Below are 72,089 nucleotides of genomic sequence, written 5' to 3'. Positions count from 1 at the left end.
TAGTGGAATTAAGTCCTTAGACACTTGAACCAGTTGCTGAAACTTAGAAAAGATGACTCGAAGTTCAAATTAATTTTGTAAGTATTACTAAAAAAAAGCTCAGAGAAACTATTTACAGAACTCTTCGGAGACTTATGACTCTCATTTGAGATAATTTGAGTGTCTCATAAATTGAGATAAATGAATAATCTATTAATTCTGTTCACTGAATATTTTTCTATTTTACACACTGAATACAGTTTGCTGTACAAGTGCATAAATATTTTTTATATTTGAAGGGAAAAAACAGAATATGGTTTTTTAGTTTTAAAACCTACATGCATTGAACTTTCAATATCTTACGCAAAAAAAAAAAAATATTCCACTTAGGAACAATGGAAATGGGAAGCTGAGTGGGTTTTGTGCAAATTATATTCTTAAACGCTAAGAACTTGTGGACTTTGGGATTCAGGAAGCAGTTTCCAGCCTGGATGGCCACAGTTGCAGCCTGGTAGATGTGGCTGTGTACGTATGAAAGGACAGGAAGCTGGTTGCTGCCTAACAAGGATATATTGGAGGGTGAAGGCCTGAGCATGATGAAAATCATATGGCATAAGGGGTAAAGATTGTGAAAGAGCTGTCTGGGATGAAGTTGATTTTCCTCACAGTAGCCTGTATGTTGCTGTGTTTTTGACTTGTGACTAAAAGACTGTTGATAACACACCAGCATGTTTGGCGTGATACTTGTTTCTCACTCTGCCTCTTCAGTGGGTAGGCTGGAGATCGGGAAGGAGCTGGGAGGGGACACAGCTGGGTCAGCTGACCCCAACTGACCAAAGGGACACTCTGTATGCTATGGTGTTGTGCTCAATAATAAAACCTGTCATGGTTTGAGAGCCACAAAATCCAATTCCCTAGTCCAAACCCCCTCCCACATCTCAACCCAGTGTGAGATGGGTTTTTCCAGACACTACACAAGACTCAAAATGGGGGAAAGGGAATATATTACAAGGACTGTACAAATAAATACTACAATACATTATATACAATCTTAACTATTTCTACCATGACATAAAAATATTTACAATGGATCAAATCTCTTCTCACCTACAAATAAAAGTCCAGGAGGGAAGAAGGAAAAGATCTTTTCTACTTTCAGAGCAGCAATCTCTAAGGCAGCAGGTTCTCTGTCTCTCTCTTCCATGCAGCAGCTGTAGCTGGATCTCTGCCAGTACACAAGGGGGTATCCAAGCCCCTCGACCCATCGCCTCCAAGAGAGGGTCTTCTCTTCTGTGGACTGCATAGCAGGGACAAAACTCGCTTCACCACGTCATATCATGAGGTATAAGACCCCCATGAAGGTCCCTTCCTCAGGGGATTCACCTCTGAATCAGAACATCTCGGGCAGCTTTCAGCTGAAGGCCTTTGCCTCAAGAGTTCTATCAGAGCTTCTGTGCTCTGATCTCAGGCTGCTAGCTTAACTTGGCAGCAGTGGCGAGGGGGGGCCAAGGTCACTCCCTCCACATTCCTTTAATCATCCTGGTCCAGCTTTCCAGGACGCCTGAGCTTTTCAGCTCCTCTCTGCAGTGCTGTAGCACTCCACAACTCTTTCAAGTAAGAGTCCATAGTCCTCCTCTTTTCTAGGAGGGGTCTCCAAGGAGTTTGGGGTTTTTTGATTCAGTTCTTACCCCAACTTTCTCTCTGTATAGCCTAATTCTCTCTCTGCTGTTGGCTCTCTCTCTCGGCTCTCTCAGACAACTCTGTGTCTTCCTTGGCTGCATGCTGTTTGCTGCTCCTTGTCTCTTCTGGCTCTCTGCCACCGCTCTCTGGATGCTGCTCCTGCTGCTTCTCTGTCTCTGCTCACTCACGGTGGAGAAAACTTCTTTAGCTTTCTAGCTACAGGCACTTAGCCCAGTTTAACACTGTTCCAAGCCCCTGCAGCCCCCAGCTGGGGCTGGGGGGGGGGGACCAGAGGCCCCAAGGGGCTCCGAGCCCCTTCCTCGCGGCTCTACAACATGGCCGCCTCCCCAACAACAACTACAACAACTACCTTCTCTTCCGTTCTGCTTGTGATATGTTTATATTTTGCAGAAGCTCTCATTGGGCAAAACCTGAAAACTTCAAGGGTCGCCACCCCCTGGGGTTTTACCATTTTATAACTGCAGGGGGAAAACTGTTTCCCCCTACTACAAACCTCAGAGAAAGGGGGGCAAAGGAGGGACATTCTTGTTTACAGTGTTTGCTTTCCCGAGTAACCATTCAACACTCAGAGAGTGGCTAAACACCAGCCTGCTGACAGGAGGTAGTGAATAAAGGACTTATTTTGTTCTGCTTGCACACAGAGTTTTGTTTCACTTATTACATTGTCTTTATTTTGATCCATGACTTTTTGTCACTTTTACTTTCCATGGTCCCATTGGCAGGGGAATGAATGAGTAGCTTTGTGGGGCTTAGTTACTCACCATTTTTCTCTGGCACCTTTCTGCCTTGACTATGGTGGTGTTGTAGGTTCATGATTAAGGCTATAGGCCAAGATTGGCCTCAGCTAGTTTTTGTAAGGAGAAGATTTTATGTTTCTTTTAAGGTAATCACCTGGGTTATTCTTTGTATCAATGAAGAGAGATAAGCACTTTGAAAAACTGATTTATTCTCTCATTGGATAGGTACATAACACATAGGCAGAAAGAAATGTACTCTGGAGGTACCTGTTTTCATCGACAATGGAGAGAATGTAATTGAGACCTAAATTAGAGTACGCTTCTAATGTGTAAGCTGGAAGATATGAACACAAGAGCGAACACACACTAAGGCTCAGTTGCTTCAAAAGATTTAGACCCTAGTTATCTTGCTATCAATGAAGTGAGGGAAGTACCTGAATACTTCTGAGGATTCAGGTTGAAGATATTTTTTTTCCATTTCTAAGGTTGATAAATGGTTCTTTTATCCAATCATGTTTGCTGACAGCATACAAACCTACAGTACAAATACATTCATATGGCTTCATAAAAGTGAATACTTACAAAGTTTTAAACATTTTCTTCACATCTGTGTAGTACCTGGGATTCTAACCTTATAAAACTGTAGATGTGACTTACATGAAGTGAATCTTTTTGCCTTTCTACAAAGTTTGTGTTTCAAACAAACTTTGCCCCCTACTTTCAAAAAAGACCAAATAAGGATTTGCGTAATTTTACTTTAATATGCTTTTTCTTTCATATACAACATCTAAAGCTGCTTAGTCAATTGTACTGTGACATGCACTGTGAAGCAACATACCTAATGCAAAAAAAATGTATTTAATGGATTAAACTGAAAGAGATTAAGGTATACAGATTAACAACTCAGACTGGAAAAAAGCGTTGTTGAAAATTCAGTGAGAATGAATGAGTGCCCAAATTGGTTGGCTAAGAGAGCATTAGGAAATATTTCATCCTAAAAAATTAAGGATGAGGACAGAATTCCAAATCTTGGTCTCTCTGAAGTCACCAGGAAAGTTTATTCTTCCTTACACTGATGAAACAGAATTTCATTATACCAGCAAAAAAAAAAAATGTGACTTATTTAATGCTGTAAATTTTACGTTGGTAAATTGATTTCTCTGCATGCAATTTTGTGATGATTGGAAACTAATGGGTGAAAGAGATAGGACTTAGCAGGTAAAAGAAAATCAGCAAAAGATGTGTAAAAGGATACAGTAAGATTTCTAGATGTTTTTGAGATGTTTTAAATAAATTTCTAATAGTATACACAAAGAACTGCCCAAGAGCTTCTATGGAGGATGCATGAAATTTCAAAACACTGGGTAAGGACAAATGTTTTACTATTTTTGAACTAAAAGAATAAGTGGAAAATTATTGACCAGTCAGTTCTATTTCAATTTGCCACATTAATCAAACTAATTCTAAGGTTATGACCTTAAGAAAACATGTAGTAAAACAATTGTCAGTATCAATTTTCTGTGAATATCTGTGTCATACCCATGTAATTTGTCTTTAAGGTAGGCAATGATGAGGAAGAACAAAGAAGATGCAGAAAAAATCATATGTGTAACTTGACCTAGAAAGAACTCTTTTGCTCTGATGATGACTTTTTCATTATATTCTCTTAATGTAAATATAGATATCTTCAAATATGTATTGTGGCCAAAAGAAAGAATATACTGCATTCTTGATGCCCAACCACTAAGCTTAAAATGAAGCAGGGAGATCAAACAAATACTAAGGAAAGATTTCTGATGGCAAAAGGAGTTGAACATTGAAACAGGTTTGAGGTAGCTGCAGAACATCCACTGTTGATTTTAGCATTTTTGTTTGGAAGGAGATATATTGATAAACTAAACAAGGTCACAGATGGATAAGATCATAAACTAATGGTCTTGTGAGCTGCAGTTTTCTGTCAGATGCAGAGAAATAGAACATCCTAATTTTATTATCTGTATGAATATATCTATTGTGTAGGATATTATAGCCCTGTGAAAATAATATAAGATTGTTGCAAAAGCACCTGTATTAAATATATCAGGAATGTCTGTCCATCCATCTAACACTGTGAATCATGAATTTATAAATCATGTAAAGGAAAGTTAAGATGATGGAAATACTCTGCAGAAATTTTAAGGAGAGAAAGCTCACAAACAACTCTTCCACTGGAGATATCAGTAGAATTAGTATACACTTTAGGCCAATGTATCTTAAGTAGTGCCATTTCAGTTTTTACATACCCTCATGGTTTTCCTTTATGAGTGTTTCCTACATTAAAATGGTGTTCCATCTTCCTGGTTAAATATGATGTAAAAGTGACCAAATTTTTCAAAGTGAAAAGGTAGCAAATAATAATTTCAGTAATGGCATAAAGTGGTTTTTTGGAGACTCACCAGTCAAACCTCAGATCAATAAACAGTAACTCCATAAGCCTGATGCAGATCTGGTCATTTTTATTATAAATAATAATAAATTAATAAATATTTCAGGAAATTTAAGGTTGAGGAAAGCAGTATAATCTTAAAATATCTATAAATGATCCATCACTATTTGTTTTTTCTTCTTCCATTACCAAATGTAGACTTGTGGAATTTAGAAAAGCAGACAAAAAAACCCTCAGAGAAGAAAGGCAACAAGTAATAGTAAAGTAATTCAGAGGCATTGAAAATGAAAAATAGAAAGGAATGATTTTTCTCTATGGACACTTAAGTATTTCCATAGTGGACCAAAATATGTGTTAATGTAGTGATGTATTTTTTACCCAATGCACAAACGTATTTGATATTTTAGCATATTTTTAAATTTGTGCTTCAGACTCTGCTCTTTAATGCAGTTTAGCACTACACTAGAACTTTATCTAACTTTCCCCTATGTCAATGAAAAAGCTGCCTTTGGGATGAGCGTACAGAGTAGCATTACTGAAAGTTGTTTAGATTTATGACTGACTTCCATAATTTTTTAGTTTCAAGAAGTTGTACAACTGTTAGATGTTACAGTCATTCCTTACGTCATATTACACTGGAATCATATGAAGGGAATTTACACTTACCTTCAAATTTAAAGGTTTTCATTCTATAACACTCATCTATAGCGTCCATCATCATCAGAATGTTCAAGTTCTTCCTTGCCATAACTACAGTACAATAAAGTAAATCTAGAGACAAATTTAGTCAATATAGTAAAAATTTTGCATCTACTTGATTCTTAGTGTGCATAAGACATTTTTCCTGCAAGTTTTCTTATTTTTATGTGAAAACAAAGTGATTTATGTAAATTGCATGTACATTAAGCCCTGAAAAATGAAATTTTACTGTGAGTAGTTTCTGATTTGATGGATGAGATTTCTCATTTCAATCTGGATTTGTTTTGTACCTCTATTGTATAAGTAATATCTCTATTGTATAGAAAAAAGTTATATTTGCACATCGTCTGTATATCAGCTAAGCAATTCAGTTACTATTATGAAACATGGTGTATGTTTTCTGGAGTCTTAAACATGAATTACCTGTCTTGCAAATTTCCTAATTAATTCAACCAATTTTCTTTCTGTCTCCAGGTAATATGAGCCAGTGATCTGAATCTGATGTTGTTAACAAAATAGAGTGCTGAACAAATGTTTTAGGTCACAGTCTGTTTACAGCACTACAAAGAGTGCCTTATTTGTTCCTTAATTTATATATTTGGATTTATTTATTAATTTATCGGGGGGGGGGGGAAGAAAAGAAAAAGAAAGGATTCTTAGACCTTCATAATGACACACATCTGCTTCAAAGCACCCATTGATCCAGTTGTCAGCTTTCAAGGGAATGCTAATTTTAAATGCAACTTTTCAGTGTCAAAAGAAAAAGGAGTTTCTACAGTATGGTTCAAAATTCTGTCTGACTATCTACATTTCTGCATTATACCATAATTTTTAAACCCACAATTTCATTTCACCCCTGGTGATTTCTATTTATTTTAGTCTGAAAAAAATTAATTTTTAAAAAATATCAAAGGAATAGAACTGGAATTTGTTAATCCATGCAGTAATATTTTGGAATACAGTGAATGGTTTTTCATCATTAGTGCAGCTCATATTCTGTAGTGGAAAATTCCCACGATAGAATTATGACTGTAAAGCAGAAACTGAGTAGAAATTCATATTGTGAGTATTTTTGTGAATGAAAGTAGTGCAAAATACTTGTCAGGATGACATTCATTCCTGTCCTTAACTTTAGCAGTGAAAAAACTAATCACTGAGGTACCTTCTATAATCAATATATTCAAACAGACTGTTCAAAATGTACTCCCAATTTGAAATCTACACTGTGTCATCAGTGATGTTTCAAGTAGGGAAATTTTAGAGAAATTCCTCCAGTTGACTACCTTGCTTGGAGTCATCCTTCCAGGGAAGGACAAAATCTCAGAAGTAGACACAGCCAGGGGAACTGGCACAAATTAACAGAAGAGATTTTTTGTACCATAAAAGCCATGCTCAGCAGTACAACTGGAGAGACATGCTACAACAGGAGGGATGTTCCAAAGTAGCTGTTTCTCAGAGGCTGTCTGGGCTTTGGTCTGCTTGTGGGAGCGGTGAATGGGTTTAAGTTTTTTCCCAAGTATTAAACTGTCTTTTTCTTGACCCATGAGTTTTTCCTCTTTTTTCCTTTCTGATTCTCTCTGTCAGCTCTCCAGGGAAGTGAGTGAGCAATTAGGCTGAGGTCAACCCACCACACAGGAAAAAAGTAATTTTAAAATTATATCAAAATGTAAACTTCATTTAAATCATGATTGTGATATTCAATTCCACTTCTTAATTTTATATTTAAATAATAAAGAAGTTTTGTAGTTGTTATTCTCAATACAACTATTATGTTGGTTATCTTTTTATATGCTTAAATAACATGATGTTATATGCATAAAATCCATTCAGTCATTAATCTCATAGATGATTATGTATCTACAAAGAAAAACTATGTTCAGCTGTTACATTACTGTAGAACTCTATGTTGTCACAGTATATGTAAAATCTTCTAAGACTGGCCATGTAAATATATTGTTAAGGATTTGGAACTGATTTGCACATTTTTAGAGTCTGACACAATTATTTTTTACTTGCTGCAGGGTCTGTCTTTGAGTCAACCACCATTTTCTTTTTGAGAGTGCCTGTCACAACAAAAGAAGATAAATATAATGTTATTTGGATTTATTTATGAATGGAAAGATTAAGATTTAAAATGAAGCTTTCTACATGGGCATATGTTTCTGTAATTTCATGGAAGATAATTATAAGCAACTTAAAGAAAAGACCTTGATGCTGCCACAAGCATGTTCAGGGGATAGTCTTAACCAACAAAAGTAATTTTAAGAGTAGGCAAGAGGTGACCATGAATAGTGTACACTAAAGCTTTTTCACCTCCCTAGGAAGAGGGGGTAGTCTCATTGAAGTGAAGCAGGTGGTTGCTGCTAATAGAGACAGTATTTGGAATTACAGAAAAAAATCCAGAAATAATATCTTTTTCAAACATTGCCTGCAAGGAAATTCTAAAATTATTCATAGTACACTATGTATTCTGAGTATGTAACATACAAATTGTTTGCACCTTGGTTTCTCATGAAAAATAGGTCTGCACCTCTACTGACCAATTTCAGTGAAATAGTATAGAAGGGTCTCAATTCCAGTGCAATGCAGGAAGAGAGAAGACAAGACCTGTAACTATCCTAACTTTGGTTAAAAAAATACAGAATAAATTAATGGCATAAAATTCTAGAGAAACTTCTTGGATAGAAAATGATGTTTCTTTCTTTCTTGGGGAAGCATTGTAAGACATAGGGTGGTAGAAAAGAAAGATAACATTAAACAGGAAGTTATTACCCCCATCATCTATCTCCACATTCAGAAAGCATCACTGAAAGGGGCTGTTTCCCAAAGGTCTTCAACGTAAAAGTTTTCAGCTCAACAGTGTCAGCTTCCAGGAGTTCATCTAGGTTTGGAAATATGTTTAGGGTTAAGGTGGGTTAGCTAACTAGCCACCTTGTGATCTGTAATGATTTTCCTCCTCTTGACTGACTCAGAACATTTTAGAAAATGTTTTTTGAAACTTCACCATCTCCCTTCAGCCTTATTCTGAGAGCTGTACTGAATAAAACAGTTTTGAGTTGTTTTTTTAATCAACGTAATTTTCTATATATTTAGGAGTTTATCATCATAGTCCATTTTCTTCTTCTTTGAAAGCCTCTGAACTCTGGGAATAAGGAGTCACATCTGTGACACTCTCGTTAGTCTGCCTACAGTGAAGCCAAATTGCAAGTAGATGTGGCTGGTGTTGTACCAAAGGTAAGTTTTCTCCTAGAAAATCAACCACAATGTCACCTACTGCAGTTCGTTCAGTGGCATTAAACATTATATTTAAACAGTAAGCAAGGAAATCTTGTGGCAATTTGATCCCTAATATTTTAAGTAGGTTTCTTTCCCTGATTTGTATGATCCCTTCTGGCTCTTATAAATGTTACTTAGATGAAAATAGAGTTCTATGAGATCTTCCATTAAGACCTGGGCAGCTAGAAGTGTCTTAAGAGTCTGTTATATACGTGCCATTACAGTTGAACATCTCTCAGTTAAGCAGCTAGATAACTGGACCTTCAAACTGAAAACTCCTTGCAAAGGGAGCATAGTGGGACATGTCTGATTTGGGCTTTATAACAAGTAGAAGAGAAAACAAGCCAGGATTGTAAGACTGTGATTACCTGGAAGACCCAGACCTGCATCCCTTCCCTCATGCTATAATTCCTTCCTTTTCTAGTTCATGTGCAGAGAAAAAAATTAGGTATATTTGCATGACTATATCTCCCTCTTGGCTTTCTCCATGAGAAAAAAAGTACCAGCAGGATTAGAAGGGTATTTATAAAGATAAAGAAACAAACAAAAATTAGTTTTTTCTTATTAAAATTATGTTTAATTACCCCAAACTTCTGTAACTTTTAATCCAATAATACAAAAAAGCTTAATTAATCAGCATAATTGAATGCAAAATTGAAAGCAATATCCATTCACTAGGAAAGAAAAATGACAACATAGTAAAGTGCTATATGCATTATTAATTGTTTTAGCAGATTCTATTAGAACAACTGGATTAAAAGGTCCTTTGAAGATGTCTTTATAAGCCCCTCTTTTCAGTAATCATAAATCAATTATAAAATACTGTTACGTAAAACAGCTGGCATACTTAATCTCAGCTGTAAAAATTATTTTACTTTGTTCAGATCCATCCTTCCAAAATTCCGCTTAACTGTTTCTAGAATTTCCTTTTTCTTAAAAAAAAAAGAAAATAAATTTACCATCTTCAGATAATTGTTTTCCACTTATACTTTCAAAGAGATAACAGATTGTGCAGAACATTTTTTTCTTGCTATGACTGTCACAAAAAAAAAGTCTTCAGGGTGTTTATTTGATATTTAAAAAAATTATAGCTATCAAGAACTAACCTTTTGAAATTGAATATGGAACATGTATTATGATATTTGAACATATGTATATGACTGAAAAGTTATATAACACCTACTAGACAATAGTACTATTTGTGTATCAAAGTAGTCGGGAATTCTCCTCCTATCAGGGACATTTATTCTAACATCGATGAGTAAAATGGTAAAAAATGGAAATTATTTGATCAAAGATAACCAAGAGGTACCAGAGCACCAGGAGCAGAATCTGTCTGTGAGCTTTTCAGATTCCCAGCTCTCTGTTCCTTGGAGCATATTTTTAACTCTGCCCTTTTGTTGTGTCATTGCAATATTTCATCCCATGGTCTTTCTTATTGTGTGAACCTTCCATGGAGGGTACTAAGAGCTGCAATTTAGCTTTAAAGAAAAGAAAATCAACAAAATTTAAAACAGGATTTAAAAAAACCCCATCCATTATGAAGCATGCCACCAGCTGGTATTTTCCTCCAAGCTGAAATGAGAATGATATAAGATTGTTGGTAAATCTTTTTCTCTCTACAAACCACAGTAACTTTTTCTTTTAATTGTGATCACTTAATTATTTCATCACTTCTTTTTCTCATAAAGATATTAGGAAATTCAAAATAAAATGCCTTATCCTATGACAGCAATTCTAGATGTGTCTGTTTATGTTAGATATTTGCCTGCTTGTAGCCTGGAAGTTCTAGGTCAGGAGATTCAGATTCCCCAATGGTTAAGTAACATACTCATCTGTGATTACGTGACACCCATTTAATGCTCCCTAAGTACCTAGACGGAATAGATTTGACTTTATAGAATACATGCAAAACTTCATCAGCAACTGCTAATTTATCCTGTTTGCATTAGCTTGCTGATAGTGCAAAAGCCTATCATGTAGCAGAGTAAAACAGAATGCAAATAGTCATTTACTAACAGTGAATTTACACAAGAGAGGATGTGTTGCTTATTCTGCGTGTGGCAATGACTCACATTTTTGTAGACTGATATATTCAGTGTCACTCCAGAAAGGCTGCTTATCTGATTAGTTTGTGCTAACAAAATATTAGTTGTTATTGGGAAAAACAGCTTGAAGGCTGTTGAAGAAAATCAAGAGCTTGAAACAGACCCTCAGAGTATGAGTAAAGATCATGATGTGAGTCTTGAAAACATGATACCGGTCAGCCCAGGGTCATAAAAATATGCCACACAAAAAATGTTTAATTAATACTCACTAAAGGCATGCAGCCTTGTGAACTGGGGAAAAAAATTCTTTTCGGGAAAAAAATTCTTTTCAGGAAAAAAAGAAGCAAAGAATAAATATGCAGTGTATGTAAAACATTCCATACATAGTAAAACATCCCATACATAGTAAAACAACAGCACATGGAAATGAGAATTGGTGAATAAAGACGAAGTAAGTAGACTGTCAGCAAACATAAAGACAGTTTTAAGCACATTGAAGAACAAGAAGGAAGCCATCCTCCATCAATAACAGATGTTTGCTGCCTAATGAGTCAGAATGTTGACAATGAACCATACTTGCATATCTTCTTCCTGAGGAAGACTAGTACCTTTGACCTTAGTGTCCTGGGCAGATTGTAGGAGTGAGCCTAACACCAAGGAAAAGGGTTGATACTAGAATGTTTGTCTTTGTCAGTCTCAATTCTGCCATTATAAGATGTTATAGTAATTGACTGTGACTGAGTTAATAGTATTGCTTTCATTAGATTGATAATACTTTAATTAATTTAACAATAAATCCTTAGTTCTGTATGTAAGGTGTATTTCTTAACCCACATAAATTACATACAGTCTTTGGTCTGGTACCCTGCCCTTGAGCTCATTTGTAATTTAGATGCAGCACTGTAATGCCAAAATAGCCGAGTGTCTGAAAGAACCCACAATTTTATTCACGTTTTAGCATTTATTCTGTGTATTCTTGCTTTAACTCATTTAAATCAATCCATTGAAAAATCATATTCAATTATCAAACTGAATTATTCTACAGTAGTCTCATTAATTATAAATGCAATTACCGTGCCTATCACATATTTATTTCCCAATATTTAAGGCATTTTTAAAAGCTTCATGTGGCATTCTTTGGTTCAGATTTTCATGCAGACATTTTTAACATCCTTCATATACGCTGTCAGGTTGGGAAGCTTAGCTGAGGCTTGTGATCATTTCATCCATACAAATAAAGCATTGATTTTACAGCATGTACTTTAACATAATGAATTTCAGAAACACAGTCAGGGACTAACTCAGGAGACTAACTAGACTCATTTAACGCTAGCAAACATTTATATGAAGAAATAAAGATTCAGTTTAAAAATGTTTTATTACAAAATACCTAATATAGTATTTTGATAGTAAAGTTTAAAATAAAAGTGTGAAATTTAGCCCAAAACAAGACATTCTGAAATTTATAATATTATTATTTCATTCCCAAACTATCCTATAGGTGAATGTTTATTGATGCTTGACATAGTAATTGTAAATTAAGAATCACTGACAGCTGTACACCAATATCATGAAAATCTGATAAATCAGCATAGCTCTATGGAGACCGTTTTGCACTGTTGATTTATATGTGTGATGTCAGTGACTACCTCCTGTTCCAAAAGTACTGGGTACATTTCGGGTGTAGGAAAAGCAGTCCATTTCTAAAAAGAATAGATGAAGGTGTTGTTCTTATGGCTTAATAAAAAGCAAAATACAAGCAAATAGATAAAGAAATAAAATCACACCATGAAACTGAAAGAAACTGAAACCTGGGAGAAGAAATCACCTACGTTGCTACAATCTCCTTTCAGGTAGTTGTAAAGAGCAATAAGGTCTCTCCTCAGCCCCCTTTTGTTCAGGCTAAACAGTTGCAGCTCCTTTAGCCACTTCTCATAAGACTAGTGCTTCAGATCCTTCACCAGATTCATTATGTATTATCTGAGGATTTCTACAAGAAAATAGGTAGATTCACAGAACCATTTCCCATCTACCTTGAGTTTTGTAATCCTAGTTTCTCCAAGGTGAAAATCCTAGTCTTGGACTCTCTCCTACTCAGCTGAGTTTGAATTAATATCTCCCACTTCCAACTAAAATGCTTATGGCACTGTGTTTTTTGAGAATAATCTTTGATCGTCACTCACTTTGAATAGGTGCTTTAAAAAAGAACTGCAGCCAGGACTAGACTTCTAGCTAAGATATCTCTCAGCTGGGTGCCTGAATATCAACAATAGCTTCACTAATGATTAGTAGTTTTCTTATTAATTACTTGTACAAACTTCTCCAGAAGAAAGTATTTTGTCAACCCCTGTTGACAGGTTTGAGTCACAACAGATGACAAAAGAAGGAACAGAATAGTGATCCTTTGTTTCACCATCTCATCCTGGACAGCAGATCTGCCAGGTGTAACCTTAGATTTTGCATAAACCTGTTAGCTGCAGCCTTTTCTCTATATCCCTATCTTCATAACTACTAAGCAGGACAAGATGTTAGTGCTCAGCACTCAGTGTTGAAGAGGGGCTGAGGCAGCTGTTTATTGCGGGAAAATGTGCACATACTAGCTGCACAAACAGATATTCATTTGAGATGAATGTAAAGGAAGAAATGAGCAGCACACTGTTTTCTATAGTTTTCTTTTAAAGACTGAATTTCTAGCGTGTGTATGGAAGAAAGGGCAACAAGAATGAATTCACAGATTACAGGACACAGACTTTGCACAGTTCTGTAGAAAATCAGAGCTATCATTTACAGTTTAAGCACTTCTTAAACTCTTTAAGAAACTCTTTCTTTTGCCTATGTCAGCTGAATGACACACACACACACACAAAAAGTGTTCTGCTTCATATTTTTAACTTTTTTTTTTTTTTAATCTATGCAGTGCTCCACGTCAGTGCTGAGTAGCTCAGGCCTTTCCCAGTTTCATTGTATAAGAATGGCAGATTGAATCCCTACTATGCAAATTACTGATTGAAACATTAAACTAATAGACTGATTTAATTATTCAGACTTGACACAAATGAGATGAATGTCATGGATTAAATTAACAAATAAATAACTTAAAAGGGATAATAGGTGTTTTCACACACCCCCAAAGGATTTGAGATTAAAACAAAAGCCAGATTTTACATCTGCTTTTCTACCTGTTCTCAGATAGTCAAATGCAAAGAAACTAACATATAGAGCTCTGTTTTTCAAGGGTAGATGCAGACAGAGGTTCATCAAGCTTCCAGTTTTACAAAGATAAAATACAGCTGCAGTCCTTGTTTTAGAATTATGTACTGGGACCTATTGTGTCTTACTGAACAACATTAAGTAGGGAATAATTTTCCATTCCCCTGGGAGCAGCCATCAGATTTATGTTAGTTCACAGATGGCTCCATGAAATAAACAGAAATGCAGCCATACAGCACTTATGTGCCACAACCTGTTGGGACTGTGATGGAGGGATGGGAAGTGGGACCACAAACTTGCTATCCCTAAAGAATATAACACAGAAAAGAGTGGACATTAGGAAAAGCTTCATAAAATTTCACAAATCCTCAGTGTAAGAACCCACACACATTTTATATTTACTACTGGATAAGCAGCCAGGCTCTGTTCGCACCTCTGACAAACACATCACTAGCCTTTGAGTGAAATGTGGAGAACAAAGTTAGTTTTCTCACACAGCCTTTAATAGTTTTAATATTTTTTTTAAAAAAGTTGAAGATCTGATTTTCTTTAATTAACGTCTTCAAATAGGTAAAGTTCTTCCTGCATTAATTTGACTTTAATTCCACAATCATAATTTAAATTCAAGTGTCCAAGACATTAAGGCTAGTATTAAACCGTGAGTATCTATCTAAAGATGAAACTGCAAATGAAGATAGTATTCCAGAAAGAAGTGCAAGATAGCTTTGGAAGATGTAATTTGTAATTCCTTTCTGCAGTATCATTCTTTCTATCACATCAGATATTTCAACTTTTAAATGGCTTGTCATACCTTAACAGCAGGTATTTCCCTCTGAAAAATACAAGGATACTGTTAGATGAAACATAAGATTGTGATTTAAAAGTTCACGTCCTTTAAATTAAAACAGTTTAATTTCATGTGTTACAGAAGTTATGTACAAACCACTCTCCCCTCCTCAGCCGGACTGTGAAGCCCTGCTCACACGTCCTCTGCCACAGCCAAAGTGCTCTGCTGCCATCTTAAGGCAGCACGAGCAGCGCCCGAGCAGGAGGTGCTGATGCTCTAGCTGCCCACTACTTAAAGAGACCAACTAACCTCCCCGTGCAACCCACCAAATGCCACTTTGGTCCTTATGTCACTGTGGAATCTATGCACAAATTACTATGGCGAACAGCACATTTAGTACGTTCAGTGTTACTGGGCTGCCTGGATAGTCCTCAAAATGACAAATCACTGTCTGCGCTATTAATTTTCTTTCTGTCAAGTTTAGAAAGATGAGAGATTTTGGGGACATCGTACAACATGTCAAGGAAATGCCAGCCGTCTCCATAACATCTCAGTGCTAACAATGGAGGGAGATTGATGATTTGTACACAGTGCTGTTTTTCATAACTTTAACAAATCTGAATTCCTCAGCAGATAAAGTAATGGAATCTGTCAGTCAACAGGAAAATACTCAGAGCATCAACAGATATTTAAATAATCGATATTGTAACACTTGAAGGTAGCTGCAAGAAACCAAAGGAATTTAAACTTTCACACAATAAAAGATATATTCCTATATTCCTCATTCCTAATGATGACTGTGCTAAAGACAAAATCGCAGAGACAAACTCTTAAAGGAATGATGATATGTTTCTCTTTCACAAAGGAAAGTACTTCTTCTTGTCAGGTATTAAGATTTGATATATATGTCCCAAATATTCAAAGAAAGGAAAAAGTCTCAGAGTATTGAGCAACATCCTTCAGTTAGATATACTGAAATTAATGACAGATACTTATACGAATTACAGTGATACTCCTACAACATTTCTGAAGGCTTATATACATCACTGTGCAGACTGAGCTCTGATTGTTTAGGATTACTTTCTAAATCTGGGAAAAGTCTTCCAGGTCATGAAATAATGACAACAGTATCTCTTCTGTTTCACCTTATAAACTTACCAAGGTGCTATTTGATAGAAATCTCAACAGAAATCAATGAGCTCTATCAACAAATATATCTAAAAAGAACAGTACTGTTTCAAAAAAAAGAAACCGTGGTGTGCCTCAGGAAGAACAGACTATGGCATACTCTCCCCTTTTCTCTGGGAAGCTATTCTTGAAGATTACTGTGGATTCTGGCTTATAACATACATGGCACTAGAACAGCTCTCACAGCACTGCTTCTTGAACCTCCTGGACAAAAGGATCTAGATTTTTTTTTCCATACATTATGTTTATTTTTCTGGGATTTGCAGACTCCAATGAATAGCTAAGATTTCCCTGAAATTTAATTTTTTTTTTATCAAAATCTACTTATTTGTAGAAAACACATGCTTTTTTTCATAAGGGGTATATTTTCTTTACTTTATTGAGTCCCCCATATTGCGAACAAGCTTATACAGAGAGCACTTGCTCTCTTTCACTCTCTTTCTTTTTGCCTTTATTCTTATTCTTTGCTGTAATGGATCTGAATAAGAATTTTTTTGGGAATCAGTTAGTAAATGAAACATAAACTGAACATGTTCTTTTGACTCATATGAATTCTGAAAAAGAGTGTGTTGTGTCTCATCCTCACACAGATGAATTCTAAACATCTTCCATAGAGTAAAGGCCAGATAAAATTACAGACTTCACTACTGAAGAGAACAAGGACTACCATAAAAATTGCTTCTGCCCCCACACCCTTTTCACAGGAAGCACATTGTCTCAGAATGATGGAAATTAATAAAGAGAGATGCTGAGGAAACACACTTTTCCTCTGAGCTACCCAGTGAAGTATTCAGATGCCCCAGAAAATAAAGTGCTCCAGCTCTCCTTCACAGAGGATGAGAACAAGAACAAAATTCAGGTATTCTTCTATTCTGTATAATGGTGAACATATTATTTTGGAATTCAATAAATATTTCCAAATCAAGAGATTTTATGCTGGTCTTTAATTATCAGCTCCTGGCTGTTACCAAAGGCAAGAGATACACTACATGTACCTTCAGTCTGATTATTAAGTGGCTTTTTTATTTTTATGGAAGAAATAGCAGTCATGAAGAAGACCAAAAGTAAGGAAATCTTTGGAAGTAGATAAACTCTAAAGGCACCAACTACAGAAAACATATTCATATTATTGATGTTTTAAGCAATTCAGCTGAGATTCACTTTGAGGTTAAGATATTTGAGCTTAGATGAGAGTTTGTAGGTGGTTACATGTGAGTTAAGTGTCCTAGCTAACATTATGGTTACACCTAATACAAGGTTTGGTTGTCTTGTTTTACTCTTTTTCAAATATTTTCTTCTTTGTCTTGTCTTTTAATTCACTTTGTTTTATCTTTTTTTTCTTTTATCACTTTTATTTTCTTATTTTTCTTTCTATCAATTTTGTGGTTTTTTCCTTTTCTTCCCTCCTACATTATTAACCATGTGTAAAGTTCCTTCATTCTTTCCCTTTCAATTCCCCACATGCCCTATTATATTAGGTCCTTCATTGCACAACAAACCATATGTGTAATAAAGCCATGAATTCACAAAGAAAAGTTAACCCCTGTCTCCATGAATTTATCAACAAGATCTCAGGATATTTCTTCATATATTTTCCTTTTTTACTTGGTTCATGTTCCTTCTCTACATAAAGTTTTCCCTCATCTAGTTTTTTTTTTATTTTCATGTTACACAGTAGTTCTTTCTTCGAGATTGAAAAAAGACATTCTGCTAAATTATTTACATGGAAATAACATGTAGCCATAGAACCATGTAAAGCTAATGTATTCCCTATATGTACCAGCAAAGCAGAGTATGAATCCCATATTTCTGCTTTCTTACCCACTAAGAAAGCTAGAAGCCAGTAAACTTAAACTCGGGAAAGACAGGGACAGACAACTAAAATCAGAAAAAAAATCAGTTGGAAAACATGGATTCAAGATTGAAACCATTTGCTGTAGCAGTACCAGAGAGAAACTGAAAAGATAGAAGCATCCCTTAAGCTCATTTTTCCCTGCTGCAGTCTCCACATCAGGACCAACTTTTTTGAGCTGATAAGACCTGACAAGATCACAGTTTGTTGTGGAATGGCTTCAGGCTACCATTTTTTGTTGTTGCTGTAGTTGCAAAGACTTAGAGAATAACAAAATCCAGTTCCTGTGCTTAATGCTGCAGACCTGTAGAACTGGTTTCACTGGCAGAATTAAATTTAATTTACTATAATATTTAAAAGTTAAATTCAAATATATGATATTCTAACTGTGAAGCTGTATATTTGGTGTCTGTTCACTAGATTTTCTGATGGAATACAGTGGTGTATCTTGAAAGAAGTAAAAAGAAATGGACTGATTTACATCATCTGAAAATGTGAATGTCTGACCCTTATCATGAAATCTTTCCCCAAATGCCCTCATGAATCATTCCATGATGTATATAAGGAGTTCACAACCTGTAATTAACTGGTAACTGTTCCTCTGAAAAGAACACACTGTTTACACACAAATAATTATTTTATCTCATTCATGACTGTCTTTTCATATGATCTTCCATCTGGACATGAAGATTTGGATTAATTTTGTCTAATTTTAGATATCTAAGCTAGGCATATGGTTCCTTTAGCTCCTTAACTCATGTACCTTTCGCACAGGATTCTTTCATGTAACGAATACAATCAGAGTAATGTCTTCTCCTGGCTTTTAATTTTTAATTTCCATTGTGAGAAAATGAGCAACCAACTGATAATTTCTACACTTTTTTTTCCCCCTATAATAATAGTGGTCACTGGAAGGTCTCGTATATTCACTGCCCTTCACACTGTTTTAAAAATTAGGTCAAAGCAGATTATTACTTACAGGATGATCTCCTATGTATCATCAGCCATGAAAAATGATTCAGAAATCTGCTAGAAATCCTGATTACTTCAGTTAAACCTAAAATTACAGACTTAAGACAAAAATGTGTCCCAGATCTAGGGTAAAAATCACAGCATCATCAAAAAAACTAGGAAAAAACTAAGATTCTACATAATTTCTGTTCTTGCACTTGAACAGTCTCATGAAAATGTTTTTTCTTCATATACAGTTGGAATTTCCCTATTACAGGTTGTGACCACTGTTTTTTGTTAGAATCATAGAACGGTTTGTGTTGGAAAGAGACGTTAAGGACCACCTAGTTTCAACCCCCTGCTGTGGGAACAGACACCTTCAACCAGACCAGGTTACTCAGAGTCCCATCCAATCTGGCCTTGAATACCTCCAGGGATGGGGAAATCCACAACTTCCCTGGGCAACCTGTTCCAGTGCCTCACCACCCTCACAGTAAAGAATTTCTTCCTATTATCTAATCTAAACCTAGTCTCTTTCAATTTGATCCCATTCCCCTTTGTCCTGTCACTGTATGGTTTTGTATACAGTCTTACCTCATCTTTCCTGTAAGTTCCCTTCAGGCAATGGAACGCCGCAATTATGTCATACCAAAATCTTCTCTTTTCCAGGCTGAACAATCCCAATTCTCTCAGCCTTTCCTCATAGGAGAGGTGGTCTACCCCTCTGATCAACTTGATGGCCCTTTCTGGACTTGCTCCAGCAGATCAATGTCCTTCCTGTGTTGGGAACCCCAAAGCTGGATGCAGACTCGAGATGGGGTCTCATTAGAACAGAGTAAAGGGGCAGAATCACCTCCCTCGACCTTCTGACCATGCTGCTTTTGATTCAGCCCAGGACACGAATGGCTTTCTGGGCTGCAAGTGCACACTGGCAGGTCATGTCCAGCCTCTCAAGTCCAGCACCCCCAAGTCCTTCCCAGCAGAGCTGCTTCCAATCTATTAATACACCAGCTTGTATTGATATTGAGGATTGCCACAGGTGCAGCACCTTGCACTTGGTCTTGTTAACCACATGAGATTCCTGTGTGTCCACTTGTTGAGCCTGCCTACGTCCCTCTGGATGACATCCCATCCTTCAGGTGTGCCAACAGCACCACTCAGCTTGTTTTCCTTGTGTACTTTAATAAATAGTCTGCCATCATCCAATTTTTAACCTCCCACCATTAGATATCTGAAGTTTATTAAACCTCTGATCCATTTCTTCTTGAAACTGAACAAATCATATTCCTTCAAGCAGATCTTGTATGTCTTTGGCTCCATTTCACAACCATCTTGATGGTACTTTAACAGTCGTCTCTATTTGCTGATATTTCTCTTTCAAAAGTGGACCATTCTTGATTCAGAGGCATAGAGGGGACTAATCACTTCCCTCAAACTGCTAGCAATATTTTGGATGATGTAGTCCAGCATACGGTTAGGATTCACCATCTCAAAGGAACACACTACTAACCCATGTTCAATTTGTTGCTCACAGGACACCCAGCTTCTGCCTCTGCAGAACTGTTGCTCAACCTGGACAATTTTATGGCGTCATTCTGCTCCAAGTGCAGGACTTTGTTGAACTTCATGCAATTCCTAATGGGACAATTCCTCCTTCTTGTTAACATCCCTCTGGAAGGTAGAACTGTCCTCCATCCATCAGCTCTGTACTGCAATTTGATGTCACCGACAAACTTGCTAAGGATGCATTCTTTCCCAAGGTCCAGATCATAGAAGAAAACATTAAACAATGTTAATGTCCATAATTATCCCTGAGAATAATTTTGGTCAAAACTCATAGCTTTGATCAAAAGATGAAGGCTCATTACTGCCCAGCTGATATAGAATCATAGAATCATAGAGTATGCTGAGTTGGAAGGGACACATCAGGATCACTGAGTCCAACTCCTGACCCTGTGCAGAATGCCCAAAGAGTCACACTATGTGCCTGACAGCATTGGCCAAATACTTTTTGAACTCTGTCAGGCTTGGTGCTGTGACAAGTTCCCTGGGGAGCCTGTTCCATTGCTCTGGGTGAAAAACATTTTCCTGATATCCAACCTAAACCTCCCCCAATTCAGCTTCATGCTGTTTCCTTGCATCCTGTCACTGGTCATAAGTGAAGAGATCAGTACGTGCCCCTCTGCTTTGACTCATGAGGATGTTGAGGACTGAAATGATATAGATGACATATCTGTAGTTTTCTTTGGATAACTGCTGTAGAGAACAGCATTATTTATTAAAACCGCTTTTTTTTAATCCTTTTTACTATGGTCTATGAAAGAGCTTAAAAACAGTATAGTAATATGGATAATTAAAAACAAGCTGTTGATGCTTGCTTTCACCAGAGACAGGTTATAACCATCTACGAATTCTAATTGCTTAATGATATGAAACATGACTTCAGGAAGAGTAACTTTTGGGAATACTTTATTTGTGGAAGCCTATCCAAACTATTTTCATCATGTTCCCAGGAGTATGCGGGGAACTAGTTATCACTCATATCTGAAGTACTAAAGAATTACTTAACAAAGACATAATAATCTCTAATCCTCTTCCTGTCCACAGTGCCAAGTTACTCACACAGCCCAAAGTGGATGTCTTCTGGATTTTATCAGTTTGATTTTTTTTCTGCTGGCATGATGCAAAGTCACACTGGTATTTTGTAATGTAAGTTGCACATAATTCACTGTCTAACATGACATGCCTTTGTGACTGGGCATGGTTTGCCAAAGAGGGAGAATTAACTGAAAGTCATTTGCTCACAATGTGCCAAAAATGTCATTCATAAATATAACACTTGAGTCAAAACAGACAGAATTCTGCTGTCTTTGACTGAGCTACATCAAGACCACATCTCGTTCAGTCCTGAAGTGTCTACGAAAAGATCCTTTTTTGTTTTACTTTCTTGACAGAAAGCATGCATAGTACACTGAAAAGACATGTGTGCGCCTCTGCATGCGTATATATGTATATGATTGATTTCTTAAGGTCTTGCCTTCAAATTTATTAGAGAGTGCCCTAGCAATCCTTAAAATTTATCAACTTTATGCAGTTAAATCTTTCAGGATCAGCTCCTTTGTTTATAAATTCTCCTAAATATAGAAATTACTTTACATCTTTCTTTGTAACAGCTTACCTCTTATCTGAAACTATTCTGATTTGTATCCTTTGTCCTTGATATTTAGTGTTTCCTTGACTTCTGTACTCAAGAATGGAAAGATATATTTCAGGCAAAGAGGACAACATCCCTTTGAAACAAAGTAGCTTGTGTTTCTGATCAGATAAAAATGAATGCTCTTTTGAACGCTTGCAACAGTTAAACAAATGTGGAATACTGGAATAGGTTTCTGCCTGAAGGTCAGAATCAACATATAATAGGCCTCTTGTTGATACATCAGCCACTCCACTTCCTCAGTTCTGCTTCAAGCCTGATGTGTGCCTTCCCTTCAGAACACCCATACACAAAACAACAGGAATATGGTGAAGAAAATCATATTGTTAACCCACAGAGATCTGGAGCAGAAACAGAATGTAGAAAGTAGTCCCTTGAAAGTGATTACAGGTGGTAAAATGGAAAAAAGTTCTGAGGTTGCACACTGCTGCTCCTCAGGACAACCACACATCCCTCTCCATCCTATTTGCAGATTTTTACCGAATACTGTCCATTCATGTGTTATTTTAAATTGTATTACATTACTTTACAAGGCTGTGTTTTTCAGGAATAGGATTTCTTGTGTGATTCTAGATCTAGTAATCTTGCTGTTTGTGCTCTATTAGCTGTTGTCCAGGCTCTTTGCTGTTTTGAAACTAAAAATTATTGAGCTCCTAATACACACACGTGCACATACACACACACACAAGCATTAATGGCACAGGAAAACATATCAAAATGTTTACTCACAAGTAACCCTTAGATGAACTATTGAGGGAATGACTCTTTAGACCTCTGTTTATATTTACTATCAATTTCACATCCTCATAAAAGTTTTGATTTTGACCTCATTGATTCAAAATCTTTTCAACTGGGGAATAACAATCCTGAAGCAAACAAAATTAAGTCTGTTGAAAATTTCTATGAGAATCTAACTTTGCTGAAAGTCGTTGTTTATTTCATCTGAATCACAGTCCATAAGGGACCATTCATCTGTATGGAGACTATGTGAAAACAAGATGTATAATATCCTGCACAATTAGAGGTTAATGAGAAAATCATTAATTTCAAGAGGACCACAATTGCATTTTATAGTCAGTGTGATATTTAATCAAAATAAAATATCTGGGCTGCTACACAATCATGTCATTAATTACACATCCCAGTTCCTGAAAGTATCTGTTGGCAGTTTCAATAGGCTAAATTATAACTATTTAAAGAAGAATTACAGTCATAAAAGGAGTTATGTGGACTGTACCTTACCACATAATATGGATTAAGTAGATAACAAAGGAAGACAGAGAAAAATAACCTATTTCCAGTTTGGTTTCTTTTCTCCATTTCAGAGACTGTCCGGTTGTTATATACAGACCTATTCTCTCCCATCCAGATTTTTCTTTAATAAATTTTAATTATACCTCTATAGTGAGTATTCAAGTAAGTGAAGAACGTAGAATTTATCTATGTGCAGTAGGTTAAAAATACTAAAAACCTTAATATACGGAGTTGTTCAATATGGAATGAGATGTGTGTGTTCAAAATCAGACTCAATTTAAAGACATAAGGACAAACAGAAATATTTGCAGTTTGAGAATACATAAAAGAGTAAAGTGCATGAATAATTACCACTTGAAATACATCAGAAGTTCTGCACAGTAATTGTTAGTTAATTTATACCACTTCCTTCCATTTTGGCAAGTGTGAAAATTTGAATCTGAAAATTTAATGAGCTATTTATAGATTCAAAACAAAATAACAATCGCAGATTTCTTAGGGAGAGATTTACATCCAAGATTCTTTGGAAAAAGTGAGCAAGAAAAAACTCAGCCAAGGTGATATTAGGAGAATATCAGTTCCAATTTAAATAATATAAAATATATAAACTAAAATATAGTAATCTGTAACTAAAATACTAGCAGTATCTTTATTCGTAGCTGAAAAATTTAACATATTTACATTCTTAGCAACTATAAATTGCATCTATTATTTTAGAGTCTTTAAATCAGCTTCTGCCATTCAATAAGGAGTTACTTGAGACTCTCTGGATGACACTATGAAATATAAGTTAGGCTTTAAATAGGTGTCAAAAAAAAGTAAGTAAGATCATAGAAACTATTAAAAAAAGAAGTAGAGAGCAAAATACAGCATGTCAATATGTTCCTGCCTAAATTCATGGTGAATTGACATCTTGACTGCTATGTACAGTTCAGGTTTCCATTTTTTCCACACCTCAATAAATAGGCATAGAGGAGAAGCAGGAGCTGTCCAAAATTAAATGTTAAAAAATGGTAACATGCAATAATATAGAATCCAAAAGTTTATGAGTTCTAAAAATAAAGCAGATAAATTAAAATAAAACGTAATCTTCAAGGATTAATAAAGGTAACAATGTGCTAACACAGAATCACAGAATGGATAAGGTTGGAAAAGACCACAGTGAGTCATCTGGTCCAACCTCCCTGCTCGAGCAGGGTCATCCCAGGGCACATTGCACAGAATTGCATCCAGCTGGTTCTTGAATATCTCCAGTGAGGGAGGCTCTAACTCTTTAGGTGATCTATTCCAGTGCATAGTCACCCGCATAGTAAAGTTCTTCCCCATATTCAAGTGGAACTTCTTGTGCATCTGATTTAGATTGGAAGAATTTTGGAGGGTTACTGGGGAAATAACACTGCAGAGATCTCTATTTCCTTAAACTTATTATCTTGGCCGTTTCCAGAGACAGACTGTGGACGAGGACAGTAAGTTTAGGTATTTATGGCCTTTACCATGCTGTTAAGTAAGGAGAATAAGGAAGATAAACCAAAAAAAACAGATCTAAGAAGTAGTCTTTTGCACATTCTTATGCAGAAATATATATAGCCAAATTTGCCTGAGTGTCAACATTAGGAATCCAGATGTAGAAAAGTCACTGAAATATGGGTATGAAAAGTATGAAGCAAGATCAGATTTTAAAAACATGAAGACAAGTTCTGTTAAAAAATTAAGTGTCAGGATTAAAGTGGTAGCCCCTCCATGAGGGGAAACACATGCAAAAATATTCCTTTAATGTGAACGCATTTAAAATCCTGCACTGAACTGTAGTAGAAAAGATATGAAATTGTCATGCTTTCCTTCCTACAAATCCATGGGAATTTGTTAATGCCTTGCAGTGAGGGTGCAATATAGAAATACTCTTGGTTCACTTTTGGGACCTACCTCAGAGTAGTCTGACTGTGGAGCTCTAAAGCCCTCTTCACTCCAGCCTTAAGTCACACAGTCATCGCAGTCATGCAGAACTACAGTAGTATTGGTGATATATTTCCTCTTAGATAACTTGTATCTATTGGAAAAGTAGCATATATCTAATCAGAAATGCAGTGGGGAATAGAAGTGAAACAGACATTAATCTATTCCCAATTTGTTGACTGAATGAAATTCAGATGTGTGGCCTCATTTGTGAAAGACAGAGGAAAAAGCCTTGGAAATTATATAGAAAAAATTGGTTTGCTGGTTTAAGATGGTTGATTGTGTATTCAAGACACTGGGTTTTAGTTTGCTTTAAAACAAAGCAAAAATGGTATTTTGCTTTAATCATATAACTAATAAACACAGTTCTATTACAGTCTGAAAAAATATAGAAGAGGTAGCTATTTTTTTACCACACTTGCCTGCAATGAACACAGTGACATATGGACTGGGATGTTTTTCTCTTGAACTACAGCCAATTTAATTAGAAAAAAAAAATGAGGGGAAAATATTGGCGAACTAAAAGAAAAAGGAGGCGGGGGGAAGGAAAAAAGTGAGAGAAATACACACTTGCAGAAGCTCAAAGCAATGCTTTGACACCATTCTCACAAGTCACCCATTTGGAAGCTGACAGAGCATTCATATCTTATGCAGTTAGCCCATGCTGTCTCCCATTGAAATGGAGTGGCAGGGGGCTGAGCAATTCCTGCCAAAATCAACAGTAGCTGACTTCAAGCTGTGTTTTCCTACTATCATAACTTGCTTTGCAGATAAGGTGTAGGGAATACTGATCATCACTGTAACCTCACCCTTTTGCAACTCCTACAAGATTTGCTGAAACCTGCTGCTTGATTAATGCAGGACTGAATAACCTTTCTGAAACATTCACATTTAAATAAAAAGAAAAGAGAAACAAGGAGAGGTGATGGTATGCATCCGGACTTCAATCTGGATTTAAAAGCTTTGCCAAGGAATTTCCTGTGTGACCTTAGGGCTTTCAGTAATTGCCTTTATGTCTGCTATTATCCTGTAGTAAAGTGTAGAAGTTTCTATCCCCAAACATCTCAGATTAGTTCATACTTTCCATGTATTATCTGACTTGACATAAATTGACAATATGTCTTACCCTGTTTATAAATCTATACTCCAATATGTCACCCTAGCTCCTCCAAAACCCTGCTGAGCTGCCAATTAACTCCACAGGATTCTACATTTCCACAAGTTGACATGGGAAAAGTTGCAAAGGCCTGTGGTTACCAAGACATGGGGAGTGCTAACTTACACCTGCTGAGCTTCCAGGAAAACTTTCGGGCAGTGTATTTCTTTGCAAAAAACATTTAGCTCTGTAAGTGATCTGAGAGCGTGCTTACACTACCAAATCAAACACTGTGTATACAAGACAATCACAGACAAACCTTCTGGAGACTGACTGGTGTTAGTGTCCCCTTACTTCTAGTAGCTAAAGGCACACAATACATTCAGGAAATGTAGTGGGGATTGTTGTCTAAACATTGTTCTGTCCGTTTTGTAGCAAACAAGCAGATTTTTACTAGCCACCAGGATAATCAATACTCTGTGATGAGGCTTGGTAACTTATTGATACCTTTTCATCTTGAATACATTCTACTTAAATGACAAGGACTTTTCACTCTTTACAGCATACAGCCCCTCTGGAACCCCGAGTCTGCAAGGCACTTGCTCAATGTACTTCAATGTTCTGTGGCTAACATTGTGAGCAGATCTTCAACCCACAGCACTGCTCCTGCAGAGTCATACTACACAGCACCAGAGGTAGCACCAGGACCCACTCTCTGGGTGAGGACAAAAGGCAGAGATGAATGAGACTGTGGATTTCAGAGAAATGTGGGATATAGCTTTAAATTTTGGAAAGTTTGACTTTGAGATGGGAAATAATTGGGGCTGAAGTTAGTGAGCTGCTTTGGTAGAACTGAGTATGCAAGAGAATGTACAAAGTAATATATAGTACTGTAATTGAAACTACAGATCTTAATGGCCTAGTCATGCATTGAAATGTTGCACTATTACCTATAAACGGAGAGTAGGAATGTACGATTTGCTTATATTGAATGAGACAGGGTGATATAGTTTAATTTCCATTAATAACTTGGGAGAAGCAATGGGGATTTCATCCTCTGGTAACACAAGTATAGGAAAAGTGGATGTTACAATTTCTGTGTGTTTTTAACCCCATGCTAACAAATGATCATATCTCAAAATAAGTCCTCAAAGCAATAAATGTGATTGATATATTTTTGTACCTAACTAACTTTGGGTACCTGCAATTTCTTCCTCTCCTCCTCATTTTCTTCTGATTAGCTAATAAGGCTCTCTATTCCACTCACTAAGTTTTATTTTTAGTGACAAGAGCTGACGAAAAGGCTGCGATACTTAATACCTTCTTTGCCTCAGACTTTAGTAGTAAGATCAGTTGTTCTCTAAGTACCCAAAAGACAAGGTATAGCTAAAGGCAGGGATGGGGAGGAGAGTGAAGCCACTGTAATCCAAGAGGAAGTAGTCAGTGAACTGCTACACCACTTAGACACATACGAGTCTATGGGGCTCCACCCAAGGATACTGAGGAAGCTGGTGAAAATGCTCACTGAGCCCCTTTCCATCATTCATCATTGATGGTAGGAAAAATTTCTTCACAGAAAGAACAGCATTGGAACAGACTGCTCAGGTAAGCAGTTGCATCACCATCCCTGGAGGTATTTAAAAGATGTGCAAATATGGCACTTAGGGATATGGTTTGTGGTGGACTTGGTTAACCGTTGGACTCCATGATCTTAAAGGTCTTTTCCAAAATAAATCATTCTAATGTTCTATAAATATCCCTCTTCAGAGTGTGCTATGGTTTAACCCCAGCCAGCAAACAAGTACCAAGCAGTCACTCCCACACCAGTGGGATCAGGGAGAAATAGGAAGCATAAATCTTCCTCCCTTCCTCCTTCCTTCTCCCACTTCATATACTGGGCATGATGTCATATGGTCTGGAATATTCCTTTGGTCAGTTTGGGTCACTCATCCCAGCTGTGTTTCCTCCCAGTCTCTCATGCAACCCAGCCCCATTGCCAACATGGCAGCACAAAAAAATTAGCGGTAAAGGCCTTGGCTTTGTGTAAGCACAGCAATAACAAAAACATCTCTATATTATCAACCCTGTGTTCAGCACAAATCCAAATCATAGCCCAGTACTCATCACTATGAAGAAAATTAATTCTACCCCAGCCCACATAACGCTGAATGGTAGTCTGAATTCTCCAGGCTAAACAACCCCAGCTCCCTCAGCCTCTCCTCATAGGACTTGTGCTCAAGTCCCTTCACCAACCTCAATGCTCTTCTCTGGACCTGCTCCAGCACCTCAATATCCTTCCTGAACTGAGGGGCCCAGAACTGGACACAGTACTCCAGTTGTGGCCTCATCAGTGCTGAGTACAAGGGAAGAATTACTTCCCTGGTCCTGCTGACCACACTGTTCCTGATACAGGCCAGGATGTCATTGGCCTTCTTGGCCCCCTGGGCACACTGCTGGCTCATGTTCAGCTTCCTGTCAATAAGGAATCAAAGATAAATGAAATAAGAAACGAGTGAGCAACTTTGGTGGAATTCCTGGAGTCACCGCAATGAAGTACGACTTCTAGTGAGGTACATGCTCACAGGCTGCCTAATAGTGATAATTCTTCAAGCAAAAAAATAATTAATTCTCCTGCATTCTTAAATTAACTTAAAAGCTATTTTCATTTTACCTCTTTTCTTGGCAGTGGCATATACATACTTTTCTTCCACTTTGGAGATTAAATCCTGATGGTTAAGACACAGAAGATAGAAAAGTGGCTGTGAAGGGCACTGGATTCAGGTTTTCCATACTGTGTAAGAATTCTGACTTGCAGGCTACCATGCAGAGGGAATAATGCTGCATTCATTTTTTCCTATCTGTGTTTTTACTGAAAGAAGTTGCCATGGCTTTGTTTCATAAACCCAAGCCATCTGGTAGGTATGATCAGATGCATGGGGTCCCTCAGGGGAATCGGATGAAGGAATGCATAGTTTGTGAATCTTGATAGGACTTATACATAACACAGCTCTGAAGCTTCTCAGTTCTGATGAGATGAGACAAGTTTCAAGTCCTACTCAGACTTGGAAATTGAGGCAAATAAGGAATGGTAATAATGAAAAATTTGTTGAGTACTTATGGGCTTTAGATATTACAGAATGTTCAGTCCATAGGGTCTTTATAAAATTTAACAGTTAAGGATAGAGGACCCAGACTTTAGCTCATAGAAGGTGTGTGAACAGTGAACTTTAAACAAGAATACAGCAGTAAAAATGTCAAGATGAGATAGAGGTTTAAATAAGATTAATATAAAATATATTTATGTTTTGTGTGATTGGATCAATGGTATAAAACAAATGTTGGGAATATACATCAATAAAGATAAGCAAGTATGCTTTCTGAGGTACTGATATTAGTGGTAGTATTTAGAGATATAAAGGTGGTTTCAAATGTTATTGCAGTGCATATATGGTAGAATTCGGTTCACAAAATGGAGCTCGTGCTATTCATTTAGTTAAAGACAGGTTTTCTTTTTATTCATTATTTTAAAAAGTAATTTATTCTATTTGATTAAAACCAGAATACAGGTCATAATTTAAAAAAAAAAAAGTATTATCCTTGTGTTCCTTAGCATTTGACGTAATTTGCAAAACTGAGCATTATTTTCACCTTCATTGTTTGTGTTTTGTTTGTTTTGGGGGTTTTTCTTACATATTTGTATATAGGAAATTTCTGTTGAAAGTAGATTTACACGTCTGAATAAAATTATAGTGTTACCATTGTGTGCATGTGGTACAGCAGCATTAGAGCTGCCTGAGAGTTTCTAGACAGATCATGTTAAAATGTAGATTTCCAAAACAAATGAAAGTTCTCAAATATAAAAAAGTATCTGTAGTTGATGATATTTGCCCTTATGCTTAGAATACTTTTTGTGATTTGCTTTCTGTAGATTTTCCTATTCTAAATATATATTTTAGATAGATAGATAGATTAAATATATCTATTTAGTTTATGGGATTAATTTTGCTAGCCAAAAAAATTTTCATTGTTCTAAACAGATCTCCTGTCCAAGAGTGACTTTTTACTGGATCCTGAGCAGTTGCCTTTCTGGCCGTGATTGTATGCCTGGTTCATTTGGGAAAATCTCCTATCACTTAGTCGTTGTTATGGAGTCTTCTCAGCCAGTGGGAAGGTTGGGTCTTCATACAAATTTGTCCCTGAGATAAGAGCTCATAGTCCCAGGCAGTGTTCATTCTTCTAAGCACAGAAGACTATGACTTCTAAACAGGTCATAGTGCAGTTAGTACCTGGCCTTTCACACAGTCCGCTGTTATAACTCATCAGTTATATCAGTTAAATATCATGGTTGTTGTTCACTACGTGACCAGCAGGTCAAGGGAGGTGATTCTTTCCCCTCTGCCCTGCTCTCATGAGACTCCGCCTAGAGAACTGCATCCAGCTCTGGGGTCTCCAACATAAGAAGGACATGCTGGACATGCTTTTTCCTGCTGGAAAAAGTCCAGAGGAAGCCCATAAAGATGATCAGAATACTGGAGTACCTTTCTTAGAAAGACAAGACTGATTGTCTGGAGAAGAGAATGCTCTGGGGAGACCTTATATCAGCTTTCCAGTACCTAAAGGGGACTAAAAGAAAGCTGGAGAGGGACTTTTTACAATGGTGTATAGTGATAGGACAACGAAAAATGGCTTTAAATTGAAAGTGGGTAGGTTTAGATTAAATGTAAGAAGAGATTCCTTACTGTAAGGTTGGTGAGGCACTGCAACAGGTTACCCAGAGAAGTTGTGGATTCCCTATCCCTGGAAGTGTTCAAGAACGGATTGGATGGTCTTGAGCAATCTGTTGTAGTGGAGGATGTCCCTGCCCATGGTAGGGTAGTTGGAACTAAATGATTTTTAAAGTCCTTTCCAACACAAATTATTCTATGATTCTAAGCTTTGTTTAAACATATATAATCCATATTTCCATAAGAATCATAATTATAATTTAGACCGACACTCCTAAATTTTCTTATTCTAAAAGTAATATTATATAAATGGTCTGTAAATATTATGATGTATGATAGAAAAAGTACCACCTCATTCACATCTATTTACATGTTTCTTTCATTCCAGAAAAGGTTAATATATGCATATCACTCTCTGACTACTTCAGTATTTCCTTGAAATACAAATAGTTCTTTGATAGAAAAATATGAAAGAGGAATAATAATTTGATGACTGAACTTGAAATACATAAGGAAAAAATTACAGTATTGAGTTAGTACTATGCTCAGCAGAGATTAAAAGGTAAAGCATGTTTCACAGCAAGAAAAATTCTACTATGTATCTGAAAGGTTACAAATGTGATTAACTGTGGCAGGTCGCATGTGCTCCACTCATAAATCTCACACCTGGTAATGCATTAGGGATGGCAGGTGTAAACATGATTAAAAAAATGCAATTTCATAACACCATACAAGATTAATACAAGAAAATTAAATTGGGATTTGGAAGCTTTGAAAAGGTGTTGTTGTTATTATTATTATTATTATTATTATTATTATTATTATTATTATTATTATTATTATTATTATTATTACTACTACTCTTAATGATGTGGCTGGTTTTTAGACTCAAAGTCATCAACATTTATGAATATTTAGGGTAAAGACCTCAGAAGTATTTCTAATGGTGTCTTGCAGGTTACTGGTATCCATATGTACCCAACATATGTGCTCTGGAAAAAGATCGCTTACTACACATTATAGCATATGTCACCTTGGCAAGGAGGGCTCTCCATACCAAATTCTTTAAACAAAATCTTCTCATTTGTATGCTAAACATGATTTAGGTGAAATATTATAAAATAAAGCAAAAAAGAGTTTAATTTACCACATCCTAAATAAGATTTTACAAAGTGTACACTTAAAACTCTTCATAATTTTAACAGATTTCTGCTCCATTTTCACCTGGGTATGAATTTACTGACTCTAGGTGTGTTTCCAGAGTCCCAATAAACACAGCGATTCTTCACTGTCTAGAAGGCAAAGGTGCTATATTGATATCAAACACCACACACACTCACACACATCCCGCCTGCCCCATCAGACAGTTTTTATAAGGAACACTGCTGCAGCATCTAGCGTGTTGGAAATAAATAGAATATTGTATAGACATTAAGAGCTAATTGCACAATATAAAAATGATATTTTCTAAAAGGAAGCTTTGCTTTATTATTTAAAAAGGATTACCACTTTGTCCCTTTCATTCTTTCTCTTTCAGATTTACATTACTTCTTTGCTCTACACTTTCTTGTTTTCTCCCATGTCATGTTCTTCTCTTCCTTTTACTTCTTTAATCTCCTCAATTCACTGCAGTTTTATCTTTAAGCAATCCCTTGTCCACATTGCGGTGTGTTGTCTCTCTGGTAATTAGCCGTCTTTCTCTGTCTTACGTAATAAATGGTCGGTAGCAGTAGAGCATTAATATATTGAGTATTACTCAAATATTTAAGAGAATAGTGTTATTAACACATCAATTTCTACTTGGAAGAAAAATTTATGGAATATTTAATTATAAGAAAGGAAGACTCTCTAATTTTTAAAGAAGTATTTCACTAGACCACTTGGTCTCCCATAGTTTTGAGCTGTTTCACTTAAAGCTTTAGCTGCCAAAGCCAGAAGGTAGCTCGCTTGCAGGTGGACTGTTGGTGGACTTACACCATCGGTGTTGGCATCCTGTCAAACACGTTGGTTTCATCGTGTCTACAAAAGCTTAATAAACCACACATACATATTTCAAGTATTACAAAATCCTTTGCAGTCATTCTGATGGTCAAAGATAATTACAACATTGGGCCTTGGGGTCTGTGGGTGTGTGTGTCTGTGTGGGTGTGTGTCTGTGTGAGTGTGTCTGAGTCTTTTTCAGTATATTAAAGCTATTACCAAACAGATGGCAAAAAATACGTCTACCTTTCCATTTGTGATTCCTTCCTCCTTCTTGTAGACTGATCTTGTCTGTTAGGTAGTGAAAGTAATATAATTGCATTAATAGTCACTAACCTTAATAAATGCATTGATTACTCCTATTGTCTCAAATTTTAACCTACTGTTATCCTGTCTCCTACACCTTAGGAATGGTTGAAGTGTCTGGGGATGGCATGGCTCAAGTCAGAGGACAAGATTATGATTTAGCAGTAGAAACATGCCAATTTCCACACTAACAGGTAGATCCCTGCTATGTATGTAGACAAAGAATTATTTTCAGTTTCTGTCATTGATATTTAAAAGACAAACACTATGAAGGTAAATGTTAAGACCAATCATTATTACTAGAGTAAGTTATGATTTATGAACACAGACAATGATTACTTATTTACATGTTCAAGATGAATACAGCAAAGGCTAAGACATAACTTGGAGCTGTCTAGTTCAAATAACAGTGCTTCATCTGTCTGGTTCAACTCCTTGGAAAAAAAACACATTAAAATCCCAACTATTTTTCTTTTATAAATGAATGTCTTCAAAACTACAAAAATAAGGATCATATATTTCTATCATTACCTTACAGAGAAAAGCTTTAGAAAGGTCAATCATTAAAAAATGTTTGGCACCCCTAGCACACCTATTACTCACTACAGTGGACAAATAAGATAATCCTAAATTATTAATAATGGAAAAGATACAATCTAAGAGACAGTAGATGACACATTACTTAAATTCTGCAATTACAAGTTATTAAAACAACCATCGTTAATTCTAAAGACAGGAATTTACATGAATCTTTTAAAATTAGAATAATTTTCTAAGTTTCCACCACTCTGCATTCAGATCTGAATTCATTAAAAGAAAAAAGATAAATTAGTCACATAGAAAAATAGTGTATGTGCCTAAATTATTGTGGACATAGAAAATTGTCATGGAAGTGAATCTTCAGTTGAGTTTTCATTTTCAGCAAACGTTTACTGGTAAAAAATTAATCCACATTATTTTTCCTTGAAGAAATGCTTTCATTCCAAATATCATTTGTCTTGTTTTCTTTTTCTTCTAAAATTAAATTCTAAGATAAAGATAAGCTAATGTAATAATTCATAAAATTTTTCAGCAACTATTTCAAGAGGCAGATCTTCAATGCGTTATTTCTCTGAATATTTTAATTAGCTTCATGAAATTATTTGTCCACCTTAAAGTCTGTTTTATATTGCTATGAAAATGCAGTGCTGGAATACTTTTTTAATTTATGTTTTATTCTTTCATTTATCTCAGCCATGTTTTTCTCATTAATTTCTACATTAATTATTTTTCTCTTTTCGTTCTTTTTCAGTAACCAGTTACAAAATTCTCTAAAAATCATTTTTTTTCTTCCCTATGTTATTTATTGCTTATGTTCAGAGTTGAAACTAGACGAGGACTGGAACTAGGTGATCTTTAAGGTCCTTTCCAACTCAAACCATTCTATGTTGTTCATGGAACGACACATTTTGACTTCATTAAGAGGAAGGCAAGACATCTGATGGGGGGATGGTCATTTCATTAACATTCAGCAGGGGTAACTACTGAAGTATCACAGTCACCTTGGATGATTCATTTAGGAAGAGCTAGAAGTGGACATTTCCCATATATGATTCATATCATGGATGGGTTGAGTTCCTGCTACTCTTAAATTATTTTTTTTCTTCTCTGATTACATGGTGAATCAAAGGCAGGAAACTTCCTAACAACAGTATTTTGGTTACGTAGCTGAAATTATGAGGGAAAAAGATGAAGCCATTTGCCGACAGAAAGCAATACACAGTATTTCAACTTTTATAAAGTGTCACTGAATACAGGGAGAAAGAAAGAAAATCAGGCCTTCATTTTTTCTTTCCGTATGATTCTTCTAAGACTGGAGAAGCATCTTAACAACCTTCTTTAAATAACAGACTAGTTTCTAAAATGAGCATTTTTATATTTGCTATTCTGTGCGTATTTAACATAGATGTATTCATCTCAGTCATATCAGTATCTTTAGATGTGTATATTGGTATGAAAAGTGATAATAAGGCAGAAGATTTGTTGTCAGAAAATAGAGAGGAAGGAAATGTACTGTTGAACAATTCTTTGGCTGGATAATTTGTAAAATAGCCCTCATTATTCTGTCTCTTTGAGCCCTGAACACACAGCTTGCATTTTAAGAAGATATGAACCCTAGTCAGTTTATTTGTCACAATTTTAAAATAGAAACATTTCTAGATTCCTCAAGCTTCCATCTCCAGATGCAAGTTTTCGCTCACAGTTTACTTCACCATTTACATGTAGATTATGCATCTAAATGTTAACTCTAGTCCAAAAGGCTTGTCTCTAGCTCACCCACTCTTGGATATGCTATGTATGGTGCTTAACAATTATCTCTTGGTAGATCAAAATTTGTATCCTCACAGAGCTCTTGGATAGCTATGTATGGTCTTAAGGATTATCAAGGCTTGGGCAAATCTGTGGGGAACTCACAGAGCCACCCATCAGGAACCTCCCTAAGGAAGGGCCAAGGCTGGGCAAAGCTGTGGGGAACTACCGACCAGCCCTGCTATGGTGTCATCTGTGGCCCTGCAGGGCTGAAATGTTCTTCTGGGACATGGGCTGGATGGGGGGAGCCCTGGGGAAAGGGTGGGGCTAGTGAGGCTTATTCATGCCTTCAAGGTCTTGACAACTGTAGCTAAACTCTGCACCACAGATCAGTCTGCTCTGGGCTGTGATGATCACAGTGGGTTCAGGATTAAACCCTCAGAGATAATCCTGAAAGAAACTACATAGCTTACTCAGCAATAATTATGTCACAAAGGTTAGAAAATTTAAAATATAAAGTGGTTGCTCAAAATAGACAAAAATATTGGCCCATTTGAACTTTCACTGGGAGTTTCAGACTCACACTTCTTCAGCTGTCCTTTGCTGACAGGAGGTCCCAGAAGACCAGATGTCCTAAATCCCTTTTGCAAGCACTGTGCCCTCTCACAGGGGTGTTTATCTCCATGTATATGAGGCTACACATAAATACCTGTTTCTGGCATTTATGTGTACTAAGGAAGTGTGGAAAGATAGAATTTCCTTTTAATACTCTCTTTATGGAGTCATGTTTCTTGCTCACTCCCTTGAACTACTTCTATGCAAAGATGTGGATTTATCAAATGTGATAATTTATCCATCTTTCTAAGACTAATATATAGTTCAGTTTACAATCCTATCAATTTTTATGAGCTCAGTTAGGTTTTATCTAAAATGACACATTGAAATCAATCCAGATATATAATCCACTGTTGTAGAGGTGCTTTATAAAAATGCCCCAGTATGGTGCATTTTTATGCTTTGACCACTTACAGCTCCTGGATATGTGAGATGCTATCAAAAAAGAATTTTGAATATGTTAGCAGATTTATCCTTGCTTCTTTTCTATTTGGCTAATTATTTTATACAATTTCCAACATGTTATGCCAAATGTATATGGTGCATCTCTGCAACTTTAGTTACCATTATATTTTGTCTTTTCATTTAATGAATATGGTACACAGCTTTTGAAACCCCTCTTAGGATGTTTTATAAGCCATACAATTAATGGCTAATTTTTCCTAGAATGGGACTTGTGCACAAACATTTGAATTCCATCTGAGTCAAGTAGCCAGACACCTCATCCAAAAAGACACTAAGATATAAAGTGCAGCTTCGAAACAGCAATAAAAGTTTCCTTTAATGTTGCACGTACTGTCTGAAATTCAAAAGTTCAGCAGACAAAACTTCCAGCTAACTCTTTAAGGTGCATCAGAGACCCCTGTTGCAATAACATTTCAGTATATATCCATTGATTTTTTAGCATCAAATTCACCAATATGTTTACGGCACACATCACTACCCAGTGACATCAAGACATGGTGTCTCTTAGTGGGTAGAAAGTTGTGATCCTCTTATTTTTCTCATTATTTCTGTTCTATGTTTTTAAAAGTAACAGAATAAAACAAAACACTTCTGCTTCTGAGGTATGTTCTTTCTGATCATGTGCTTATTTGCTTTGTCTTGTATCTATGCTTGCATAATTCAACATAAGACCTTCAGCCTACAAGCAAAATCTTTTCACCCAAATTCTTCAACTACATAAAACTTTTTCAAGCCACTTAGCATGTCAAGGTAGTTCCTGATAGTTGTTCAAGTCTAATCACACTAAGCTATCAAAGAAGTATATTAATAGCATGTGTTAACTTACAAGTTAAATATTCTCAAAAATGCAACATAATCCTACAGAAGCATGGTGTTTTCTTCAGGATGACAAAAGATTTATAAAAATAGAGGTCAGTGAATAAGTACTGTGTAGACTTCATGCTCATTCACTCTTTGCCTCATTAAGGACTGTAAAAAATATCAACCTAACAGATTAAATTCAATACCTTGCAAAATATACAGAGACTACAACATTTACAAAGTAAATATATAAATTCTATGGCAATTTCATAACATGTTTTTCCATGGTGGGATCAGGAATATGTGTAGAATTGTTCAGTACATCCAAAAGCTGGTATCTGAATTCTCGTCTATATCCTAAAACAACATCAGAATCTTTTTCATAGACTTGGTTGTTTCTACCCCTCAGTGTAGCAGTGTTCCACAGACCTACTGGTTTCTGTCCTGTTGAAAGAGTTAAAGATATAGTGCCAAATCCTGAAAAGTCCTGACTTCTTCCAGCCTCTGGCTGTGCAAGGACAATTACGAGGAAGAGAGTAACAGCTCACCTTAGCCAGCTTCTATGTAAAGGTGCAAAAATACAGACACAAAGTGCAACCACACGTTGAATTATATGAAAGTCTTTGGCTACATTGTGGTTAGGTAAATTCTGGAACTGATTTACTGTTTTACAGTATTTACCTCTTCAACAATTTATTTTGGGAAGAAGACTCTAGATTCAGTGTTCTGAAAGGCTTGAGAACTTTTAATTATTCCTGCTTCCTACAGATACAATTGAGTGATAGCAGTTTCTTCCAATATTCATTGCCAGTCCTCAGAAGGTAAGGACAATCTAGCGATGACAAAAGGACTGTAAGGTTTAGGCTCCATTTGTTTCCTTTCTTGTTTTTCTTGTAATTTTTCCTTCCTATCACCTCTCCCCTCACAAGGGTCACATTATTTATCATTTCAGGGTTTTTTTCTCTGAAAACTACTCAGAAGTGGAGAAGTGAAGTGGAGGATTTACTGGGTTTTAATATATGTATGTGCATTTACTGTGCTCCCAGAGTTTTAGTTATAGGAAAATAAGAATGTAAAATAATCAATATGTAATTTCCTACTCACCGGCTTTATGCTATTTCTTTGCTTTTCTTCTGCTTCTAAAATGTAAATTATATGTGAAGGCTTCTAATGGTAAGTTCATGTCTATTTTCATTTCAGTTTGTTTATCTCTGCTGTCTTGTAATTTTCTTTGGGGTTTTGGGTCTGGGTGTTTTGTTGGTTTCTTTCCCATTTATATTTCTTTAATGTTAAGCCATTATAATACTTTCCTTCTGATCAATATAAATTAGGAGTCCCTATTGCACTGACATGCAATAGAAAGCTTCACATTTTAATTTTCCCCTGGCAAAAAAAACCCCTCCCCTCATAAATTGTTTAATTTCTCCCTGACATAATCTCAGTGACGTGTTCTTTGTGGAAACCTATTTGTGGAGTTATTATTATTTTACGAGATTTTCTACTTCCAAATGTGATTCCTGGTGTCATTGCTACAAATAACAAAAGTGCCCCCTGCTAAAAAAAAAAAAAATAGTGGCAAGTAGTTTTTATTTTTGGTGATACATCCCGTATTCTGTATTGTACCCATTTCCAGAGTAGCTTTCTGCACACTGCGATGGGGTAGTATTGGATCACACCTTGTGCATTTTGCACATGCCCTCATCAGTGTGAACAAAGCATAGAGAATAAGCAACCCTTTTTGAAGGTGTCTGCTTACACTGTGCCTTGCTGTTTTCTGTGGTGTTCTTGCTTATAGATTTTTATACAGTGTTGAACTGTTGCTACTCTTTATGAAACAAGCAACAATACTGAAACTCTTGTCACATCGACCTTACCAAGTAAACCCAAGAAACTAACTTATTCAGAACTTTTTCTTGAGAGAAAAAAAAGAACAACTGTTCACCAGTCTTCCTTAGTACACAAACAGTTCTTCTAAACTTTGAATAAATTAGGAATTGAGATACAAACCTCAACATAAATAGTTGAGAAAGGCAAAACGTAGATATAGTCCAAAGAGTCCAATGCAAGAAATGTGAATTTAAGTCATCAGCTCTGCATTAATAAAGTAATTCTGCCCTCTTATAATGTAAAAATGCATGGAAGTCTAAGGACAGGCTCAAAAGGTGATATTATTCTGAAATTAAGACTCTTATGACTCTGTTCAATCATCAAAACATAGATTCCAGCTGCTATAGAAGAGCATGAGCCAGTCAGAGGGCTCGTTTCATGTTTACCACACCTATACAGATTTTTCAGATCAATTTAGTTCAGCTTCTACTGTTTATGATGGGATCTTAGGGACCTGTGTTGTGTAGACATACACAAAAAAACATATATCAATTCTTAATGCTGAGTCAGACCCCTGTAATTTCATGGCAGTGCTGCTACAGGCTTAACTGTTACTTGATCAAAAGTGGCACTTGGATGTCCCCTGTAGGTTCAGGATGCCACCAATCCAGGCTGCATACATGAGAGATCACAGAAACAAGTCTCCCGGAAAAGCGATTTTATAGTCAGAGAGGACTTAACTCACTTTCCTGACACAGGCACTTATATTTGTGAACATGTGGGATACCTAAAATATCCACAAAAGGGGCATACCCAAAAGAGTCGCTGGGGGGAGACACACGGCCTTCTGCTGTGGCCACTGGAAGCAAACTGGCAAAGGCCACTCTCAAATGTCAGTCAAAAATTGCATGTAGGAAAGTGAATCAAAATGTAAGCAATATCTCACGGGTAGTGCACACAACAGAAGACAGCAATGAGATAATTACAATCAAAACAGAAGTACAGAGTCACAGCATCACAGTTGTTAGTGTTTAGCCATACTATGACATACATGAGCTTTAAGAGCAAGGTTATCACAGAACTTCTCAAGAGCATGAAAAATAACATAAAAAAATAAGTTTCCTGAGTGCATGCAGTTCCCACTTTCGCTTTGCAGTTTTAATGCCAAAACTGCACAGAAGAGTTGTTAAAGTATATGGTTTTTTGGACTAGCCCATTCTGGATCCCTTTCCCCACCCACGATGTGGGGCGGCCCAGTTCTAGTTCCATCTCCATCTGAGGAACCATTCCGACGTCTTGAGGGATGGGGAAAGGGAACTCCAGGGGTTTCAGGTCCTGAGCCTGGAGGGGAGAGGTGCTCCCCCCTCCCCCCACGCACGTGGTCCCATGGCCGGCACAGAGACAGCACACCGGTGTGGAGAGGAGGGAAGAGAGACTTTATTGTTGGGGATGTTTCATTTATAGGGTTTAGGAGGATTCACAAAGTAACCAATTAGAAGTCTCAAGGGGCTTACAGGAACACCCAATCACAGGAATGGGTTAACAAGGACCAATGAGAAACACCTCAGGACACCTTTCCCAGGACATTCCTGCATGGGAGATAACAGTTGTCCTGGGGGTTTTGGGAAGAAGAAGCATATGTTTGCAAAGAGACCACAAAGAACCATTTTAAGACATGTTTAAACAACAGTTTTCCCATATAATGCAGGTTTAGTGCCACAAGCCCACACTCCATACATCACAAATTTTGCTTTATTTGGGAATTTGTCACTTCAGTTAAAAATAGACTAGGATCCCATAATTCAGGAAGTCTGTTGGAACATCAACAAACTCTGTAAAGAGTGGACAGAGCTCCTCTGTATGCAGTCTGAAGAATTCCCTAGAGCTAACGAATTGTTCTTTGCAGACAGATGACTGTGTGAACATGCAGATACCGGTTTCCTACATTTTGATTCACAGTCTGTATATAGAAACACAAAGCTCAAAACAAGCTCAAAACTGATACCAGTGGTCTGAACATGTCTAATTAGCACTGATAGTCCAACATTTTACTACAAAATCAATGGTTGATGTAGTCTCCAGCTTCTATGCAATCAGTAGGTAACTAGAACATTTACCCAGGAAGTCAGAATGTAGAGGTGTTTGAACTCCCAAAGCAACAAAGCTGTAACCAGCCCTTGTAGCACAAGAGTTAGAGGTAAAATCAACTCAGAAGATTATGGGTTTCTTTGAAATGTAAATTAGATGGAAAATATGAGCTGGAATACAGGTGTTCCTCTTCCTAATGCCCTAAAATCATTAAACATTATTCCTGAGAAATTTGCTCACTGAATCATTTTGATACTACTTCTTGTGGGGAAAAAATAAATCTGTGCTCTGCTACCTTATTATAATTGCAAAGAAAATTAGCATCCAATGCTAAGGAAATTATTAGTATGTCTACTAGAATATTAAAGCTGAAATCTTCAGTGGAAAAAATAGCATTTTACTAATGTTGATAAACCTATCCCACTTTGTCTATATGCTTTCCCTTCTCTCTAGTTTCAATCCTTTTTCTGTCTTCTTATCCTTAGCAAAAATGACAATTGAACTCCAATGCATGGCCTCTATCAATAGTCTAGGTATCTAAAAATTGGACATCAGACCAGCATGCATAACAGAAACAGCCTCAAGGCATTCAAAGGGGACAGAGGGGCCATGTGCCCATGTTCCCTTCTACTCAGCATCTCTGTGATCATCTTTGTAAGCTCAGCTTCTCTTGATATATCAGCACCAGTACAATAATAATAATCATTCCTGGGCAAAGGGGCATGGTGATAATTCCATTTGGTGGGTTGCATGCAATGGCATATAGATAACTTTTTATCAAGATGGTCATCTATGGATTTAGTGCTCCTCGGTTGTACTTCCCTCTTGTTTGTCCTCCCACACAAACTCCCAGATCCAAAGAAGAACAAAAGTTTTGGCTGCCCCTCAGGGCATGCACTTCATTACTCCTCAGGATTCGTAAGAAATGCATAAAGTGCACCTAGAAAAAATAAAGAGCAAAGTTTAATTCTCAAAATCTCAGCTGGTGTGAGGTCAAAGTCACACAAACAACTTTTGCATATGAAGTGTGGAGCATTCAACAGAGCTCCTGGTTGCACTATCATGCATGCAAAGCCTTTCATAGTCAAATCCTTCTAGGCTCCACTGCACATGCATATCATGATTTTTAATGTGCAAGCAGGGTACAAATGCTTGTAATGTTCATGTTCCCAGAGCACTTGGGGAATTTTAATGAATACATGTATAATTCATTTAAAAGGAGATAACTGGCATGTGGCATACCAAGAACTGTGACCTGTTCCATCGATGTTAATGATAACAGCCTCAGCCAACTGCTGTGATGAACCTCCTTGAACCTTACAGTAGCTCATATATTTTCCTCTTGCTATAAATGTTTTATTTTACCTGATACAGTAATGAAATTGTCAAGATAATGAACAGAGTAATCATTTCACACAAATGGCTAACTTTAATTAAAAATCACAGTGTTGACTGCTAAAATATGGGGGTAACAGACCATTGGTCAGATTACAGAGCACTGATAATTGAGATGTGGCTACAGATGCAAAGGCCTGTGAACTCTACCTTATCAAAGGACATTATGTTTGCTGTCTGTAAGCAGTAGTCTCAACACATCATTAGCCCATATATATGTAATTCTTTACTCAGCTGTTAAATCTGCAAGGGCAAATATTACCTATTATACCACCTCCAATGTAACAGTTGGAATTAATGAGGCAACTTCTAAGGTGAGGAATGTCAGTGTTCTAAGAATGTGGTTTCCGAGAGCAGTGAAAGAGTACTTGTTCTGCACAGTATTACTGATGAGTAGAAGCTCTTCTATCTTATGGTACCTAAGCAAGTAGCACTAACAGAGGAAAATGGAAGTTGGCTTCTGAATAATGTCCCAAACCTCTACTGTTCTGAATGTAGTGATCAGTTTTGTGTCTTGCTATTTTCTATTGTCATAATTTTCATCATTGTCATAAGTTTATAAACTCATCACATATCATAATGACAGAGCTGGATATTCCTTCTGACAAGTTCAGGGGTTTTCAATTAGAATAACCATTGATTCTCATTCTCTGTTTCTGTTTTGAAAGTGTACAGAAAAAGAGAAATAATCAAATTTGTCTTACAAATCAAAATTATGAAAGTGATGTTGAAAGATCTGATAAGGTCCAGAACAGTTTTCAGCTGTGGATACATGTCTGGTCATTGTGGACTTGATGTGAAATGCCAAGATCTTATGAAACTTACCCCTGATGCTGTCTTCTCAAAACTCTCTTCTTTTGTTTACTACTGGCAAAGGAATCATGCCCTTTCCTTCCAAGTGTCTTTGTTACCTTTTCACTAGATTATTACACTAATCTGCTTCTACCTTTAAGTCACATTTGAAAGTCACACAGCTTTCGCAGCAAGACACAGTGTATGTGAGCTCTCTTCTTTGTATCACTTGCCAGCTTACTGTCAGATAAAAACTAGCGTTTGAAATTTCCATGTAAAATTCTACATTGTATTATGCTTTAGCAAAATTTGTCTTAGGGATAGATCTCTGAATCAGTTTAAAAGGTCTTTTGGAACTCGTCTCAAAGCATGTGGCAATTCGCACCTCGGTCTACTATGGTACTGTGAATAAATTTGAAAAAATTTGAAAACTGTGAAAGGGACCCTATCTGATGGTATGTATAGAAGTACATTAAGTTCTAAATAAAGCATATTGTATTTGTTAATCAAACCATTGTCTCTCAGCAGTTACATTACAGTGAAAAGCAGGGTGAGTGCACCCCACTTGTTTTAGAAATTTATTGATAGAGTTTGTTTACTTGTCTTTTTTGTATTGAAGAAGGTTGATTCTTTAAAATCAAAATTTACCACAAAGAAAATTCAATATCCAGCAGTACAAGTAGAAAGTTGAAGAAAGAACCTCTATTGGATGCTGCCTGTCAGACCTATTTTGACACTGGCTACTTTCAGTCGTTTTGAGCCACAAATTTTCCTAAGATTACAACTTAAAGGCTGCTTGACAGTTCTACATTCAGAGTCAATAGGGCTTGGGTTTTTCAGAGTTTGAGATTTGGGAAGACAAAGGAGGAAGTTATTTCAAAGTAGTATGAGAGTAAGTTTTAACATCTTGCATTACTGCACAAACCAGTAATAAAATTTTTGCCCAGTCATATTCCAAAACACTACTGCAAATCTCTCTACTCTAGAATATTAGATGTGGACTACATAGGATCATTCCAAACTCTGAAAGGGTATGGTCAGGCATCAAATGTATTTACACATAATTTCTCTTGGTCAGTCTGTATTTCTGCAGGACAGTCCCTACTGACTGTTTTCCTAAGAAACAGCCCTCCTGACATTTAAATCTACCCTTCTATCAAACTCGTAATTGTTTTGAGAAATCATACCAGGAGTTCAGGATACAACATGCTATTTATTCATACAATCAGAGATAACAGGCAAATATGGACACTGGACAGTACTGAACAAGTGGTTCTACCAGGACCCATCAATGCCCTTAAGAGAGAGATGGCCAGTAACCCCTTTGCACTGCCTATGTTCCTACAGAAGCAGAGCCAAACAGAGACAACAGTAAAAATGAACAGTTTTGATGAGTGAAAATTAATGGTTGACCTCCTTTAAAGCCATGTCTCATATTCTCATGTGAAAAAAAAAAATCCTAAAAAGCTAAGGATGCCTAAATGTAACTTTTTATGCTTAACAAGCTAAAGAAGTGTTTAACTACCAGATCCTTCCGTTTGTATGGCCTTGGAGAAGAATTTTTGGGATATGAACATATGCTTGACAGCTGCAATGACACGAATTCATTTAGTTACCCTCACATTGTAACAACATTCAGTCATTATCAGTCAAGATCTCTCTGCATAAATGACCTAAAGATAAAAGGTTTCATATATATTACTTATTAGAAATCTTCTGATTGTTTTTGTTTGTTTGTTTGCTTTGGATTTCTTTTTTAATGAAATAATAAAAGTAGTTTTAGTTAAGCAAATAAAGACTTAAACGCATTTCAAGGTAGATAAATAATGAATCGAGACCTGTGTAATTTCAGAAGGACTATCTCTGATAGGAAATCAACATTTGCATACCTTTGAGTTTAAATAAACTGGACTATGAGAACTGAATTTTAACTAACCTCATGCTTAGGTTATACAATATATAAAATACAGTAGAAGCACAGTATGAGACGAAAAAGCTAGAAAGATAGTGCCTTGGGATGTCTCTAATAATAGGCTTTGTGCTACCTTTGTGTCTTTTCTAGAGTATTCAGTACGTATAAAGTATACCTTAAGAAGCTTCCATTACTGTATATATGACCAGCAATAATGACGGTTATTACATATATAGCAGTTAATATCTTCAAAAAGCAGAGATATTTGCAGATTGGTTTTTTTTTTTTTAAATACCTATCTCTCTCCTTGAAATGAACTATGATACTAATATTAAGCATGATAACATGATATTCATACTTTTTATGAATTTTATTATTACTTAATAAAAGTTATTAATTCAACTTTAAAAACTCAGACCCTAGAGCAACTCATAAAAGCAAATCAATTCATTTTAAGTGGCAAAACTGAAATTTGTTTCAAGGGGAAAACTGGATGGGAGCAAAGACAAAACACTGAATTATGCCTACAAGAGACTTTTATCATAAATGTCTGTCACATATTGTACACACTTTCTCCCTTGGGCACTGTGACCAAGAGCTTCCTTTTTCCAACACAAAGAAATTTTTCTGGGTCTCATTTTGTGTATATGAATGGCAGTTTATCTCTTCTGAGCCTAAATTTATACAGCTTGAAGGGAAGAACTTATTCCCAGAAGTAAGAGTTTATTTTTCTAATGTTTGTTAATAGTATTATTATAATGGTAACTTGAGAATATTTCCTTATTATAGCCCACTAAATATCTGTATTCATTTATACAATAATGAAACACTCAGTGTAAGTTAATATAAAACTGGTTTTTATATAACAAATATTCATGACATAAATTTCCCCATAATTTTCCAAAAAAAAAAGCACTGTTAGCGTCTGCCAGTCAGCTTCTTTACTCTCTCAGGAAATTCTCAGATTCCAATTATGTGTGTTATACTTTTTCTTTTAATGTAACTGTTCTCTCCCTTTAGTTAGTGCAACTATAGCTACTTTTAAATATGGGGAAGACCAACTATGTCAGCATTTACTAATAAGTGTGCAAGAACACGTTGTGCCCAGAACTGTTCTGTTAGTCATCACATGCTGTAAGAAAGGAAATGAAACACAAAGTACAGGTTAATATTAGCCATCTATATTTTACAAGATCATTAATTAAATCAGTGGAACTATTCATGTTCTAGTCTTATTCTTGATAACACAGATGTTTTTCCATGCTTTTTCACACTTTTCATGTCACATTTTTAAGTAACACTAGCCTGCCAATAAAATTTATATGATTTTCAGTTCTCATGGATCTTCATTTACCAAACAATCAAACTGTGTAATCTTCATTGAATTCTGTTCTGTTTTCATCTCACAGTAACCCAATGTCAGTTGTTCAACACTGTTAGTTTTCAAGCGCTACAAAGTCTAACAGGCTGTCAAAACCATGTTGTCATCATATTGGGAAAGAGATTGTGAGTAAGCATGAGAAGGGGGTCGTTTTAAACTATTCCTGTCAACTGATTTTAGCAAGAGAATCACACACTTGGAGTCTACTCCAGCTGAGGTTCCAGTGGTCCTCCCATGTTAACAGAGCCACTGTATCCACTGCTAGTGGATTTTCACGCACAAAACCTGGAGCTGGCTGCAAGGTGAAGGTGGCTCTTCTGGTTTAGAAGTCACATACTTATTCAATAAAAAAGACTTCATTACTAATTCCACTGCTAGGTTGTGATTACAAACTCTGCAGTACCTATAATGGAGTTTCCAAGTAGAGTCTCTACCAGGCATCCTCTCTGGGGAATTAAATTATACTGTTGCCAAAAACTCACTTTTATTCAGAATATGACATACAGAATACATTTTTAACCTATTAAATGTATTTACAAAATTATCATTTAAGTAATTCAGATGTTAAAGCTGCATATTAACTTTTCCTGTTTGAACTTAATATACTCATGGCCTCTGGAAATAAATGAAAGAAAACAAAACCAATTTCTTCAGAAGCTCTTTGCATTTCAAATTCTAGCTTTACTCATTCCCCTGCTTCAGTGTTGGGTCCCTCCCACAGGAGACATGAACTTCTCCAAAGTGAGTCCTTCCCAGAGGTTGCAGTTCTTCACAAACTGCTCCAGCATGGGTGCCTTCCATGAGATCACAAGTCCTGCTGGCAAACCTGCTCCAGCATGGGCTCCTCCCTCCATGGGCTCACAGGTCCTGCCAGGACCCTGCTCCAGCACGGGCTTCCCACAGGGTCACAGCCTCCTTAGGGTATTCACTTGCTCCAGCATGGGCTACTCCACAGGCTGCAGAAGGATGTTTACCTGTCTTGATTCTGGCCAGGATAGGGTTAATTTTTCCAGCAGCCAGCAGGGACACGGCCAAGATCCTGTGGTTATTCTATACCACCTCATGACCAAAGGGGTTTGGGTGCCTTGCAGGGTGTGCCATCCTGTGGTACCTTGGGGTGAGCAATCTCGTGTGAATCCTTCGCCCATCTTGTACACTACACTTGGTGTAGTTGTTGTTACTGTTCATTTTCTCTTTTCATTGTTGTCTCTAGTACACTGTTCTTACCTCAATCCCTTTTTGCACCTCCAATTCTCCTCCCTATCCTACTGCAGAGAAGGGAGTGTGGGGGACCGGACTGAACAGTGAGAGAGCAACTCCTGGCCTGGGGATTCAGTGGGAACACTTAATTGGGAATACCAGTCCTAAAGCACAACACTGCTCCACCGTGGACGTTCATGGGCTACAGCCTGATTCATCATGGGCTTCAGCACAGGCTGCAGGGGAATCTCTGCTCCAGAGCCTGGATCACCTCATTCGCCTCCTTCACTGGTCTGGGTGTCTGCAGGGCTGTTTGTCTCACATATTCTCACTCCTTTCTTCTCTGGCTGCAATTACTTCTGCATAATAGCCTTTTCTTTCCTTATTAACTATATTATCCTAGAGGCAATACCACCATCCCTGATGGGCTTGACCTTCGCCAGCAGTGGGTCTGTCTTGGAGCCAGACGGCATCGGACATGAAGGGAGCTCCTGGAAGCATCTTAGAGAAGCCACCACCATAACCCTCTGCTACCAAAACCTTGCCTCTCAAAGCTAATACAATTTTAAATATTTTTTTCATCAAATGCTACTGTATTATACTTATGACTAAAAAGAATAATAGTTTTCCTAAATAAATTTAGAGTTCACTACCTATGCATGACACATGATGGAAAGAGTATACCCAACTTTTAAGCAACCAAAAAAATAGCTATTTTGCTCATATTTCAAAGTAATTTAACATATCATACGCTGTAAAAAAGGCAACATCTTTGACATTTATAAAATATCCATACTATAATACGCACGCAACTTATTCGTTATTACCTATTAAAAAAAATTATTTGCTATAAATAAACCTCTTGGAAGAAAATGAGGCTGCTTTTTCAATATGTTCAACATACTGCTAGTGTTAATGTAGCATCTGAATAAAAGTAGTCAAGTTTTTTCTATCTTTGGTCACTTACACTTCTGCACAATGCAAGGTGGTGCTAAATTTATTGACTGCTTAACAGAGTTCAGTCCATCATATTTTACCTGACACAATTTTCCTCTGATATCATAAGAAGAAGGGAAAGGCAAGTTCAGTATTTCTGGTTTTGCTTTGTTTCAGGAATTCATAAAAATGGAAACACAGGAAAAAGTAGGTTTTGAAAGTTTAATGCTATTGCAAAGATACAGTTATTTAATCAATTACTCTAAACACTAGATAACATCTAAAACGTTCCCCAGGGTCATTCAACTCACTTTGTTGACTGTTCTCTCAGCAAATTCAGGAATACCTTTCTGAGACTGACATAATCCTCTAACATTCTCAAAGTGCATTGAAGCCACCTCACTCTAAAAGAATGCAATTTTTTGTCTGGAGTTTAACCTCCTCTTTTGAAAAACAAAACCAAAAAAAAAGATCAAAGACAAGACCATAGCTCTGAATCAGTCTTTTCTTATCTCATCCTCAGACCTTGTCAGCTGATCACCTACATTTGTGTTTCTCAGATCCCTTAATTGAAGGAGATCAATGCTACTCATTTAGCCTTGGACCTTCTGAAGAGACAGATTGATCCCTTGGATCTCTGGAAACGTTTCTCACATTCAAAAATTTTGAAATTATTTATCACAAGAGATAAAGCTACTTAAAATTAACGTTTGGGGTTTTAATTAGGAGGGAATATTTGGATCTGTTACAAGTTCATCTGCTTTGGGTCAGATACATAATCACAGAAAACAATTAAAAGATTAACATTTTCTCCAGCTAATGATCTGATCTACAATATATGAAGCTATTCTTTATTTATAGTCTAAATTAATTTCTTTATTGGTATTCTATTGTAGAAAGACTAAAAGATCGAAAAAGGAGATGGGTTCCCTTTGTGTTTTAGTGTCATTAATATTGGTAGTCTTCATGCATTTCTAGATCCTCTTTGTTCCATTATATGAAATTATTATAAACAATTTTTTCAAAGGTTTGTGCTTTGTGATGGGCTTATCATAGATTTGTTAACTAGATCTATCAAAAACAAGCTATTTGGAAACTGGGAGTTCCATCTGAAATCAAGATATTGTGCATGTTTGTGGGGTTTTTTTTCATTAGTACAATTAACATGGCATGAGAACCAATTTGAGATGCCTGAGGAAGTATGCTTAATAAATGTCAGGTATTAATACTGCTTTATTAACTATGTAAATTCAGACATATTAGAAATGTTACCATTAATGTCATTTTGGGCTTCAAGAATTGTCCACAGCTTTTACAAGCAGTCCATGTCATTAGGAAAAGTTGAAATAAGTGCTCAGGCACACATTGTGATATGTCTTTTCTAGTAGTCTAAATATTTTGCAGTTTTACTGTATTTTCTGTATTATGTATGTGCCATAGGTGACCTTTGGTGAAAGCAGCAGCTGCATGCTGTTTGCAAACCCATATTACTTGACAAACCATTTGTTCTCTAAATTTGCATATATATCTACGCATATATAGCAGTATGTAAGTAAACATTAGTAACTTTTCATTTTGCTTCAGAACAGCTATATATCACTATATATCTAGAGATATATTGATGCCAGTGTATTTACATAGTACATGAAGACAACTGACTTTAAATATATCATAAACTTCAAATTAGTCACCTAATTAATTGACAGGAATATATGAAACAGCCTCTACTTGAATAACCATTTAACAAACCCACAGATGAATTATAAGGCACTGAAAAAAGGATGCAGTCAAAAGAATTAATCATATTTTTATTTTTCTAGTTAACAGTGAATTCTCAGTTTTGTTGGCACTACAATAGAAAGATTTAGACATCTGTATTGGGTCTGGATGAGCTGGAGTTCATTTCCCCATAATAGCCCTCACAGTGCTGTGCTTTCGGTTGGTAGCCAGAAGGGTGTTGATAGCACACTGGTGTTTTGGCTGCTGCTGAGCAGGGCAGCACAGCATCAGTGCTGTAACATTCCTTCCTCAATCGAGGGGGGGCGAGATCCTGGGAGGGGATCCAAGTAGGCTAGCTGACCCACACTGACCAAAGGGATATTCCATGCCATATGATGTCAGCTCAGACATAAAAGCTAAGGCATGGAGCAGGAAGGTGGGCATTCATCATCTCCAGTGGCTGCCTGCTGAGAAACCATCACATGTGCTGAAGCCCTGTTCTTAGAGATGGGTGACCATCACTGCTCATGGGAAGTAGGGAATGAACCATATTATGTTTTGCTTCACCTTTGTGTGCACAAGCTTCTGCTTTGCTTCTGCTTTAATAAACTGCCTTATCCCAAACCACGAGTTGTTTTCCACCTTACTCTCTCCCTTGTCTGGCTGGAAAGAGGAGTGATAGAGCATCTGGGTGGGCACCTGGTATCCAGCCAAGGTCAACCCACCACAACATCTATCAGTACTAATGGGTTTTTCAGTGCCACCACTTTAGATTATTCTTTTAACACTCTGATTGCTGTGAAGCTAATAGCTACCAACTATATTTGACCCAAAATACCAGTCCCTTGGAAGACATCCATCTTATTTAATGAACTGTTTTCTCATATAGTGAGAATTAACATTTCTAAACCTGTAGATATATAATTATGTGTTTAAAATGGCTGAAAGTTAAGAATGCAATAACAAATGTGTAACATTGCACATATTGGAGCCACTACAAACATTGTTTTTTTCTTGAATTCCACCCAAAAGAGTGTATACAGCTTACAGAAATACTGAAGCAAAAGCCTAAACACTTTGAGATTCATACTCATAATTAATTATGCTACTACATCTGCGAGCATAAGAGGTAAACTTACTCAAAAAGACTTTATGAAAGCACCATAAGTTTTAAACACGCTGTGTTGCAAATTGTTTCAATATTCATGAATATGACTATCCATTTTTTATTTCTTCAGAATTAAGGATTAAGAATAGTTCCAGTAGCAAAGCAGAAAGCTCTAGATTGGAAATTAGTAGATATTAAGGTAACACCATTCATTCGACCAAAATAGCTTCTCGCAGCTCATCCCAAATAACCTCACATGTCCCAGGTACTGAGGAAAACAATAAAAGAGAAAGTTTTGGAAGATTTAGCACAATAACATCCAGTGGAAGCTATGCATTTACAAGCTATACAATGACTCCGATTTCTAGGAGATGTCATCTCTTCACAGTGCTCATAATACCAAGTTATATCTCCTGTAGAGAACTATAGTCTTTATGAGTCACTGTGATGCACTGCAGAAGTCTCTAGACAAAGAATACTTTGGAGTATGTCTGGCTAAGAATCCTACAATGAGTAGTTGACTGCTGACAAAATATCTCAAAAATTATAGATCCAACAAATCAATACACTTATATTTGTTTTTTCTGCTGAAAACTTCTAGTTTTATGTGCTATTTTTTCCATTTCTTTTCCATGGAAAAGAAAAACAATTTTAATCTGCATTTTATATCAGAAAAGCAAAAGGAAACATAAAGGTTGCAAAAAGGATTTTAGGTCTTTTTTTCTGACAGCCTGAGTGTTCTTAAGCACATATGTCCAAGCGTTTTAAACAGGTCAAGTCTTCAAAGATAGAGTATGGCAAAAAGCTAAGGAAGGTTTATTGGGAAAGTTGACTCAGTGCAGCCTTCAGAATGAGCAGAAATGGAACATTTCTAGGCAACTGAAATTGTCCCAAACAAAGGAACCTGAATTTGTTTACAGTAACTAAAATTCACCAGCTACCTATTGATCCTGGCTAGTTTTAATGAATGAAGGAAAAACACTTGCAAAAGCGCGTTACCAACACGGATTAGGAAAGCCTCATCCTTATTAAACTGTGTAAACAAGTAATACGTAGGCATAGCACTACTACTGAAGAAAAATAACATTTCAGATGTGGTTTCCAACCACAGAAGAAAAAAGTTACCAGCACTGCCTTAAGACAGGGAGAGGTCTCAGAGTAGAAGCCTTCTCTATGAATATGGTGTCAGAAGGTCCTTGACATTATGACTCCTCTGCTAAAGTGCCTTTTTCAGTGACTTTGTTATTGCAGTTGCCAGTGCCAGGTACAGAACAGTCAGCTGAATGACTGTTAGGAGTCATTAGAGTTAGGAGAATGTGATATTCTTCATTAAAGTTCAGTCATAATTGTCACTTCATACCACACCAGTTGCAAAGAACATTGTGTTTGAATGGGCTGTTACAGCGACCCTAGAAGAGAAAATTGCTAATTCTTATACAATCAAGTTGCTAGAAAGATTATACATGGGAACATGGCTCAAAAAAACCCATTCAAAGTTATCAGAAGTCCCCAGATTTTCTAATGATTTCTCTGGAACAAGGAAAAGAGTAAAGCAGGCCAAAGAAGTGGTAAATAAATTTAGGTGTAAAAGCTGTCATGGTCAGGCAAAACTTGAGAAAATGCTCACTGAAGGATTGCACATCGCAACACAATTTCAAATATTATTATGGTATCTATGAGAAGGAAAGATAAAATGCATTAAAGTCATGAGATAGCATTTTCAAGATGTCTCAGGCAATATTCAGGAGGGTTTACTTATCCTGGAGACTTTAATTTCCATAAACTCCTTTTGTAGGTAACGTGTCAGAGCAGTCTCTCTAGAAGGCAATTCAGAATGGTTAAGTTGGCTCTTGCTTTGAAAGCACTTTGGGAGCCCAGAATATTGGGAGCAATGCAGAAACAACAATAGAGTCATATGGATTTTTTCAAACACTTTTTTATGAAAAACATTCCTTTATGTAATGATAAGGAAACATTTTTCTGAATTGATTTTTCAGGTTTATTTTTAATTTGATTAAAAAATAATACTGAATCTCGTGTGGGGTATATAGTGGGAAAGTCCGTTCTTTTGGTAGGTCAAAGAGTGAAGTATTAACATAACTTTTCATTCTTAAACTAATGATATTACATATTAGAGGGAACATACTACCACTTCCATAATTTTGTTATTGGCTAAGTACCACGGTATGGATAAAAGTTTGGCAGGATTTTTGCCTCTATTCTATCAGAAGCCACTGAAAGTTTAATAAGTATCAGCTGAGGAGCATGAAAAAAGAATTTTTGTTTCTTTATGATTACACTGCTTTCTTTCTTTGATTCTTTCTGGTACACAAGCAGTTGTAGTATAATTTGAATCATGAGAAATTGTCATTACCACAATTTTAAATGGTGAGGAAGGCAACATGTAAACGTGTAAGTTCACAATTATATGATTTGTATGATATGTTTGTACAAAAATGATAGTTAGGAGACAGTTTTATCTGTATAAATAATGAGAATGACAGTAGTATCTTCCTCACCAAAATGGAAAGGTAGTAAAAGTGGATTTGGGAAATACAAAGCCCTCCAGTATTAGTGGGACTCCAGTTGATCAGAATGTTCTCAAAAAATTTACTCTCTCCATCCCTGCTTCAGTGTTGATGTTCTTATTTTGATAGATGTGTATGTATTATGTATAAAGATAAATTGAAATATATTTAGCTCTAGTGTTAAAATGCTCAGAACTGTTTGTTGGTGAATTACAGTTTCCTTCTTGTTTCTAATAGTATTTATTTACTCTAGATATAACTGATATATATCTATGTTAAGCAATAAATACCAGAATGAAAATTATTATATACAATCAAAATGGTACCACAACGTAATTTCAATATTCCATAATTTGCTTCAGTTATTATTTAGTGTAAGAGATTGGGTTCTGCAGGATGTACTAACAGCACGATTCAAATGCAAGACTTTGTGCTAAAGCACTTGTATTACAACATTTTGATGTGGTTTCCATGAAATATCTAAGGATTAAACATTTCAGTCTTATTCTTATAGAAGTCATTAGCTACAGAAAGCTGAACTGTAGTCTGGTTGCACTCAATGTCAATTTAGAAGTCATTTGCTTCCAGTAGAATCACTGGAAGGTAATCAATATGAAGGTAAAGGCAGAGCTGTTAGTATCTCTTTATTAGGTCAAATACTCTGTGCAAAGAAGAATTTAAAGTCCAATATTAAATACTTAGAAAGGCTACCCATTTTTGTGTGGTTGCCATCTGTAAATATGGTAAAAATATTGCAATGATACGCACTTAAGTCTGTAAAAAACAATGGAAAAAAATGTGGAGGAATTTCTGTCATTATCGTATTGCTTGTATATTTATTTTTCAACAATGTAATGCATTGTTGAAAAGCCTGTATTGCCAGAGTTATAATAAAGAAATATTTATTTTATTTACTTTCTCTCTATAATTTTGTGTGGCATTTCTAAATTTACCTTGACAATATAACTTCCACAATTAAATTCAGAAATTATTCAAACAGCAAAAATATTATGAAGGTTGTTTTTAAAACATATTATGACATTTCCAAGGTTATACTAATAACAACATCTGAATTCCAGGAATCACAAATTAAAATCGTAAATACTGATCACAGCTCAGAAAGCATTTATGTGTTATAGAATATAAAAATTAATAAATATCAAACTCCTGGAAAGAGAAAGACTAAAAGATGCAGACGGGAAATATGCATGTGTCCTATGATAGAAGAAAGGAAGCAAATATCATCAAGTAACTGATTTAGTCCCATTAAATATGAGAAATACAAAAATAATACAGGGAAGTCTAACTTTGTGAATGGAGTGAATAAAGGAAGAGAACTTAAAACACTGATCGAGGATACAACCTATTAAAAAAAAACCACAAACACAAAGCCACAATTCCATATCTAACAATGAGTAAGACTAAAAAGCTAATGACTCAGCTGATAAAAAATAATATTAACTAATTTTACACTAAAAATATTCAAATTTTGTAACAGATCCTGATTTTAATCTCAGTTGAAATAGAATAAACTTAAGTCAAATATATTTATTTGGGAAATAATATATCTTATAAGCAGTATAATTCTTCTTGTTCTAAATATATTTCCAAACTAATTCAAAATTTTCTGAATATTCTAGATGAATAGTTTTATGTCAATATTGTAAAAATTGTTCCTGTGAAGGAGGCAATGTTCTAATCCTGGCCACAGCATTGTGGTTATTCGCTCAGAATATGGGATACCTGAATTCAATTCCCTTCTTGGTTGTGCTGGTTTTAATTTCTCCCTTCAAGTATAATGACCTCCGAAAGCATAAAGGCTGAGGTCCAAAATAAACATCCAAGAAAATTAAAATTATATCAGCAGACCATGCAAGAGTTTACATTCTTTGTGTATATTAGTCCTCTTGGTATCAGAAATAAATCCATAACTGAAAGTGTCTGTCCCCCTATATAATGCCTTTTGGGTCCTATTAGAGCCATTTCAAATTATTTAAGATTGAGCCAATGATCATGAAAATGATAATGCATAAAAATAAATGCAACAAGATTTACATGAGAATGATAGATAATTCCTGAGATAGTATGCAGAAGAGCTTGTGGCTCTGCCATCTGTTAACAGATTGGTAAAGCTACGCTTAATTTCCTTTCCTTTTACAAGGACTCAGCACCAATTTTTCCCTTCCAGATTAAAAGGAACATTTTGAATCAAACATTAATTCTAGATTTTCAGTTTGGAGAGGCATCTCCTTCCCCCAGACAAACATGAGTTTTAACTAACAGCATTTTTTGAAGGTCATAATAATTTTGAACTGCAAACACTCAATTAGATTCATACAGTTTTCCTTTATGGTCAGTTGATTTGCATCTATTTTATGTTAATGCATCTTGAATTACTTATTTTAAGCCACTCCCAATTTACAATCCTCAGAGGAAGTATGAAAAAGCCTATGATTTTAAACATGAATAGTGATCCCTGGGTGGCTTTAAAACGCTGGCTGTTTTATAGTGCTATCCATTGTATATTCCTGCATCATTAGTAGGAAAGGTCAAGCAATATTATTTATATTAGACAGGAACCTCATGAAACTATCACTATGAAACTATCCCTGAGACTACTAAACTGATACATGTGCAGTACTGGTTAATTCACTTTCAATGAAAGTACAAACACCACTTTAGAGTTCCAGCTCAACTCCTGTCCTCGCATATAGTTGCTTTATCAAGCAAAGCTAATTTTGTAAAACAAGAAAGGTCTTCTTCATGCAGACAACACTATAAAATTCATGAAAGAATAAATGTGTTCCAGAGATCAAAAGTGCAGTAGCTTTGTTCTTAGAATTAATGTCTTATATATAATTAGCAGTATGCTTTCTATGCAGAGAAACTATATAACCTTCAGTCCTTTGTTTTATTTGATAATTGTGAACTCAGAGCAGAAAGTCAATTGTCATTAGATACTTGATTTATTCAAAGGTGAAAAGCTCTCTATACGAATAATTTCCTTTCCTAGTAAAAAAAGGGATGTTATAATAATATAATAATAATGTTATAATAAACTTATATAATAGATAATGTTATAATAACAACATTAAAATAAATAGAAAACAATACAGGCAGAGATTCAAGTAATTTCCTCCTCTTGCATACCAAATATTCAAAAACAAAATGTCTGGACATTGCCTTGGGCAACCTGCTCTAGATGAGCAGGGCAGGGAGGTTGCACCAGATGACCTCCAGACATCCTTTCCAGCCTCAACCATTCTGTGATTCTGTGAAAGCATCATCCTGAAAAATAAAATTACCATTTGAAAGTGCAAAACCAAAGAACCTTTCTTTTGACAATACTTTTTCAGTAGATAAAATATCTACTAAAAATGTAGCAGCTGTCTAGCTCTAGGAGCATATCTGCAATTGAAGGAAAAGAATAAAATATTTTAATGTCCATATAAAATATTTTAATGCCCATGTCTCTTATGAAGAGCTCAAATGTGCCAGACAATTTCCATTCACTAGAATCCTTTTCTATTTTTCCCTATCTTTTCTATTTCACATTCATGGGAGTTTGCCTGTGCAACAGACTGATGGAAGACAGTGTCATTGCAGTTTCTTGAGTTCCTCAAAGACATTAATGTCTGAATGCTGAATGAACACATACTACAGACAAAACTATGTGTCAGTAGTCTGGGCAGCTTCATGTGTCTGCTTTCAGAATGAATTGAACTTCCCTGACTGTTATACAGGGGAACATCCCTCGATTGTACCCCTGATGAGCCTGACTCACTGGTTCTTCACTTTGGGAGCCTCCTAGGAAGTGCCAAACTGCTTCACCATGAGCCCTGCCCACTGCAGAAGATTCCAGTGCTCCAAAAACTGGATTGCACATAACAGAGTTTTCTCAGAACACACTGCAGAAGTTCACGTCCAAGACCCAGGAGCAAAATATTTGGCTGTCCTTTATGTATACTTTTACTGAATCCAGCTAAATGATCTCTCCTCGAGCAGGCAAAAGTCATTTTTTATTGTGTTACAAAATTGAAATATTAATTAATAATAACAGAACAGGCACAGTAGCTCTCACTGTGACGCACCAGCTACCCTGTTTGTCCTACTGATAATAAATGCTTACAGTCAAAGTATTTCCAGCTCCCAGGAAGATAGAGGTGAGCATATTTGTAGTGAGATACAATTACCTCTGAGAAAATGCCTTGATGTACATTGAAAATACTGAAACTACACCAAAAGACAAGAAGAAAACAATAGGTTTTCCCTTTGTTTCAATAGCCTTTGCAAATGCATATTTTCAAACCCACTGCCATTAATACAGCATAGGCAGATGAAAAGTTCTGCCAAAGCAAAAGAAATAGATGATCAAATGCTGAATAATTTGTCGATGTGTAAGTTACTGATGCCCTGCAGCTCTGGTAAATAATGCAAACTTTAAAAAAAAAATAAAGCTTCTTTTCATGATAGAGGTCAAAAATAAAAATACTCCTTCTTCAAAACCTCAGTCCTCTTTTGATTTTTTCCTCTCCCTGGGTATATAATTAAGAAACATGCCCTGCATTGTTCAAAAAGCACTTTTTTTTTAAGTTACAGGAAAATTGGGCTTCAGATATAAAGCTCCAGTTAAACTGTGTGATGGTAGCGTGGAGCCAGGCAAAATAAGTTTTGTGTCTTTCCACTTTATTGCTGTGACTATAAAAAAATCTGTATGTCTGACAAGAAAAAAGTATTAGCTCAGACTTAAGAGTGGGCCCTGTCACCAAGGTAGAAAGCTAAATGCAAGAACACAGTACTTCACATATTGTAATGAATTCTTTAGATTTCAAGACATCTGAAAATTGATGAAAAGTAAGGTGTTCTCACTTCCTTTTCTTATTTTATACTATAAATCTAGGGTTTTAAAAATTTAAAAGCATAAAACTAAATCAAACAAAACTACAGCTGATATCCATTATAAACTCCAAGGCTGATTTTCAGTTTTGGATCCCTCTTCCCTCTTTCATTGTTCTCAGAAATACATCCCCACTAATTTTTCAAAATGCAAATGAAAAAAGAAATTGCACAGTTTAAAGGTGTATGTTAGCAGAAATATATATTTGTATATGTCATATATAATATATAAAAAGTTCTTAAACCTATCATTATTCTTGATAAATTTTAAACTCAAATCCCAAAAGTCTGACACTACGAACTAAAGCAATGCCACTCAACAAAAGGAGAGAGAACAAAATAGTGAAGATCACAATTTTGCTTGCAGGGCTGGTTCCATATATATCAAAAGCCTAAAAGGATTTCAGAGGATTATCTTTGTCTAAATTGCTGTCACTCCTATTAATCAGTCTTTATTGATTGCTTAGTCTTTTGGTCCCCTCAAGTTCAGCAAAAAGTCTATAATATACTGTCTTTGAACACATAAATAAATCTATTAGAATCACACATGGACTGGAAGAGTATATGAATATATGATTTTTGTGACTCTCACAACCACAAGCTCCAGAGGAGTTTACGGGCATTTTTAACATATTATTTCAACATATGCATCAAATCTCATCCATTCATTATGCATCAAAAAGTAGAAGAATTTTAAATGTTCTACATCAGTAGTATCCATGTTTAAATTATTAAAATGAAGGTCAAAAAAACTAAAGTAAGACATGAGGTAGTTGTTTAGAAAAAGAGAATTTCATAACTGGTCTGTGTTTGACATATTGATCTTAACAGCAAAAGTCATTTAAGACAGGAAAGAAAAAGGAAAATAATATGCAAAATAAGTTATAATATGGACTTCATGTTGTAGTTATGTTTGCTTTTCTGTATGAACATTGTTTTATATTTTATTGTTAAATATCCACAGAAATGTTTGTAGAAATTTATTTCATACAAAGCCAAATGTGTTTGGGGGGATTTCTATGAATGCATAAAAATAGTGGCATTTTTGATAGGTTGGTTGATTAAAAAATATCGTATAACTTCAACGACCAACTACAAAGTTCGGAGACATTTGACAATTGCATAATTGAATTTGTAAATTACCCTCAATTCTGCCTTTTTAATAAAATAATTTTTGGGATACTTTTGACCAGGAAATAAATTAATATGTTTTTACTTGCTTGTAAAAAACCTACATCTTCATCAGTTCTTCCAAAGTATTTATTTTGGGTTTTTTTGTTGATCACCTAAGCTTAAAGAGTGATGAAAAAGTTAGTTACACATCGTTATATTTGTGCACAGTTTTGGTCACTGCAACACGAGAAAGATATTAAGCTGTTAGAAAGTGTCCAAAGGAGGGTAATGAGGATGGTGAAGAGCCTTGAGGGGAAGCCATATGAGGAGCAGCTCAGGTCACTTGGTCTGTTCAGCCTGGAGAAGAGGAAACTGAGGGGGGACCTCCTTGCAGTCTTCAACTTCCTCATGAGGGGAAGAGGAGGGGCAGGCACTGCTCTCTTCTCTGTAGTGACCAGTGACAGGACCCAAGGGAATGGCCTGAAGTTGTGTCAGGGGAGGTTTAGGTTGGATATTAGAAAAAGGTTCTTCACCCAGAGAGTGGCTGGTCACTAGAACAGACTCCCCAGGGAAATGGTCACAGCACCAAGCCTGACAGAGTTCAAGAAGTGTTTGGATGATACTCTCAGGCACACATTGTGACTCTTTGGGATGGTCCTCTTCAGGGCCAAGAGCTGGACTCGATGATCCTTGTGGGTCCATTCCAACTTGACATATTCTGTGACCTTCAAGAGGTCATCCAAAGCATGCCATGCTAATGAGAGTTTTCCTCTCTCAACAGAGGAAAGTAGGCATCTTCATAAATTATTCACCTGACTTCATCTTTTCCCTGTTTTAGAAAATGATGATTCACCCTCTGAAGGTGTTTACTTCTCTACAGGAATCTCCAGGTTGATTGCTAAGCTGATGTTTAGGTGAGCTATTAGGAAATATGAATCCTGGTTGTGATGTCTTATTTTGTTCAAGGAACTTCTGTGTTTTTCCCTCTCCTTCAATCTCTAAGAAACACAGTAGCACTTCACAGCAACTCTTAGTCATAAGGACAACATGCAGTCAGCTGAAACCGTTATCTTTTCCTTCATAATTGGGCCTCTGTAAATTTCTCCAGCAAAGCTCTCACAAAATTAGAAAGGTTTTGTAAAAGAAATTATGAACCTTGTTGAATAAACTCAATTAAAAAAAAAAGAAAAAAACCCACACAACAAAAAAATTATCCTCCTGAAAAAATAAAGCTCCATTTTATGGATAAGAAGTTCCAGAAAATCAGGTTTGTGAGGATAGCCAAGTGTAATTAAAAATTCTGGATTGGGCATTTTAAATTTATGGTAGATTAACAATGATAAAACTTAAAAAAACTCTCAAAGTTATGGAGCCAATGACAAAGTTTAAGTGCAGAAGGTTATGATGAAACAGGTTACGATCCATATGCTCCTAGTGGTAAATGGCATTTTAATGTTATTGCTTAATGATACATCTGATTTCATTTTATATTGTTTCCCATAAAAGGGAGGAAACGGCACTAGAAAAATGGCTGGTTTCAACTTTTATATACTTCATGTATGCAAGTCCTGAAAGCAAAACAGTACTATACAAAAAGAAATTGTCTTTAAAAGTAATAAAATACATGCTTGGTGAGAAACTTACTGATCTTTAGCAATTCTTTAAGGGAACACAGTGGTTCATAACATTTTTAAAATAATATGTTTGCATAAAAATTACAACTTAAAATAAAGGCATGAATGACTAAGAACTTCCCTGTACACATTCCTATTAAAAAGTTAAGTTTAGATCTTTCAAGATTGATAGCACTTATTTTCAGAATAGGAACAGGGAGAAATACCGGATATAATATCGACTTACTTTACATACCAATTAAAAGAATTATCAGGACCATGGTCATTACTGTATTTTCATTCTCTGTTGAAATTTTCTTGAATCTGTATTTGGCACATACAGATCACTGCCACATACTTTTAGTATATTCCTTTAAAAATTTAGTCCTCTGCATTTATCTTACATACTCAAACACAAATATGGCTTGCAAATCAGCAATCAGAAATATTTTCTTCATTCTGAAGAACCTCTTACCAATTCTTTTAATGATAGAAAGGGGGAGGGGGACAGGGAAGTCCTCATTTAAACTGCAATTTTTTTCTCATGAAATTAAGAACTGGTTCTAAAAGTTTCAGGAAATAATATTAATTGTCAAGCTGAAGCAAACAGTTTGGTAAGATGGAAACTATCAAAATGTGAGGAAAGATATGTGTAAATTTAAAAATTTGGATATACGCAACAAAAAAAGGATTCCTTTTCACATGCAGCTGAAAGAATGAAAAGAAGTATGAAAATTCCCTCTCCCCCACTGATTATCACAAATCAAATTACCAAGTGAAGGACTTTGATAGTATATTTCTGGTACTACTTTTATAACAAGGTTTGTTCCACTACATAGATCTTTTCATAAAGGGCAAAACTGGAATAACTCAGCAATTACTTTCCTGTCAGATTTCCCTCTCGTAGTAAGGTGGCTTTGGGAAGGAAACTTCACTCATGCTGTTGATGTGGAAAGCCTAGGAAAGTCACAGACTGGAGGCACAGAAGACAAATGATGGAAAGCAGAAGAAAGAACAAATGTTTTCCTAATTTATTTTGTGATATTTTATGGGAAGAGAAGAAATATTTAAATTGCTAATGGCATGAAATTTTAAGAATACATCATCTTCTCTTTCCATTTTGTCTTTTCATTACTTTGATGTACAGCATGGGAAACTGCGACAACCAAAACTTCAAATCTATGAGCAATATGTTATAAATAAATAGGCAAACACAAGCAAAAATCTGTATTATGAATGCTGACGCTACCTTCCTAATACTGCAGCTGGAGATTTACCTAAGAAACTGCAGATGTCATGGTCCTTTTCAGGCTTTTCCAGCAATTTTCTTTTTACTTTGGTTTCAGCTGTCTCTGCCCACCTGACTCTTTTTGTGTGATCCCATTTGCTGAAATAAATGTCATACATTTTTTATAGAAACTGCTTACTGACACAGGAAATAACTTTTATTTGGAGGGAGAAAACTTATTCATTGTGAAGAATAACAAAGCTGTTGTTTTTCTCTGCAATACTGTGAGTAGATATTGGAATATGTATAACAATAAACATATGTGTGTGTATGTATGCAAGTGTTTTCCTGTAGGGAACATTGTAAAGATATATTTCAATTAATTTCCCTGACTAAAAGGATCTTAATGAATATGCTATGAAAATAAAGTTTCACGGGGGGGGTTAATTTCAATTTATAGATGACATACAGAGTCAGTCAAGGACAGATGGCCAGAGAAGCCAAAACCACTGTGTCTACCTTGCCAGACTAGTTTTAAATTCACAGGATGACTCAGTGAACTTGAAATGTCATGCCGGATTCTAGCAAGAAAGCTATGCAAGGCTTTACAATTTATCACTGGAATCTTAAATTAATCCTGGAACTAATTAGGAAGCTTGCAGACTCAGAATCCAAGTACTATCTGTTCCTATTGACTTTTTCAAACAGAAAGTGAGGGTTCAGAACTAAGAATGTGTCATACTACAACCTTTTGTTCTTGTCATTGTCAACTAAAAGCAGAAGACAGTTACGTGGGAGAGAACTAACTTTTTATAATCTTCAATATGTTAGAATATGAAGGCAGACTTTGTTTAGGCTTTGCTTTTTAGAATTATTATTCTTAAAGTAAAATAGAAACAAGGAAAAAAGATAGCGAAAATTTTTTTCAAACATTTTTACAAAATTGGAGTGAAGTGAAATACAGATAATCCTGATCTAATTTGGGTCATAACAAAAATATCTCCACAATCAAATTAATTTGCAATCATTAATATCTAATTAGCTGAAGAAAATAGTCATATTGGCTTTGGTTTGTATTGAGTGTATATTATGATCCTTATTTTTTTTATTGTAAGAGCTTATTATTTCCCAATAAAGAGGTATAAATGTATAATCCTGTAAAGCAACCTAACCTGCCAGCTCTTGCTACCAGAAATCAAGAACTTTCCTCGTATTGGTGGAGAACAATATAGCAGAGAAGTCCTTTAGTAAAAAACTCCAAAAAGTAAGTATTAATATCACTTGCACCTATATACTTATTTGCCATCTATTAGTAGGTTTTTTGAATGCAGACAAGGTTTAAAAAAATAGATGCTTAAATCCTACCCATTCTTGGTTGTTTAGGCTGCTGATCGGTGATCTGCTTTTCAGAAGTGCCATGTATCCGGCAGTTCCATGTGCTGATGGAAACTCATGACCAGGCCTGACAAAAATCCATGTATAGAAACATTTATAAAAATCTAGATTATTCATAACTAAATAAGTTTCTGAGTTTTTTTGATGTAGAAAGTGTCAGCATGTTTGACAGTAACACTCTTTCCCTTTCGAGCATTAATCACTACATTGAGATTGGCTGTGTCTAAAATCTTGCAGCTGTACTGAACTAAGCTGAGGAAGAAAAGCAAGGAAGACAACTGAAAAAAGATTGCTAGGAGAAATCCATTGAAGAGCTTTTAACTGAACATCAAATGGAGCCACTAACATTCTGCGGTATGTATTTTCAAAAGATTTTTTTGTCCTAAAAGGTCTTTTTGAATGTTTTTCTGAGAACAATACCACGATATGTTCAGATATTAATTTTCAGGCTTTCAAATTATTAAACTACAAATAGTCCATCCTCCTTACCTTAGAAAAATTACAAGCAACACAAGCACCTGTACCTGTGTCTAAGTGACCATGGAAAAAAAAAGCTTTCGTGTGACAGTCAAATCACTTTAAGATTTCAAGCTGAAATTGATGTTCCATACATAAGGAAACCAGAAGAAAGAACAATTGCTAGACAAAAATGAAGCACTGATATTATTGTTCATGGAGAGTACCATTCAGAAGAAAACACCTTTTTTTTTCTTTTCTCTTTTATTCCTCTTGGCTGGACTACAATTGTGCTATAGACTGAAGTAACCATTAGGGTGGTTAAAGGAAAATGGAAAAAAGGTTTAAAACTCTATTAGGTCATTGTGTTTGTTCTCTAGATTTCTTTCGTACAAACATATAGTGTGCTGCCTTTCTCCTCACAAACCTTTCCTTTACAAGAAAGATTGATTTTTTCCCTTGTTATAACTAAGTGCAAAGAATTTAATACAATATTTCATCATTTTGTATAAGATCAACAACTTTGAAAATGTGTTGGTTGCAGATAAAGAGAATACCTTTTTTTTCTTTCGTCATTTTCTTTTTTTGTAAGATGACACTTGAGTTAAAGATATTTTCACCTCCTCAGACTAGTATTTCAGACACCTGGCCTGGTTGGCAAAGAATTTAAGGAACAGAGGAGCTGCAGTATATTTAGCACTTAAAAAATCCACTTGAGTCCAAGGCCCAGCTATAAAATCAGATCTTGCCTTTGCTAAATATAGCTTAATGGACAGACTACTATCACATATGTGACTTTTCTCTTTGCAGCAAGGTACATGTGAAAAATAACTGAATTTAATGAGACTGTGTTCAGTGTTAGAGGTTCCTATAGCACAGTTTTGACAAGACTAAAGAACATGTCAAACCATCCTGTGTCTGGGTCCAGTAAAACTGTGTTGTCAAAGTATTGAAAGCACAGACATTTGGTTGCTGTTGATATATTACAGACACCTTGGATCCAAGCCATGCTCAAAGACATGAACTGGAAAACATCTTTTATTTCAGAAGCTACAGATTGCTTCTGTGTTTTCCCACTGCTTCTTACATCCTTGAAATCCTCAGTAAGAACTCACTGGACAGACAAATAGATCCAGATAGTGCAGATGTTTATCTCTAGTATACAATGCTGAAGTAGATGCCAAGGTCCAGCTTTTTATGGCCCCAGAAATAGTAGTTCAAGGGCAAGAAAGAGGTCCTGAGAAACGTGAGTGTGAAAAGTATATCTCGTAAATCCCTACCACAAACTGAGCATGGAACTCAGCATGATTCTCATAACTTGGTACTAATAAAATAATCACTTTCAGTGGATGGATGGACTGACAAGCACTGTGAAAGTAGAGAGCTACGAGACCTCACAAATGATGGTGCTTTCAGTGGTGTGGGAAAGGAATTGCAAGCTCTACATTTCATGTGGTACTAGTAAAAGCAGTTATTACTAAAACTAGATATTGGGACATTTGGCTGTAGGAATGGCTTTGGCAGTTAGCTAAAGGAGTTTTAAAACTTACTCTTCTGTTTGGAGTGTGCTTTTGCAGCAAATCTCCCCATCAGCCCACTTAGTACATTTTCATTTGCTTTGTGAGCAGTCTTGGAATGTCAAGAAGCACTTTATGAGTGCATCCAAAGCACTAACAGGAGATAAGACCACTTGACTGGACAAGAGTTAGTCAGAAGCAAACACACATACATGAATATTGATGCCTCTGAATTTTTAGGATATTTAGCTTTTTGTAGATTTTAATGTAGCTGAGTAGTAAATATGGATTTTTAGTATAATTGTATAGTCCCTTGCACTTCAGAAGAGTAGTTAACACTTACCAAACCCTATTCTCTACTTCATATTAAATTTTCTAAATTCTTTAAGCTTGTTTAGGCTCCTTTCAAGGCAGGACTATAGTAAACACATTCTGTTTAAGAGCATATGCACCCCAGGCCTGAACAACAAGATACCACCATAGTCAAAGCAATCTTCAAGCCCACAACCTTGGAGAAGCTCCAAAGACAGTACACCATGTGAAGAAGAGGAAGATGAGGAAGAAAGGGGTCTTGGGACCTCTGACTCAATTTCCAGGGAGGTATGCCAGGGGGACAGATCTGGGGGCGTGTTGTTCTCTGATCGAATGATAAATTGTGGAATCCCTGGACGCAGGTATGTGCCTTTGTACTCCTTGTGCCAGAATGCCTTCATTAAAGACCTGCTCTCTATCTTGTCTATACTAAATTTGCCTGGAGTTTTTTGCTCCCGATTTTTAGGCAACAATATAATTAGCAGTTCCTCAGTACCCATTGGTTTGCTCTGAGGATCTGCTGTTGTTGCACAGCACTGCTTGCAAATGTAGACAGGCTGTTGTGTCCTGGCAATAAAGGATCCAAAGTAAAGGAGAGCGCCTTCCAGTTGTGAAGTTCCAGCAGCAGATTATAAAAACTTCCTACTTCTTCATCAAACAGCTTTAAAAAATTAGTTACAGAGAGCTTATGGAAAGCTTATAGAAAACTGTAGCTAGTGCCACCTAACTTTAACACTGTATTTTTATTTTTTTGTCTCCATATTGCCTCTTTTCCCTCCTTTTTGGTGCAGTTATAAACACCTGTTATGTGAAAACATTTAACTGGTTAACACTTAACTCTCTAGGTATGCTCTTTTTCATCCCTCAGTATCATTTCTGTAAAAGACCCTTATGTTAAGGTGACAGAAACTGGAGAGTGGAACAGATGAATTGAACTGGTCAAGCCATAAGAGGTTTCCCCTCCCTTACTGTTTAGTAGCTAGACCTAACTAACTGCTTGGTCCTCTTGTTATTGTGAACTCTTGTTACTGTTATTGTGAACTAAAAAGCTGAAGAAACATACCCCTCTCAGATAAATGGGAGCAGTTCCTGCTGTTAGAGAGTGGACTATTGCAAAGGACCCACTGACTGACTACTGATACTATGCTGTTGTAGAATTATGCTTAAGGAGATGTAATCACCTGCAAATTTTTTCTGTCCACTGGTCTGAAGTTGATACTATTAATAACTTTTTTGCACATGAAAATAAACATATTATGTATGTAACTTTAGATAACAAATACTTAAACTCTTAACCACCATTTGGTACTGTTATTAGCTTTCCACTTCAGTTATTCATGTGATAGATTTACAGGAAACCCTGGAATACCAGTATTAATATTCCTTACAATCATAAAACCTTGTCACCATTGTATAAAGAAGCAAGTATATTAGGTAAAGTGAGGTAATAGGCTTGCAAAACTAAAGAACATATTGTGTGACTTGAATATATCATAAAATCAGAAATGTATGTGGATTATGAAGTACAAATCCAGATCTGAATATTCTCCCACTTCGGAACATTTTAATGTCATACTGCAACGTGACACGTGTTCATAAGACTCTTTGCTAAGACTGAATAATCTCATTTTTCTGAGGAGATTGTTTCTAAGGCTTTGAAGTTGCTAACAAGTTTGCTAGCATATACCTCTCTTCATAGATTAAAGTGAAATAGCTAAAGAATCATTCTGATCTTTTATCAGAGAGATAATAGTGGACATGGTTATCAATTTGACCTTTCCTAGACCTAGACTTCAGTCCTAAGAATACGATTCCTAGTTCAAAAGATTGTTTGATTGTTGACATACCAAATGTGGATTCTATATTGCCTATTCAAGGTGATGATTGGCTCTCTTGTATTCTTCAAATTAGTGATTTGTTTGCCTATCTTGGCATGATGTCATACTCAAGTCTAATGGCAAGAAAGTGATGGTTATGGAAAGTTACGTGAAGGAAGAGGGTATATGTTGCCCCATTCTTTTCATTAAAGGCAAAGGGTAAACCTTAATAAATTAGAACTGAATATTTTGATACAGATTCAGACACCTGTACTTGGAGGTATACAAGAAAAGACTATTTCATAACTGATTTTAAAAACATAGTAAACTAATAAACTTTATATATAATAGTCAACCCTGTTTCTGCATACGGTCTTGTCCATCCCACAAGTTGTACCATGACAAATGAAAAAGCAGCAAGAGAAAAGAGAAATTCAGGTTCAGGAAGCAGTATCTACAGAAGCTGGCACTGCTTCCAAAAGCAGTAACATGGCCTAGGGCTAGTTATCTATATCCCTCAGGCACAGTATGCTTGAGAGTCATTCAAATGGAAGCACCAACAGAATGGCTGCAGCTGGAGGGAAAGATACCCAGACTGCCACCAAGATCTCAGCAGGTAATGAAAAATGACAGCAGAAAAGAAAAAAGGCAAAAAGATACTTGTTTACTGAGCTGCAAGTATGACTTTTCATTGCCAAATCTGAAAAAGAAGTTTCAGCTGAGCTTGCTTAAGTAGACAGAAAGGACTCCAGAGCCAGAAGACATGAGAGAAGTAGCAAGATTTCCTCAGGGTCATAGGAAGAAGTCTAGAGAGAGTCTCTTTGAAGAGATGAGGGTCACCACTGCTCTAGATGAGTGAATTTCACACATGCTAAACAGAAGTTCCCTCATCAAAGACTGCCTAAATTTTCTATCCAGCTCTTTGAGAAACGTGGCATGGAAAGAGGAATGTGAAAGATAAAAACAATTTTAAGTTTCCTGTGGCTTGAGGAGATACATGGAGCACATCTACATTCTCATCCACCAGGCCTGCCAAATGAGAGACTGGTAAGGAGGGTGGAAAGTCTTGAGCTGGAACAAGGAGCAAGGGGGAAGGTGGCTTTTTTTCCCAAAAACTTATGGTCGCACCTGAATGTCTGCGTAGAGCAGGATATCCTCTTCCTCCTCCAAAGTTTTAGGGTTCAGGTCACACCATCATAACCTAGGGACTCTTTGCCATCTGCCAGAGATCCCAAACTCCACTCCTTTTACAGAGGTATAGCCCAGAGCCAGTGGAGCAAGTCAATAGTGCACAAATGCATAGCTATTGACTGTAGGAGGACAAAACTTTTGTGTCCATGCAGACGTTTATATGCTCGTGTAATAAAAATTTATGAGAAAACGTCTAAGGTGAAACATCCTTATATTTTACACATGCTATCCTTTACATACGTGGTCCTTTGGCAATGAATAAGCCTAGAGAGCAACACTTCCAGAATGTCCAAAATTTTATTCAGGAACCAAGGAATTCTGAAATTCTAGGTAGAAATCAGAAAATGTAAAAGGTACCCAAGTTTATATTTCTACAACACCGAAAGAGAGAGAGTAGTAGTGTGAAGAAAACCTCACCTATGAAGAAGTCCATCAAAGCAGTTGTTTTTACAACCCACTTAAGAAAAGACAACTCCAAATTTGGCTCTCAAGTTAGAATTAGTATTTATCAGGGACCAAAGCAGCTGATATGACAGAAACATGAGAAAGTCTACTCTAGACAGAAATCTCCATAAAAAAATGTATACTTCAGCACTCTTGGATCTGTAATTTTCAGCTCTGTTTGAGTGGGTGTTATCAGAGCTGAACTTCAAAGCAGAACTTGCACTGGTCTTATGTATTAGCTGGCTTTGGAGAAGATCCATAACATTGACTTATTGATTGTTGATCACTGATTAAAGACTTTTTCTCAAACATATTTCCATACAGACTATATAAAAAAGCATTTAGATCATCACCATAAGCACTGAATATTCCTGGTGTCAAATAGAAGACATAAGGCAACCTTAGGACTCTATGCCACACCATTCTTTTTCCTAGATATGTACATTTACTAGGAAAAGGGCACATGGCACTGGACCATGGAAAGATCAGCTGTCAATAGCATATAGATCCAAGCAATGAAGGGAATCTAGCCTAGGCAAAACTGATGAGCAGAGGATGAAAGGCTGTCAGACGTTTATCTCCATATAGAAAATGGGAAGGATAAGAGAAATAATACATCCCAGTATATCTAGACCAGCTGTAGATTTCACTCAAGAAACTCATGATTATGTGTCAGACACACAGAATCAGTGGATTTGGTACAGCAATACAGCATACAACAAGGAGGCATAATCTCTATTTATATTCAATTTGCATGGTCAAGCTCTTCCACAAAAATGAGCTGTACATTTGTGTGCTGCTTTAAAAGCAAACCGGCGGGAGAAATGAATCCAACTCAAGAGACCTTACAAGTCAGATTTACAATTTACTAAAAAGATTACAATAAATGCAATGATACACAGAAAAAAAACCTGGCTTTAACCCCCAAAGACAGATGTAAAACCCAGCCCCCTGGGACAAGAACAGAGTGGTGTTTGATAGCTCCTGTGCTGAGCACCACATGGTCCCCTGGGTGCAATGTAAAAGGGAAGGAAACCTGTTGGTCCAGATGATGGTTGCAGTTCTGTTGAAATAATGATTATAGTCTTGTCGAGAGTGGCAGTGGCAGTCCTGTTGGAGTTCTGGTCCTCCTCTGCGTCCAACAAGTGGTACCAGAAGTCCCCAAACCCCAAGATAATATATGCGCAGGTTCAGGTGGGAATGTCTGGTACCTCCCCCAAGGACAGGAGTTTCACAGTGGGTGATTTAACTCTGTGAGTCATGGGATATTTTTGGAATCTTTGATGGTCTAGGTCCTTGCAGTTGCCTATTATGCCAGTCAGTATGGCCCATTAGCAGAGATGAACCCTCAGGCTGGATGTGAAGGTGCTAATGCCTCCCCAGAGGGGAGTTATCACAGCTGAGTCATTGGTTTGAAGACAAAGAAACAGTCCCCTGACTTTCGGGGTTCTTTAACACCCAGCTTGTAGCCTGAGGTGTCAGGTGCGCCCTGGCCAGGTGCTGCAAAGGATCCATTTATTAATAGTCCATCAGAAATTACATAGAGGGTGTAGAATACACAGTTTTGGTTACATCCACCTAGTGATAAACTGGTCCTGGCTCCTGTAACTAGGACAATTTGTCAAGAAAAATATTGCTGCAGAGAATTAACTTAGTAATTTGAGTAAAATA

Source organism: Pipra filicauda, unplaced genomic scaffold, assembly GCF_003945595.2.
Source record: "Pipra filicauda isolate LSUMZ 115617 unplaced genomic scaffold, ASM394559v2 scaffold229_size1253498_pilon, whole genome shotgun sequence".
Taxonomy (NCBI): Eukaryota; Metazoa; Chordata; class Aves; order Passeriformes; family Pipridae; genus Pipra; species Pipra filicauda.
This window is presented reverse-complemented; position numbering follows the sequence as displayed.